The sequence below is a fragment of the Zosterops lateralis genome, assembly GCF_965231275.1.
Source record: "Zosterops lateralis genome assembly, chromosome: 28".
Classification (NCBI taxonomy): domain Eukaryota; kingdom Metazoa; phylum Chordata; class Aves; order Passeriformes; family Zosteropidae; genus Zosterops; species Zosterops lateralis.
This window is the reverse complement of record NC_139788.1, coordinates 909,825-977,903: the sequence shown is the minus strand read 5'-3', so window position 1 is coordinate 977,903 and position 68,079 is coordinate 909,825. Positions and strand designations below refer to the sequence as shown.

General features: G+C 55.0%; 5 protein-coding genes across 5 annotated transcripts; 3 read left to right on the top strand and 2 right to left on the bottom strand.

Moving 5' to 3' along the window:
• Window positions 1-2,881: 2,881 nt before the first annotated feature.
• On the bottom strand, window positions 2,882-15,654 carry SERINC2 (serine incorporator 2). Its single transcript, XM_083879656.1, has 10 exons — window positions 15,553-15,654; window positions 9,386-9,547; window positions 8,698-8,885; window positions 7,972-8,051; window positions 7,419-7,556; window positions 6,157-6,326; window positions 5,899-5,989; window positions 5,647-5,785; window positions 4,273-4,491; window positions 2,882-3,587 (listed from the first exon to the last, which is right to left on the bottom strand). Exons 1-10 carry the CDS (start codon window positions 15,589-15,591, stop codon window positions 3,449-3,451), a joined length of 1,365 nt encoding a protein of 454 aa, XP_083735782.1. The 5' UTR covers window positions 15,592-15,654; the 3' UTR covers window positions 2,882-3,448.
• Window positions 15,655-34,038: 18,384 nt separating this feature from the next.
• LOC310919743 (cAMP-dependent protein kinase inhibitor beta-like) lies at window positions 34,039-36,529 on the top strand. Its single transcript, XM_083879221.1, has 4 exons — window positions 34,039-34,264; window positions 35,036-35,127; window positions 35,387-35,538; window positions 36,215-36,529. The coding sequence occupies exons 3-4, from the start codon at window positions 35,394-35,396 to the stop codon at window positions 36,295-36,297; spliced, it is 228 nt and encodes a 75-aa protein (XP_083735347.1). The 5' UTR covers window positions 34,039-34,264; window positions 35,036-35,127; window positions 35,387-35,393; the 3' UTR covers window positions 36,298-36,529.
• A 3,972-nt stretch (window positions 36,530-40,501) lies between these two features.
• Window positions 40,502-44,894, top strand: FABP3 (fatty acid binding protein 3). The gene is made up of 4 exons (XM_083879676.1): window positions 40,502-40,644; window positions 41,725-41,897; window positions 44,367-44,468; window positions 44,732-44,894. The coding sequence occupies exons 1-4, from the start codon at window positions 40,572-40,574 to the stop codon at window positions 44,783-44,785; spliced, it is 402 nt and encodes a 133-aa protein (XP_083735802.1). The 5' UTR covers window positions 40,502-40,571; the 3' UTR covers window positions 44,786-44,894.
• Window positions 44,895-45,751: 857 nt separating this feature from the next.
• ZCCHC17 (zinc finger CCHC-type containing 17) lies at window positions 45,752-55,799 on the bottom strand. Its single transcript, XM_083879392.1, has 7 exons — window positions 55,689-55,799; window positions 55,125-55,182; window positions 53,968-54,068; window positions 53,785-53,876; window positions 53,234-53,334; window positions 51,405-51,556; window positions 45,752-46,454 (listed from the first exon to the last, which is right to left on the bottom strand). The coding sequence occupies exons 1-7, from the start codon at window positions 55,728-55,730 to the stop codon at window positions 46,287-46,289; spliced, it is 714 nt and encodes a 237-aa protein (XP_083735518.1). The 5' UTR covers window positions 55,731-55,799; the 3' UTR covers window positions 45,752-46,286.
• A 471-nt stretch (window positions 55,800-56,270) lies between these two features.
• SNRNP40 (small nuclear ribonucleoprotein U5 subunit 40) lies at window positions 56,271-67,486 on the top strand (the record flags this gene model as incomplete). The annotated part of the gene is made up of 10 exons (XM_083879391.1): window positions 56,271-56,495; window positions 57,230-57,359; window positions 57,840-57,933; window positions 58,966-59,131; window positions 60,116-60,238; window positions 61,755-61,875; window positions 63,055-63,137; window positions 63,543-63,604; window positions 64,977-65,080; window positions 67,127-67,486. 10 exons carry the CDS (start codon window positions 56,271-56,273, stop codon window positions 67,174-67,176), a joined length of 1,158 nt encoding a protein of 385 aa, XP_083735517.1. The 3' UTR covers window positions 67,177-67,486.
• Between the last annotated feature and the right edge of the window lie 593 nt (window positions 67,487-68,079).

Genomic DNA, 68,079 nt, shown 5'->3' with positions numbered 1-68,079 from the left:
CCCAATTAATTAATTAATGAATTATCCATCCCTGGGAGGCGTTAATGGCTCCAGATGTGGAGGGGGGCTCTGTAAACACTGAGACTCCAATTTGGCTTTCCTCGGGTGCCTCGTTTAAATGAATTATGGAAAGGTTTTTCTCCTGCTTTTTTTTGAGTAGGAGCCAGTGCGGCTGCTGCCCGATGTGTTAATCTCAGGAATAAAAAAATAAATTAAAAAATATAATAAATAGTAAATAAAATAATAAAATAATAAAATAAAAAATAAATTAAAATCCCAGGAATAAAAAAATAAATTATTATTATTAATAATAATAATAAATTAAATAAAATCAATAATTAATAATAAAATAAAATTAATAATAGAATGAAATAAAAAATAAATTAAAATCCCAGGAATAAAAAAATAAATAATAATAATAATAATAAATAAAATAAAATCAATAATGAATAGTAAAATAAAATTAATAATAGAATGAAATAAATAATAAATTAAAATCCCAGGAATTAAAAAAATAAATTAAAATAATAATAAAATATATAGTAAATAATAAAATAAAGAATGAAAAATGAAATAAAATCAAACATAAATAAAAATGCCAGGAATAAAAAATAAATAAAAATAATTATAAATAAATAAATAAAAGAAATAATTTAATGAAATAAATAATAAATTAAAATCCCAGGAATAAAAATAAAATAAAATAAAATAAAATAAATAATTAAATAAATAAATAATAGATATTATAAATCCCAGGAATAAAAAAATTTAAATGAAAAAACCAGCGAGGGCATGCATTAAAGGGAATAAAAAGATGCTGGGGAGCCCCTGGAAACCGGGGCCAGGGTGGGATCCAAACCTCCCTCCGAGTGTTTGTCCCTTTTCATGATCCCAAACTCTTGGTGACCCCAGGAGGGTCCTGTGCCCATCCCTGGAGTTAAATCCAATTTAATTTGTGAGCGCAGTCACCTCCTGCATGGCTTTTCCTGAGCTCCCCAATATCCCACCTCACCCCCAACCTCCCCATCCATCCCCAGGGGAGAGCAATTAGAGCAATTAAAGCACTTTGGGGAGATAATGAGAGTGGTGGGGGGTCCCTGCGGTCCCTTGGGCTGACCCCGAGCTGTGACAGGCAGGGAGGGGACCCAGCCCAGGGCCGTGTTTTCTGCTGAGCTGGAGGTGGCAGATGTTCGCTGATGAATTATTCACCCGGAAAATTATCATGGAAATAGAGTGGGTTGGGTTGGGATCTTAAAGCTCATTCCAGTTTTACTCCTTGCCTTGGGCAGGGACACCTCCCACTGTCCCAGGGACACCTCCCACTGTCCCAGGGACACCTCCCTCTGTCCCAGGCTGCTCCCCTTATCCTGTGCAATGGGTTTTGATCCTGGTTTTCATCCTCCATTCAGGAAATCTGAATCCCAGAAGGGTTTGGGTGGGTTTGGGATCTTCAATCCCAGCTCATCCCACCCCCAGGGACACCTCCCAGTGTCCCAGGCTGCTCCAGCCCCAGGGAAAATGGGACATTTTGGATTTTCACACCCCAGTCCATATTCCAGGGGCAGAGCTGGGCTTTGGTTCCCTCCAGGAAAAGATGAGGATGATGTTTTCATCTTCAAACCAGTTCATTTTTTATTTCCTCCTCCTTGCCTTAAGTTCAGGCTCTTTCTGCTCTTTGTGTTGGGAACGGCATCAATGGGAAGGTTTGATTTTGATGGGAAAACTTGGAGCACCAATAAACCCCCAGCAGCAGCACTGGGGAGAGTTTTTGGAGAATCCCAGAGTGGTTTGGGTGGGAAGGAGCTTCAAACTGATCCAGTGTCACCCCAGGGACACCTCCCAGTGTCCCCAATGTCCAGCCTGGCCTTGGGCACTGCCAGGGATCCAGGGGCAGCCACAGCTGCTCTGGCAATTCCAGCCCAGCCCCTCCCAGAGAGCAATTCCTGCCCAATCTCCCATTGAAATCCATTCTCCATCAGTTTAAAGCCCATTCCCTGTGTCCTGTGTGCAGGGTGAAGGGTGCAGGAGGCAGGATGAGGGTTACAGGGAGCAGGATGAGTGCAGGGTGCAGGGTGATGGTTATCAGGGTGCTGGGTGAGGGTTGCAGGATGAGTAAACATGTTGGGTGCAGGATGAAAGTTACAGGGTGCTGGGTGCAGGGTGAGGTCACTGGGTGCAGGGTGAGGGTCACTGGGTGCAGAGTGTGTGCAGGGTGCTGGATGAAGGGTGCCGGATGAGTGGAGGATGCAGGATGAGTGCAGGGTCACTGGGTGCAGGGTGAGGGCAGGATCAGTGCAGGGTGCTGGGTCCAGGATGTCTGTAGGGTGCTGGGTGAGTGCAGGGTGCAGGATGAGGATTTCTGGGTGCAGGATGGGGATCACTGGGTGCAGGGTAAGGGTCACTGGGTGCAGAGTGAGGGTCACTGGGTGCAGGATCAGTGCCAGGTGTTGGATAAGGGTCACTGGGTGCAGGATGGGGATCACTGGGTGCAGGATGGGGGTCACTGGGTGCAGGATGGGGGTCACTGGGTGCTGGATGGGGATCGCTGAGTGCAGGATGGGGGTCACTGGGTGCTGGATGGGGATCGCTGGGTGCAGGATGGGGATCACTGGGTGCTGGATGGGAATTACCGGGTGCAGGACGGGACCCGTGCAGGGCGCAGGTGTCGCACCGCGGGCTCGCAGCGCCATCGCGTGGCTGGAGCCGCCCAGCCCGGGAACGGGAACAGGATTGGGATTGGGGTGCACACACTCTGCACCCCGCACTGTGCACCCCACACTGCACCCCACACTGTGTACCCCACAGTGTGCACCCTACACTGACACCCCATACTCTGCACCCACACTCCAAAGGGACAAATCCATCGTGTTTATTCCAAACAAAATTTTATTAACAAGGCAAAGAGCTGGGGCCAGGCCAGCACAGCCTGTGGGAAACCTGACCTGTGCTCTGGGGAGGACAGAGACCTGTCCCCCTGCCCCAACAGCCCCGAGGGGCTGGGGACACAATCAGGACTGGGATGGAGCAGGATCTCTGCCTCCAGCCACTAATCCCTGGGATTTGTTTCCATCAGGCTGTTTGGGACACAACACTGACTGAGTCCTGGGTTCTGGTACCCAGCCAGACCCCAGAGACCCCAAAAGGCACCACAGTCCAGGAGCACCAACAGCTGGTGAGACCCAAACCCTCCCAAGGCAAAGGAGGCTCTGGAGGCACTGCCAAAGGCACTGCACAAACATGGAGATGGTGAGAGGTCTGAAAACACCCTCAGGTCTCTCTCTCAGCCCTTAATTTTCTCTGCTTGGCACTTCATCCCTTCCAAATGAAAACAAAAGAGCTGCAAGAAGGCACAACCCAGCAGAGGCAGAAGGGAGGCTGAGGCAGAGCTGGGGCTGTCCCCAGCCTGGAGGGACAAAGCCACCATGGCAGGAGCATGTCCAGGGCCACCTCAGCTGAAGTCCCGGTCCGGCAGCACCAGAGGAGCCACCAAGGTCCAGAGGTAGAGCAGGAGCCCGGCCCAGCTGGAGCAGATCTTCACCCACACGGCCGTCCAGGGGCTGCTCAGCACCTGCAAGGTCTCATCCGGCCTGGAACAGCCAGGGGAGGGTGGCACCGTCACTGTGACACCCGGGGGACACGGGGGCTGCAGCCTCAGCCTCGCTCCCGGCTCCCCCTCCTGCCAAGGGCTGCAGCAGAGGACAAGGGCAAGCCCAGGCACAACCCCAAAATAATTAATGCTGATAAGAATCACAGAATTACAGAATAACTGGGTTGGGAGAGACCTTCAAGATCATCAAGTCCAACCCAGCCCCAACACCTCAACTAGATCATGGCACCCAGTGCCACATCCAGTCTTGTTAAACACATCCAGGGATGGCGACTCCACCACCTCCTTGGGCAGACCATTCCAGTATTTAATCAGTTTTTCCATGAAAAACTTCATCCTAATATCCAGCCTATGTTTCCCTTTGTACAGCCAACCCAGCTCCAACACCTCAACTAAACCCTGGCACCCAGTGCCACATCCAGTCTTTTATAAAAACACCCAGGGATGGTGACTCCACCACCTCCCTGGGCAGGATCATTCCAGTATTTAATCACTCTTTCCATGAAAAAATTCTTCCTATATTTCCCTTTGTGCAGCCTGAGGCTGTGTCCCCTCATTCCATCAGGGAGCACATCCAGCAGCCTCACACACCTCAGGTGTGCCCAGCACCCCAAGAGAGAGGGGACAGAGAGGGGACAGCCCTGTGTGGCCATGGCATCTCTCACCTGTACCAGTTGGTGAGGGTCATCATGATGTAGAGGGCGGCGAGGAGGAGGCACAGGTGGAAGAAGGTGTAGCTGTAGGACACGCCGTCCTGCTCGTTGTCGTAGGCGCGGCGCACGCCGCCCTCCTCGGTGTCCCCTCCAGCCCCAGGCCCAGACCCGGCCCCGCTCTCCTCCGTCAGCATCAGCTTGTTCACCTGAGGGTGGTCTGAGGAGCGCAGGCTGCGGGAACAGGGATGGGCACCCCTTGGTCAGTGCCCTGTGGTGGGGCTTTTGGCCTTGGGACTGTCCCCAGAGGGATGGGCACCCCTTGGTCACTGCCCCATGGCAGGGCTTTTGTCCTTGGGCCATCCCCAGGGCAATTTGGGGGATTTAGGCTGTGCAGAAATCCTAAAAACTGTGACTGTGGCCCTAAACCAAAGCCCCTGTGCAGCTCTCCTGGAGCCCCTTTAGGTACAGGACAGTTTGGGGGATACAGGTTGTGGGGAAACCCTAAAATCTCTGTCACCCTTGTCCAGAGCCCCTCTCCAGCTCTGTCAGAAGCCCTTCAGGCACTGGGGGAATGACTGGAACCTCATGGAGCTCAACAAAGAGAATGAAGGGCAAGGTTTTATCCTTGGGGAGAAGAACCCCAAGGTCCAGTGTGGAATGGGGGGCTGGAAAACAGCTCTGAGAAAGGTCTTGGGGTGCAGGGGGGACACTGTCCCTGCTGCAAAGGTGACAAGTGTCCTGGTGTATCTGCCAGCAGGTCCAGGGAGATCCAGGTCCTGGTACCCCACCAGACCCCAGAGACCCCAAAAGGCACCACAGTCCAGGGGCACCAACAGCTGGTGAGACCCAAACCCTCCCAAGGCAAAGGAGGCTCTGGAGGCACTGCCAAAGGCACAACACAAACGTGGAGATGGTGAGAGGTCTGAAAACACCCTCAGGTCTCTCTCTCAGCCCTTAATTTTCTCTGCTTGGCACTTCATCCCTTTCAAATGAAAACAAAAGAGCTGCAAGAAGGCACAACCCAGCAGAGGCAGAAGGGAGGCTGAGGCAGAGCTGGGGCTGTCCCCAGCCTGGAGGGACAAAGCCACAAAGGCACTGCACAAACACAGAGATGGTGAGAGGTTTAAAAACACCCTGAGGTCATTCAGTGATCTGCTCTGATAAAGCCACACCGTGGCTGAGGTTTGTCCTTAGAGCCATCCCCAGGACAGGCAGAGCAATTTGGGGCTCTGGGGAAACCCTAAAACCTGTGACTGTGCCCCTGGGGACAGGGATGGCTGGACAGAGAGCCTTGGGTGACACAACCCCCGGAGCAAGGTGTGACCTCCCCTCAGAGACCCCTCCCACGGCTCCAGGACTATCCCCAGGGACACTAGCCCAGCTCACCTGATGAAGAGGGTGCAGAGGATGAAGATGACCAGCCCCACGATGCTGGGGGCGTCCCACCAGGTTGTCAGAGGCTGCGTGGCCGTGGTGGCTGAGCCCGTGCTGTTCCTCAGCAGCAGCGTGGGGTTACAGCGCTGGGCTGGGGGGACACACGGGGGGTCAGACCCACGGACAGAGGGACAGACACCCCCTCCAGGGATTGGAGTTGGCCCCAACATCCCTCTCCCAGCCCCAAGGGCATCTCTGCCTTACCTGGCACGTTGGCCAGGGCGGACCAGGTGACGTAGATGGTGTAGAGGGTGATGAGGGACGCCTGCAGCAGCCCCGAGTGTGGCTGAGCCTCCTGTGAACACAACAGGGGGTGTTTGGGGTGTCCCTGCACCCTGGGGTGACACAGCCCCATTGCCCTGGGTGTTCCTGCACCCCGGGGTGACACAGCCCTGGGTCCTGGGTGTTCCTGCACCCCGGGGTGACACAGCCCTGGCTCCTGGGCTCTCCCCAGTGCCTCACCTGGATCTTGGGCAGGATGGACACAACGGAGACGACGAGGCAGAGGATGAGGTTGATGCTGATGAAGGCCTTGCCCTCCGTGCAGCCCTCGGGTTTGGTGTAGTAGACGTAGAGCAGCACAAGGGCCGCGATGGAGGCGGCGTAGAAGAGGAAGGTGATGGTGCAGAGGGCTGGGGGGAGACACCAAAGAGGCTGAGCAGAGCCCCCAGGCCTGGCCCAGATCAGCCTCTGGGATGAGCTGAGCCCCAAAAGCTCAGGGGGTGCCAGCACACCCATGTGGGAGCTGACAGTGGTCTGAAAATGGATTTTTAGGCTCCAGGCAGTGGCTTGAAGCCTGTGAGAAAGATGGGCACGTAACATTCTCATTCTGGCCTGGGAAATCATGAGGAGGAACACAAAACAATCCCTATAAACGATCCCTGTAGATATCCTCCTCCTGACACCTGGAGGTGTCAACTTGTTTTTTTTTCCCAACTTTTTTACTGGTAAAGATGTTTACAAGGTGTTGCTCTAAAGGACCAATCCCATCCATTGTACCCAAACATTGTATAAAAAGAATCTCTTTCAATAAACTTTGCTATAATCCCTCTGAAGACATTGGAGTTCAATGTGTCATAATATGTGTAGCCCTGGTTTCGTGCCTGAGGTGTTTTGGTTTTCTGAAATTCTTTTCCCAGGGAATTTTCTGCAAACAGGAGAAATGTTTTTGTAGCTGTCCCTTTGTTCTTCATTCCTTTCCCCAGGAGGGACTTCTCCTTGCTGTCCCTCTGCTCTGACCAATGGGAGTGAAGAGGTTTGTCTTTGTGTCACCAATCCGATTGGTCTGTGTGAAATGGGATAAAAGGGAGACACATCCCAAAAATAGAGGAGTCATTTTCAGCCTCCTGAAGTCAAAGTTCTGTGTCGTTGGGTGTCCTATAAGCGACACACACACAGTCAGGTCGTCAGGGCAAAAATAAGGAAGTTTATTTTCCTACGTCAATTTATATAAATTTTGGACAACAACCACGGATTGGACAGTGAGGGTGACACCTCTTCAACCACACTGGTCAAACCAGAAATCCATCAACTGTTTCTCCTCAAGAGAGGAACATAAACTTTGCTTACATCCATGTAAATCACTTTGTTTACACAAAAATCTGTGAGAAACTCCAAAACTACAAAACTACAAACACCATAAGGCTGAAAAAAGATTAGAGCAACACTTGTGGGTGTACAACAGCCTCAATTTGAGCCATCCCAGATCCTACAAACACACCCACCTGCGTACCAGCCCTTGGCGTTGCCCTGGTCCGCGTTGCGCAGCCAGCTCTGGCTCCAGGAGTGCGCCAGGTCGATGAGCAGCACCAGCTGGATGAGGATGAACAGGAAGGAGCCGACCACGCCGAAGTAAAACCAGACTTGAGAGGAGGAGAAAAAACAGCTGAGAACGGGGTGAGTGAGGCTCAGGGCACAGACCTGTGTGGTCAATATTTTCTGAGCCTGAGAATCGCTGAGCTCTTCCCAAGGGAAACTTTTCGACAGTTTTTCTTTTTCCCAAAACAACCTTGTGTGAACAATATTCCTTTCCCACGACAACAGGAGTTGTTTGCTGTTTCTGTTACTGAGCCAATGGGAGAGGTGTCAGCCCTATGGACCAATAACATGCTTTTAGCACAGCGTGTTATAAAAGGGCTGAATGAATTGTAAATAAACCTCCTGATTTCTGCTGCCTCCTGACTGGAGTCAAACATCTTTATTTCATGTCCTATTGTGACACAGCCCTGGGTTTAACCCCGTGCAGAAGTGCCAAGCAAGGCACAGGCAGCTCCTCACCTGAGGTAAAGGCTCCATCAGGGATGTAGAAGGCGCCCACCGTGATCCCCACCAGCACCAGGAACTTGAAGAGCCAGAAGCTGCGGGAGGAGAGAGAAGACACAGTGAACACCCAGCGGTGACAGGGACAGGGGGCTCCTGCCCGTGCCCACCCCAGGGACAAGGGGGGCACACTCACACACCCGTTCTGCAGGGACAGGGGGGTCCTGCCCGTGCCCACCCCGGGGACAAGGGGGACACACTCACACACCCGTTCTGCAGGGACAGGTGGGTCCTGCCCGTGCCCACCCTGAGGACAAGGGGGGCACACTCACACACCCGTTCTGCAGGGACAGGTGGGTCCTGCCCGTGCCCACCCTGAGGACAAGGGGGGCACACTCACACACCCGTTCTGCAGGCACAGGGGGGTCCTGCCCGTGCCCACCCCGGGGACAAGGGGGACACACTCACACACCCGTTCTGCAGGCACAGGGGACTCCTGCCCGTGCCCACCCCGGGGACAAGGGGGACACACTCACACACCCGTTCTGCAGGCACAGGGGACTCCTGCCCGTGCCCACCCCGGGGACAAGGGGGACACACTCACACACCCGTTCTGCAGGGACAGGGGACTCCTGCCCGTGCCCACCCCGGGGACAAGGGGGCACACTCACACACCCGTTCTGCAGGCACAGGTGGGTCCTGCCCGTGCCCACCCCAGGGGGACAAGGGAGAACACTCACACACCCGTTCTGCAGGGCGGCCCGCGGGTCCTTGCTGCTGCGCACGCACACCATCAGCAGGGCGAAGAGGCAGAAGAAGGCGGCCATGGCGAAGCCCATGCGGTACACGGCCTTGTGGCCCAGGAAACTGCTGCAGTCCACCTTGCTCTGCACCCCCAGCACCGACCCACTGCCTTCACAGAAACCAGGGAGCTGAAAGAGTGATGGGAGAGTCTGAGTGTCCTGGGTTGTGGTGTGGGATGTGCACAAAGTATTTATTTTGCCAGTCAGAGCTCACGGCTCGTGAGTCAGGAAATAGATAAGAAATAATAAACACTGAGTCCAAACATGAACTGTGACTGTCACCATCCCTGGACGTGTTGTCAACATCCCTGGACGTGTTTAAAACAAGTCCACCTTTCTCTGCAGCCCCAGCACAGACCCACTGCCTTCACAGAAACCAGGGAGCTGAAAGAGTGATGGGGAGGGTGAGTCCTTGTCCTGGATTGTAGTAAAATTGCATTAAATGATCCCTATGCTGCATTTTCCCCTCCGTGGAAAAGCAGGGCTATAATGCCTTCCTGAGTGAGATGCTCAGGAAAAAGAGGAACAGAAGCACATTGTGACCCAAAAATTCACTTTTTTGATTCAGCCTCAAGTCCCCACCATGAACTGGGTTCATTTCTTCCCAGCGACCTCCAGGAGTCCTTTACCTTGTGCAGCTCCTTCTCCACGCCCGGGATGATCATGATGATGGACACCAGGGTGCCGAGGAAGAGGAAGAAGGTGAAGAGGAGGCGAGTGATGGTGGAGTTCTTGGCCGAGGGGCAGCACCCGCAGAGCAGGCACGGGGCAGAGCCACAGAGACACGACACCTGCAGGGAGAACAGCCCAGGATGAGGGGGAGAAACCGGCCCCATGTCCTGGCTTGTGGTGTGGGATGAGCACGAAGTATTTATTTTGCCAGTTAGAGCTCACGGCTCGTGAGTCTGGAAATAGATAAGAAATAATAAACACTGAGTCTGAACACGAACTGTGACTCTGTCACCATCCCTGGACATGTTGTCACCATCCCTGGATGTGTTTAAAACAAGACTGGATGTGGCACGGGGTGCCAGGGTTTAGTTGAGGTGTTGGGGCTGGGTTGGACTTGATGATCTTGAAGGTCTTTCCCAACCCAGTGATTCTGTGAATTCTGTGATTCCCATGTATTAATCCCAATCCTGGCAGGGAAAAAGAAGCCAGAACTGTCATACCCCATGTCCTGGGCTGTGGTGTAGGATGTGCACACAGTATTTATCCCATCCCCATGAGCTGTTGGAACCAGGTGGGGCAGTGTTTTCCCAGGCCCCTCCTTTGGGCTCTTCTGCTCATGGCCCATCAATGCCTTGCCCAGGACTCACAGGGAACTCCCTCCAGGAGCTCTCTCTGTTTAATGGGCCATCAAGGAGCCACTGCACGACTCCTCATCCCATTGGGAGATGCTCCCAATGCCCAGGGGGAGGAGCCCAGCATTCCCACCTGGATCAAACCTGGCATTCAGAGCCCCAGCACAGCCTGTTTGGATTCCCAGAGGGAGAGCAGACCCAGCTCAGCACCACTGGGCCCTTCTACAGGATCATCTCTGCTCCAGCAGAACCACATCTGGCCCTGCAGGAGGGCTGGGCTGGGCTGGCACCAACACCCTGAATCAACAGGGGTCAGCAGTGTTCTGACTCTTGGCAGGGTTTTCTTTTTTTGTCTGTTTACTTTTTTTTTACTACTACATTTGTATTTTTACTACTCCCATTAAGAACTGTTATTCCTATCCCCATATCTTTGCCTGAAAGGCCCTTAATTTCAATACTATAACAATTTGGAGGGAGGGGATATAGTAAACCTCCAAATTCTCAGTTTCCAGAATTCCAACAGGTATCGACTCAAATGTACAATTCTCATTGTTGGAATCACTGTAAAAAATGGCAGAAAACAAACCCAGGTGTGTGAGAAGGAGCTGGGGTTCCTTCAGCACCAGCCACCACTTGGATGTCCCCAAACCACCAAAAGTGGCTTTGAATTTTTTTTTAAACATAATCCCACCATTATTTGAGAAAAATCCCCTTCTTCCTGATTTAATCCTTTTATCCTATGCCAGCCCCACATCCCTGCCCCATTAACAGCTGATGGCACCCACAGGAGCCAGGGTGGGTGAGAGACCCAAAATATCCCATGGGAGCTCTCCACGAGCTCCTCAGGGCCATCACATCGTGTTTTCAACTTGGCAGCACGGGAAAATGGCTTTCAATTAGATTCTGCTTCATTTCAGGCTCATTAAATGCGCCACGTGCGTTCGGAGCGCATTAAAATGCGCCAGCGTTAGTGTAATTCCCTTCAAATTAAATAAAAAAATAAAAAAGAGGAGGGAACAACAACAAAAATCCCTTTAAATGTGGAATTACTGCATCATCTTGGTGGAGCAAAGCACCTCAGTGCTCCATCCACACTTCCAGCTCCTCCTCCTCCTTCAGTGCCAAACGGAAACAAAAAGCACCAGACCCAAAATCAGCAGATCTGAAGAGGAAAGTCGTGGGGTTTGGTGTTGTTTAGGAAGGTGTGGATTTTGGGGTTCTGGCCACCCCATTCCACCCCAGCCATGGGCAGGGACACCTCCCACTGTCCCAGGCTGCTCCCCTTATCCTGTGCAATGGGTTTTGATCCTGGTTTTCATCCTCCATTCAGGAAATCTGAATCCCAGAGTGGTTTGGGTGGGTTTGGGATCTTCAATCCCAGCTCATCCCACCCCAGGGACACCTCCCAGTGTCCCCAATGTCCAGCCTGGCCTTGGGCACTGCCAGGGATCCAGGGGCAGCCACAGCTGCTCTGGCAATTCCAGCCCAGCCCCTCCCAGAGAGCAATTCCTGCCCAATCTCCCATTGAAATCCATTCTCCATCAGTTTAAAGCCCATTCCCTGTGTCCTGTCCCTCCATCCCTTGTCCCCAGTCCCTCTGCAGCTCTCCTGGAGCCTCTTCAGGCCCTGCCAGGGGCTCTCAGCTCTCCCTGGAGCTTCTCCTCTCCCCCAGCTCTCCCAGCCTGGCTCCAGAGGGGCTGCAGCAGCTCCGGGGGCTCCTCTGGGCTCTCTTCAACAGGCACAAGGTTTTGGGGAGCCCACAGCATCCCTGGAGGTTTATTGTGCAGGATGACTTTTAAACAGCCAAATTCCATGGTTGTATCTCAGGTTTCACAAGGCTCTTGCAGCCGCTGAGGTAACAGGATACAACATCCCCATCCCACTGCTCTGCTCTGTAACACGGGAATCCCGTGGATCCCTTTTAGGATAACTCCCTGAAAGCTCCTTCACAGTGAACCCAAAAAACCCTTTGTGCCACACACTGAGCCCTCCAGCTGCCTGGAGACTCCTGATTTCAGTCTATTCTTTAAAAAGAAGTGGTTAACAGCAAGGAAAATACTCCCAGCAGCGCTGGACACGCCGATTCTCCTTCCAAAGATTTTTAAAGTTGCCCCAAAATGCGAACACGGTGGAGGGACAAAGAGCAGGGTGGAAAAAGCCAGGGAGGGAAGTGGCTGCAGCAGCAGCAGGGACGGGGGTTAATGAGGAAGTGTCGTTTTTCAGCCGCTGGTGGATGATTAAACTCGCCGGTATCGACTTCCTCCTCCAGTCCAGCTCACCTCAGTGAGGCTCCTGTCAGGGCTGATCCTGTCCCTGCCCTGCCCGGAGCTGGAGAGTGTGGCCAGAGCTGGACAAGGCAGGGAAAAGCCACATGGGCCCCAAATACACCCATACAGCAATGGCACCCCAAAAACTGCACCCCAAATACACTGATACAGCAATAGGACCCCAAAAACACCAATACAGCAATAGCACACCCAAATACAGCATCCCAGATACACTGATACACCAATAGCACCCCAAAACCAAACCCCAAATACAGCAATACATCAACAGCACCCCAAAAACACCAACACAGCAACAGCAGCCCAACTACACCAAGATGACTGACCAAACTACACCAGTCCACCAACACCACCAGCCCAAAAACACCACCCCGACACCACCAACCCAACTACACCGCTCCAATTAACTCATCCCAAATCCACCAGCACATCGCCCCACACCACCACCCCAATATCACCTCAAGAACACCAACTCACCCCAACAGCCCAACTACACCAACCAAACTACACCAGTCCAACATCAACCCAAAAACACCCAGCCAACATCAGCCCAACTACATCACCTCACACCATCACCCCAACAACACCAGCCCAACACCATCAACCCAACATCATCTCAACACCAACTCAAAAACACCCACTCAGCATCACCCCAACACCACCAAGCCACACCACCCACCCAACTCCACCACCCCAGTTCCTCCATCCCAACCCCACCACCCCAACAATACCAACTCAAACCCTAACACCCACCCAGCATCACCCCAACACCACCAAACTCATCTCCAACACATTGCAAACTCATCTTCGCCACCCCAATTCCACCATCCCAGCTCCACCACCCCAATTCCATCATCCTGACTCCACTACCCCAATTCCACCCACCCAACTCCACCACCCCAATTCCACCATCCCGACTCCACCACCCCAACACCACCATCCCAGCTCCACCACCCCAACTCCACCACCCCAACTCCACCACCCCATCTGCAGGCTGCCTTCACCCCGGCATTCCCCAAACACCGAGGGTGAGTCAACCCAAAGCCATGCAGACCAACCCGTATTTCTCCTTGGCCAAATTAACGAGCAGGAGGGTTAATAGGACCAAACCCACCACACCTGGCACAGGTTTGGGGACCTTCCTGCCTGCCTGGTGGCTTTGGATTGGGACCACGAGGTTGAGTGTCCCCAGGGGGTACCTAAGGATTGTCCAACCCCTCGGGGTTTGCTTTGGCCTTCTGCTGGTGACCCAAATCTTGTCACCCAGGAAGGCAGAATGACCACCCTGCTCATGGCAGAAAACCACGGGAGGCAGGAAAAGAGAAATTCTCATTTTTGTGATGCAAAGTTTCACTCAGGAGCGGCTTCTGGGTTTTTTTTTTAATGGGAAAGAGCTGAAGGAAGGGCTTGGCAGTCTCGTGGTGCTGTGACTCAAGGGATGCAGGCAGAGCAGAAGGAGTTGGTCAGGATGTTCTTGTTAAAAATAATATTAATAATTAAAAAAAAAAAAAACAGACTAGGGGGGGTTGTTCAGTTTGGTTTGGGGGGTTTTTTTCAGTGTTGTGGTTCTTCATCTCAGACCTGTGCTAGAACAGCCCCTCCATCAACCAGGTCCACCGGGAGGAACAACGAAATTAAACAAAAGCCTGTTAAAAATAATATTTTTTAAAAAAAATTACACAGACTATAGAGAATGTTTCATTCATTTTGAAGCTTTTTTTCAGTGTTGTTCTTCAGCTCAGAGCTGCACAAAACCAGGCCCTTCATCAACAACTCCCACAGGAAGGAACAAGAAAATTAAACCTATACAGTGACTCGGCTCTGTTACCACAGTCTGAGCCACAGTTTTTGGGGCAAAAAAAAAATCCAGAATTCATATAGAAATCTCTACAGCCCTGGTCTGGAGGAACTCCTGCTTTCCCAATTCCTGCCATAAGGAAAAGCACAGGAATGTGTTACAGAGGGGGCCTTGCACATCACCCTCCCTCCAATCCCTCATTTCTAAACATCCTGTTGGTTAAACCTCCAGCACTGAGATGTCAAGTTGCAGAACAGGTCCCGTTTCCAGGTTTCCAGGCCAGGCTGGTTGCACAGCCCTGCCCTGGCCCCGTGCCCACAGGTGAGGCACCGCCAGGGACCCAAGGGCTGGTGTGGGGAGGTGCCTGAGTCACCTGAAACACACAGCCCACGTCACGGGGCACAGCGCCCTGAGTCACACAGCCTGGGCCTGACCCGGGCCATGGCACCCCAAAACACACAGACTGGGTCACCCTAAAACACACAGCCTGGGCCTGTCCTGGGCCATGGCACCCCAAAACACACAGACTGGGACTGTCCTGGGCCATGGTACCCCAAAACACACAGACTGGGTCATGGCACCCTAAAACACACCTATACCTGCCCTGGGCCATGGCACCCCAAATCACACAGCCTGGGCATGGACTGGGCCATGGCACCCCAAAACACACAGCCTGGGCCATGGCACCCCAAAACACACAGCCTGGGCCTGTCCTGGGCCATGGCACCCCAAAACACACAGCCTGGGCCATGGCACCCCAAATAACACAGCCTGAGCCATGGCACCCCACATCCCACATGTACACAGGGGGGCTCTTCTTGGGGGTCCCCCATATCCCCTGGCTCTACAGGGCAGGGAACATCCCCTGGGGGGTCCCCTGGATCATCCCCCATACCCAGGGGCAGATCCTGCCGGGGGTCCCCTTATCCCCTGCGCACACAGGGCAAGGAACATCCCCTCGGGGGTTCCCTGAATCCCACCGGGCTGTACAGGGCAGGGAACATCCCCTGGGGGGTCCCCTGGATCATCCCCCATACCCAGGGGCAGATCCTGCCGGGGATCCCCTTATCCCCTGCTGTACAGGGCAAGGAACATCCTCTGGGGGGGGTCTCCTGCATCCCCCGGGCTGTAGAAGTCAGGGAACATCCCCTGGGGGTCCCCCGCATCCCCCCCATACCCAGGGGCGGATCCCACCGGGGGTTCCCTGTGTACACAGGGGTGCCTCCCCCAGGGGTACCCCACATCACCCCCTGGCACCCCCTGGACCCCTCCGTGTCCGGGTATAGGGGGCACATCCCGGGCTGTCCCTCATCCCCCCTGGACCTCCCCGGACCCTCCTTGTGCGGCGGAACCGCCCCAGCGGCGGCGCCCCCCGCACTCCCCCCAGCCCGGCCTGGGTGGGCACTCACACAGCTCAGCACGGAGCAGACCCCCAGACAGGCCCCCATGGTGCCGCTGCCGCTCCCGGTCCCGGTCCCCGGTCCCGGTTCTCCGTCTCTTTCTCCGCCGCTGCCGCCCAAGCCCCGCCCGGGCCGGGCTGTTCGGGGCGGCCGCTCCCGGGGCGGCTCCTACGGCGGCGGAGAGGAGAGAGAGGGAGGATCTGAACCGCTACTGACTGCAGGAGAGCCGCTCCAAGGCTCCTGCATCGTCATTCCAGCCCTCTCTCCATCCCCTGGATCCCCTCGGGTGTACAGGGCAGGGAGCATCCCCCACATCCCCCCGGCTACACAGGGCAGGGAACATCCTCTTCCCTTCCATCATTCCAGCCCTCTCTCCACCCATCATTCCAGCCCTCTCTCCATCCCCTGGATCCCCCCGGCTGTAGAAGGCAGGGAGCATCCCCTCGAGGGTCCCCCACATCCCCCTGGCTACACAGGGCAGGGAACATCCTCTTCCCTTCCATCATTCCATCCCCTTCTCCATATCCTCCCTCTCCCTTCCATCCTCCTCCATCCCTCTCTCCACATCCTCCCTCTCCCTTCAATCTTTGCTCCATCCCCTTCTCCATCCCCTCCCTCTCCCTTCCATCCTCCTCTGTTGGGAAAGATAGGACAGGAAGGACTTATGAATATGATTTTATGGTAAGAAATACTGCAGATGTAAAACCTGAGTGAAATAGGAATGAAAGCCAGTTTGGAGATGTGATCATGGCAGGCAGGAAGACGGGGATGAGCTGGAGATGGGTGAAAAGACAGAAAAACAAAAGACACAGGAATGTTGCCTCTCCACCCTGCAAAGGCGTCAGGGAGAAAACAGATAAGAAAAGTCTCTTTAGAGTTTAGAATACAGGATGATGTGGTGATAGAGCAGTTCTCATGGGCTGTGTGCAGAGTCTGTAGGGTTTGTATCTGGCGCCGGTTGGTCACTGTAAATTAGAATATTCAACACAAAAAGAGATATAATGGATTGGAACAAGAGGATCACTCTCTTCTCCTGGCTCTCCTACCCTCTCCTCTGGCCCTCTCACCCCTCTTCCCTTACCCCTCTTCTCTCACCTCTCTTACCCTCCTCTCTTACCCTCTTGGCCCATCCCCTCTCCTCTCTCTCACCTCTCTTGCTCCTGTTTTCTCCCCACGTTTTTCCCCTGCTCCTGCCCCGTTTTTACATCCTCTCGGGGCCTGAGGTGAGGCTGATGTGTCAGGCAGGTGTCCCTGCCCTGCTGGAAGGCACAACTGACATTTGGGTCCCTTTGTCTTCTCTCCAGGCCCAGGATCAGCGAAAGGCTGTTGAGAGCGGCCTCTCAATGCCACCCTCACCACTTTGGGGCATCCCAGCAGGATTAAATAAACTCAGCCCAGTTTGGTGAAGTTTGCCCTGATCTGAATCCTCTCCCATGGAGGATCTGTCTCTTTGGTCCAGCCTTTCCCTGAGGGGTCTCTGGATTCTCTGGAACCTTTCAGGTCAGTCAGGCAAGAGGCAAAATATTCCTTTTCTCTGCCTTGCCCATTCCTGTTACACCTCACAGAGCACTGGGCCCATATTTTACCTAATTCTGTCTTTTTTTTCTCCTGCAGGAGCCTTTCCCCCCAATCCCTTTGGGGGATTGGACATCACACCTTCCATCTCCAGCATTCCCAGCACTCCCAGGAGACTTCCACACCTTCCACACATTCCCAGGAGACTTCCACACCTTCCCCACATTCCCAGCACTACCATGAGACCCCCCCAGGCTGATCCCAGCCCCCTGCAGGGCCAGACCCCAGCTCAGGGGGCTCAGGGTGGCCCAGGGCAGGTTTTTCCTGCTCTCCCTGCCCAGCCAGAGCCTGGCATGACCTCCCAGGGCAGTGAGTGCATAATTCAGGGGCTGGGATAAAGCAGGAGGTGCCAGCCCACTTCCAGAGCCTAAATTTAGACAGAGGAGAAAGTTCATGAGTGTGTGACAGCAGCAGGGCTGGGGCCACCTGTCCCTGTGTCCTTGAGGAAGAGGAGGGGACACATTTATCACTCCAGAGGCAGAGCTCTGGGATTTGGCCCCTGATCAGGAGCTGGATAATTAATAAAGAGTTGTCTGAGCCTGTGTGGGGTCCCAAAATGTGCTGGCAGGGCCCAGCCATACAACAGGAGAGATGAGCTCCCAAAAACCGCTCTCTGCTCTCAGCCGGTCTCAGGTTTCTCCTTCCCGGGACATCCCGGCCCGGGCACGGGTCTGGCAGCGCCCTGGGCTGGCTCTGACACAGCCCGGGAGGTGTGAGAGGAGTCTGGCAGCTCCCTGCTCCTCCTGGCTGGGTGTCACAGCCCTGTGACGAATATCCTTCAGTCCCTGTCCTCCTGGCAAGGACAAATTGGGCAGGCAGGTGTCTGTCCCCTCTGTCCCGCTGTCCCTGCAGGCACATGAGCTGCCTGGCACCAGGAATCCTTCCACTCACCCTGGGGGTGCCAGGTCCCCTCTCCATCACTGTCCCCTTGTCCCTCAGGTGGTGCCACCAGATGGCGGTGCCGGAGTGAGACTCTGCCGGACACCGGGGAGGGACACCGGGCTCTGTCCCCGCCGCTCCTGGGGGGACAAGGACAGCGGTGTCACCCACCAGAGGCCACCCTGTAGTGGCACCCAACACCTCAGATATGGCTCATTAGGGCTCAGGGCACCCAAACCTTAAATATGGTTCATTAGGGTTCAGGGTACCCAAAAACTCAAACATGGTTTATTAGGGGCTTAGGGCACCCAAAAGCTCAGATATGGTTTATTAGGGCTCAGGGCACCCAAAATCTTAAATATGGTTCATTAGGGCTCAGGGCACACCAGAATCTCAGATATGGCTCATTAGGGCTCAGGGCACCCAAAACCTCAGATAGGGTTTAGGGCACCCAAAAATCTCAGACATGGCTCAGGGCACCCAAAACCCCAAACATGGTTCATTAGAGTTCAGGGCACCCAAAACCTCAGATATGGCTCAGGGCAAAACCTCAGATACAGTTCAACAGGGCTCAGGGATCCCAAAACCCTGAACATGGTTCATTAGGGCTCAGGTCACCCAGAATCTCAGATATGGCTCATTAGGACTCAGGGATCCCAAAACCTCAGATAGGGTTTAGGGCACCCAAAACTTCAGATAGGGCTCAGGGCACCCAAAACCCCAAACATGGTTCATTAAGGCTCAGGGATCCCAAAACCTCAGATATGGCTTAGGGCACTCAAAAACTCAGATAGGGTTTAGTGCACCCAAAAACTCAAACATGGTTTATTAGGCTCAGGACACCCAAAACCCCAAACATGGTTCATTAGGGGCTCAGGGCCCCATTTCTCCCCCATGGGGGGATTTTAGGGCCAGGGCCAGGATCAGCTTTGCCAGGGACGCCCAGAGACAACAAACCCTCTCATGTGAGTGTATCTGGGACAACACCAGCTTAGCTGTGGGTGCAGCCAGCAGGAATCCTGCTGCTCCCCAGCCCTGCCAGGCATGGATAAACCTACATTAGAGCAATTAATAATAATTAATAATCGCTGGAAAAGCAGCTGCGCCCAGCAACGCTCTGCAGGGCATTGTCTGGACAGGGAAATGCAGTTGTGACACAAGATGAGGGTGTTTGGGGTTGAAAAATCCTTGATCTGTGGGGTTGGCTGGTTTATTTTCAGCCTTCTGATGTTTGTATTTTTGTAGCGGAGTTTTTCATGGATTTTTATGTAAATAATGCATTTTTGTAGCGGAGTTTTTTTCACAATTTTTTATGTAAATAATGCATTTTTGTAGCAGAGTTTTTCACGGATTTTTTTATGTAAAGAAAGTGATTTTTTTTTTTTTATTAATTTCTTTTGGTGGATTTTCTAGTTCGACCAGTGTGGTTGGAGAGGTGGCAACCTTCATCTCCTGATCTCTGGATTATTTATTCATTGTCTAAAATTTATATATTGTCTATTATTCATTGTCTAAAATTTATATATCGTCTATTATTTATTGTCTAAAATCTATATAAACCTAAGTAAAAAAAAAAATAAATCTCCCTCTTTTTTTTTACTGTGTGAATGTCCTTCATTTTGTGTTTTATAGCAACAGTTGTCCTGATTTTGGGCTCCTGGGTGGGATTTAGGACCCTTCCCCTCATCCCCCAACTACAATCAGGCACATCCTTGGGTTTGGGGGTCCCCCCACCCACCCTGAGCTGCAGAAATGGAGCTCCCCAATTGTCTATTATATATTGTCTAAAATCTATATAAACCTAAGTAAAAAAAAAAAATAAATAAATAAATCTCCCTCTTTTTTTTTGCTGTGTGAATGTCCTTCATTTTGTGTTTTATAGCAACAGTTGTCCTGATTTTGGGCTGGGGGTGGAGGGATGAGCAGCATCCCCCTTCCCCTGGGCTGAGGAGGCCTCTGGGGCAGGCAGGGAATTAGTTTTGCACTAAGCTCCTCTGCAATAAACACAGACACGGGAGTAACGGGCAATGTTTTTAATTACAGCCAGGCAGGGTGGGCAGGGTCACAGAGCCTGGGGAAATGATGATTTTCAGGAGGAAAACTGCAGGAAATCTGTGCCTGAGCTCCTTTGTTGTCCCTCTCATTCACCTGAACCCTCCAATCTTCTCAACTCAAATCCCGGAATTGTGGATAACAGAATATCCTGAGCTGGAAAGGACCCCCGAGGATCATCAATCCCAAATCCTGGCCCTGCCCAGACCCCCCTGGGCACCCCTGGGGCAAAGCTGGTGGGGCAGTGGGATTTCCCTCCAGGACAGGGGACAGGGACAGCCTGGGCCAGGGGCTCCTTGTGGGGCCGCCCCTGACACCTCCTCAGCACCAGGAATGGGCACCGGGCTCAGAATGGGAACTAATTAATGAATTCACAATGTGCTGGGATTTGGTTTTATTAAACTCTGGGAGCAGAGGAGGGGAAATGTGAGCAAAGGCTGGGGAGGGGGATGAGGGGCTGAGCCACACCTGGGATTTTGGGTTTGTGGGGTGCACACAAGCCCTAAGGGATTTGGGTTTGTGGGGTGCAGGCAAGCCCTGCAGGGATTTGGGGTTTACGGGGCCAGGGATTTTGGGTTTATGGGGTGCAAATCCACTCTGCAGGGATTTGGGGTTTATGGGGTGCAGACCAGCCCTTCCCAGATTTTGGGTTTATGGGGTGCAGACCAGTCCTACAGGGATTTGGGTTTGTGGGGTGCAGACCAGCCCTTCCCAGATTTTGGGTTTGTGGGATGCAGACCAGCCCTGCAGGGATTTTTGGGTTTATGGGGTGCAGATGAGCCCTGGCCGGATTTTTGGGTTTATGGGGTGCAGACAAGCCCTGCAGGGATTTGGGGTTTATGGGGGCAGGGATTTTGGGTTTCCTGCCCTCACCCCTGGGCCCCCAGAGCTGCTCTTTGTCAGCCACAGCAAACCAACCTCCCTCTTCCATCCACCACCTTTTCCCAGCATTTTTAGGGATCCTAACAAACTCCAGATGCTCCAGATGGGGGTGAAAGAGCCGCAGGAAAACCCTCTGGGCTGGGGGAACAGCACCAAGGAGAAGCGTTGGGAGCATCAGTGCCCACCTGGGACACCAGGAGGTGACAGATGCCACCAGCCAGGAGCTGGAGGTGTCCCCCCAGTGCTCTGGCAGCCCCCCCTGGGCCGATGTGGCTGAGGAGGAGCTGCAGAGCAGATTTTGCTTGGCTGCCTGGGCTATATTTAGCCGCCTGTAAAAAAAAAAAAAATAAAAAGGGGTTAGCGAGCAGCGCTGGAGCCAGTGGCACAGCTAAGAATGTCAACGTAAGAGCAGCCAGGGATAAAAAAAGCCCAAGCCAGGGCGCTGGGGAGCTTTGCACAAATCCTCGAGGCTGCAGGGTGGAGGTGGAGACGGGCAAGGCTCAGGGTTGTGCTGCATCTCCCCCATCACCAAGCCCTGGCCACACACCTGGGGGTTTTTCGCAGATTTTGGGGCCGATTTGCGGCGTCTCTGGGGTTGGAGTTTGGTGGGTTTGGGGAAAATCCCGAGTTCTGGGGGTGAGGGTCCCCTCTGTGCACAGGCAGGAGGCACAAGGTGCTGCTCCAGCAGGGAGGTGTTTGTGAGGCTCCACAGCCCCATCCGGGCAGCTGGGAGTTACTGGAGTGTGGAATAGATTTGGTTTTGCCCATGAACAGGTTTTTTGGGATGCTGCCTTTGTGCTCGGATAACTCCAGCACACCTTTCCTTCCAGTGCTCCCTGATCGGGCCCCTTCGAGCAGGAACTGGGCAAATCCTGACACATCCCAGACCTTCCTTCCTCATCCCATCCCAGCTCTTCTACCCCATCCCAGCTCTTCCCACCTCATCCCATCCCAGCTCTTCCCATCCCATCCCAGCATTTTCCACTCCATTCCTGCTCTTCCCACCCCATCTCAGCTCTTTCCATCCCATCCCAGTCCTTCCTACCTCATCCCAGCTCTTCCCATCCCATCCCAGCTCTTCCCACCCTATCCCAGCTCTTCCCACCTCATCCCATCCCAGCTCTTCCCACCCCATCCCAGCATTTTCCACTCCATTCCTGCTCTTCCCACCTCATCCCAGCTCTTCCCATCCCATCCCAGCTCTTCCCAGTTCATTCCAGCTCTTCCCATCCCATCCCAGCTCTTCCCACCCCATCCCAACCCTTCCCACTCTATCCCAGCTCTTCCCACTCCATCCTAACCCATCCCAACCCTTTCCACCTTATCCCATCCCATCTCTTCCCATCCCATCCCAACCCTTCCCACCCCACCCCACCCCACCCCATCCCTCCCCAGGCCCTGAGTTCTGCCCTGAGCTGTTCTGACCTTGCCCGGGCTCTCCGTCCTGCCCGTGCAGCCCAGGACTGTGGGATTTCAGCCAAGCTCAGAGCCAATGCACGGGCAAGGTGGTTCCCTGAGCTAATCCCCAGAAATAATTTCCACGTTCTGCTGCTCCGCTGGGGGCCAGGGGATGAATGTTCTGGTGGCTGAGCCCCGAGAGAGACACTCTGAGTCATCCAGTGCCCCTTTTTATTTATTTTCCTCCACAGCTCCTGTGATGAACTGGCAGCAGGATGAGCCTCAGGCTGGGATTGCATCTGGCTGCAGGATCCACCTCACCTTCGGGTCAAGGAAGGAGCTTCTGCTGCTGCAAAAACAGCAACAAATCATCCCTTTTGGTTGAAATTTTCCATCCTGACGGGGACAGAGAGGCTGCGGATGAGTTGTGAAGACCTGTGCGACTCACTGCAGACATTCCAGCTGCCCTGACAGCTGGAATTAGGGAATAAAAACAGGAAAAGTACCTCATTATGGTGCTGTCCCCCACCGGGGCTGGCACACACCATAGAGGGGGGAAGATCTCCAAAATTCTCCTTGATGTGCTGGGGGCAGGTGGAGCTGCAGGAGCCTCATGCCCTGTGAAGGACAGGGAGGGGACACCGGGGTGCAGATGGAGAAGTCCTGGAGCAGGACAGGACAGGACAGGACAGGACAGGACAGGGCAGGGAGGAGCAAGACACAGAGGGGACACCGGGATGCAGGTGCAAAAGTCCTGGAGCAGAACAGGGAGGGGACACTGAGGTGCAGATGGAAAAGTCCTGGAGCAGGACAGGGAAGGGACACCGGGGTGCAGATGGCAGAGGCCTGGAGCAGGACAGGACAGGGAAGGGACACCGGGGTGCAGATGGCAGAGGCCTGGAGCAGGACAGGACAGGGAGGTCCAGAACACTGAGATGCAGATGGAAAAGTCCTGGAGCAGGACAGGGAGGGGACACCGGGGTGCAGATGGCAGAGACCTGGGGCAGGACAGGACAGGACAGGACAGGACAGGACAGGACAGGACAGGGAGGAGCAGGACAGGGAGGAGCAGCACCCTGGGATGGAGATGACAGAGTCCTAGAGCAGGACAGGACAGGACACTGAGGTGCAGGTGGAAAAGTCCTGGAGCAGGACAGGGTGGAGCAGAACACTGAGATGCAGATGGCAGAGTCCTGGAGCAGAGCAGGACAGGACAGGGAGGGGACACTGATGAGCACAGAGCAGAGTCCTGGAGCAGAGCAGGACAGGACAGGGAGGGGACACTGAGGAGCAGAGAGCAGGGTCTTGGAGCAGGACATTGGGAGAGGGGATTTTTCAGGCTCAGAGGAGGAGATGGGGCTGTGGCCAGGGCAGAGCATCCCTTGAGGCCTCTCGGGAGCTGCGGGAAGGCAGAGAACTCTCCAAGGTGCTCTGAAATCACAGCGGGTTGTCCTCCCATCCCCTCCCAGCCCTCCCTGGCCGCCAGCCGTGTCACACCCCATGGGCCGCCAGGCAGGATAAACACCGCCGCCGCTCCGGGAGAGAGGGGAGAACAGTCAAGGAGAAAAAAGCGGAGCGTGAGCGGCTAAAAATAGCGGCTGGCGAAGGCTCCGCTCCCCGGAGCTGCTGCTGCTCGTCCGTCACCGCGGTGACACCGCTGTCCCCTCCCCTGGCTGCTGGGGGGTGGCTGGAGCCCCTACAGGGGTTTTGGGGTACAGGGGACACCAGCATCGCCCTATCCCCTCTCCTGCCTGCCTGGGGGGGTGGTCCCAGTCCCTACAGGGGTTTTGGGGTTCAGGGGTACCTGACACCAGCACTGGTGGCTCCTGTCACTGTCACCCCTGTCCCCTCCCCTGGCTGCTGGGGGGGGGGGGGGGTGGCTGCAGCCCTACAGAGGTTTTGGGGTACAGGGGACACCAGCATCCCCCTGTCCCCTCCCGTGGCTGCTGGGGGGGTGGTCCCAGGGGGACCTCCTGGGGGTTTGGGGTTCAGGGTTAGGGTGGCACTGGTGGCACCAGTGTCCCTGTCGCGGGTAGGCACAAGGGGGTCAAGGGAGAATCACCCCTGTCCCCTCCCCTGGCTGTCTGGGGGGATGGTCCCAGTCCCTACAAGGTTTGGGGTTCAGGGTTAGGGTGGCACTGGTGGCTCCTGTCACTGTCACTGCTGGGCACAGGGGTCAGGGGAGCATCGCCCGTCCCAGGACAGTGAAAGGGGGGTGTCCCCATGTCCCACGAGCTCCAGGGGATGGGACAACAAGGACACCTCTCTCCAGGTGCTGAGTGTCGCCCCTTGCCACCAGCAAGGCCAGGAGCTTGGCCAGAGCCGGGAATTTGGGATCACGGCCCCGCTCCTGCCGGGCTGGGGGACAGTGACCCCTGGCCCAAAGCTCACCCCGCTCCCCCAGCCCGGCACAGCCACTTCCAGAGCCACAAAGGACATTTTGGAGCCTCTGAGTGGCCCCACACGGTTTCTCTATTGCAGGGAGGCCCATGGAAGGGCTGGGAGGTGGTTCCTGCCCCTGGATGGAATTTTGGGTGGTTTAATTCCCTCTCTGCCTCCCCCCCTCAGTGCTGTCCTGTCCCCAGCTCACACCCGGCCCTGGCCGTGTCCCCACTCAAGGTGACACAGAGCGAGGTGACAGGAGCGGCCTGGTGGCATCTGCTCGGTGTCCAGGTGGTGTCCAGAGTCCTCCCAGCCCCGGTGCGGGGCAGGGCCGGGATCTGTGCTGGATTTACCGGCCCCGTTCAGGGTCTGCCAGCCCCCCGCCCCCTCCCCCACCCGCCACATGGGGGCAGACACAGATTTTTTTATTATTATTTTTATTATTTTATTTATTTTATTTTCTTAATTATAATTATTTTATTATTTTTATAATTTTATTTCTTATTTTTTATTTTTTATTTTATTATAGTTATTTTTATTATTTTTTTTAATTTTTTTATTTTTATTTTTTATTTTATTATACTTAATTTTAAATTATTATTTTTATTTTATTATTTTGTTTATTTTATTTTTATTTTAATATTTTTATTAATTTTTTTTATTTTTAATTTTATTATATTTCTTTTTATTTTATTATTTTATTTATTTTATTTTTTATTTTATTATATTTATTTTTTTTATTTTATTATATTTATTTTATTATATTTATTTTTATTATATTTTTATTTTATTATTTATTTTATTTTATTTTATTTTATTTTATTCCCCTCCAAGGATCCGGAGCCTGTCATCCATAGAGCTGTGTGGTTTGAGGTCAAATTTGGTGGGCGAGCAGAGCCCCTTTAACCCACCCCCACACTCCCCTGAGGGCTCTGCGGGCGGGGAGGCGAATGGGGGGAATCTGATGGGAAATGAGCCTTTTTCCGGGCCGGGGGGTCTGAGATGGGCCCGGGGGGTCCGAGGGGTCCTGGGGGGGGGAGATGGGCCCGGGGGGTGTCCCAGCCCTCCCCCTGTGCCGGCCGGGGGGACGCGGGGACACGGCCCGAGGGGCGGGGGGAGAGCGGGGGGAGCGGGGCGGGGGGCGGAGGGAGCGGCGGGCGGGGCCGGCTCTGGGTCCCCCCGCACCGAGCGGGGCCGGGCCGGGCCGGGGGGCGGCGGCGCTGGGCGGGCGGGCGGGAGCGGCGGCGGCGGCGCGGCCCCGGAGCCCCGGGGCTGCCTGAGCCGAGCCTTCCCTGAGCCCGGGGGGTCCTTTCCTGGGAGCCGGGCTGGTACCGGCACCGGCATCGGCATCAACAGCGGTACCGGCACCGGGATCAGCATCACCATCGGTACCGGCATCGGTACTGACAGCGGGATCGGCATCGGTACCGGCACCGGGATCAGCATCAACAGCGGCACCGGGATCAGCATCGGTACCGACACCGGGATCAGCATTGGTACTGACAGCGGCACCGGCATCAGCAGCGGCACCGGCATCACCGACATCCCCATCAGCATCACCGACATCCCCATCGCCCCCGGCACCGGCATCCTCATCACCCCCGGCTCCAGCATCTCCATCATCCCCGGCACCGGCACCGGCACCGGCATCGCCTTGGGTGTCACCAGCACCACCGGCCTCGGTACCGGCACCAGGTGAGCAGTGGCGGGCACAGGTGACGTGGTGGCACCGAGGCCCTGGGCCAGCCCCCATGTGTCCTGGGCTCACCGGGGGGACAGCGCCCACCCCAAGGTCCAGTGCCCACCCCGGGGCCAGGTGCCCACCCCGGGGTCCAGTGCCCACCCTGGGGTCCAGTGCCCACCCCAGGGTCCAGTGCCCACCCTGGGGCCAGGTGCCCACCCCGGGGTCCAGTGCCCACCCCGGGGTCCAGTGCCCACCCCGGGGTCCAGTGCCCACCCCAGGGTCCAGTGCCCACCCCAAGGTCCAGTGCCCACCCCGGGGTCCAGTGCCCACCCCAAGGTCCAGTGCCCACCCCGGGGTCCAGTGCCCACCCCAGGAGGGAGGAGAGGCCGGAGGGTCAGGGGGATGGGGGTGGCCTGGGGGACCTCGGTGGGGTTTTTTGGGGGCAGATCAAAGTTTGCAGCAGCTGCACTGGGGTGTCTCTCGGGGGTTTGGGGTGCCCCAGGGACAGGGGGCTCTGGGGAGGATTTTGGGAGCCCCCCAGGCGATTTGGGCCCGGGGAGCTGCGGGGGTCCCCAGCACAGAGAGCCCCCCCAGGGCCGAGCAGGGGGGACACAGGGGACACGGGGGACACAGGGGACACGGGGGACACGGGGGACACAGGGGACACAGGGGACACACTCCTGCCGTGTTTCCTCCCGGGAGGAAAGGGCTTCCCCAGGGGACAGCCCCTCCTCCCGCCTCCGGGGCATCATTTTGGCAGGTTGCCCCTGCAGATGCTTGGATCGGGTCCCTTTGGTCCCTTTGGCGCTGGCTGCTGTCCCCTGGCTGGGTGGCAGGAGGTGGCAGGAGGTGGCAGGGGGTGGCAGGAGGTGGCAGGGGGTGGCAGGGGGTGGCAGGGGGGGGCAGGAGGTGGCAGGAGGTGGCAGGAGGTGGCAGGGGGTGGCAGGAGGTGGCAGGGAGTGGCAGGAGGTGGCAGGAGGTGGCAGGGGGTGGCAGGAGGTGGCAGGAGGTGGCAGGGCCAGGATTTCCCGTCCTCACCCCAAATGCTCCTGGCCCATGACCTTGGGGTGTGCACAGGGGACACCTCAGCCCTTGCTGTGACAAACAGACACAGCCCTGGTGCTGTCCCCCTGTCCCCACCCTCCCCACCATCTCCCCCCAAAAAGCACGAAGGGGAAAGGTGGTGGCAAAGGCAGATTCTCACTTATTTCAATTGAGAGAATCCCAGTTTCATCCCCGGACTGGGACACTGGGAGGCAGAGTGGGGATGCTCTGGGGGTTCAGATCCTGGGGCAGCTCTGGTTTGGTGCTCCACACCTTGGGGGGACCATGAGCAGGACGGGGACCATGGCCCTGCCCTGCCCTTGGCTCCTGGAACAGCCAATTCCACGCCCTGGGCTGTTGGATCTGGCTCTGCTCCATCTCTTTTCCCAGAGAAATCCTGCACGGATTTCTTCCCTCCTTGGCTTTTGGTCCCTTCCCTGCCATCCTCCCGGGGCTGGGGGGTTTGTCACAGCCTGGTGGTGACAGCTGGACAGTCCTGATGGTGCAGGGGTGGCAGAAAACATCCGGATCATCACCTTGGCTGGGGGTTGCTGCCTCCAAACTGGGTGTCCTGGAAGTTTCCCACCTCCTCCTTGGCTGAGCTGCAGTGGGAGGGAGAGAATCCACCTGGGGACCCTCCAGGGAAGGTTCAGCTGCCCCTGCTCCCCACAATTCCGGCTGCTCTGGCAGGGCTGGGGGCCTCCTCCATTCCCAGCTGGACCAGAGGCCTCCCCAGGTGCCACCAGGGGCAGATGGAGGAGAAGGGACATGTCAGTGTCCAGTGTCACCCCGCCCATGGCCTGGGATGGGCTTGGTGGCACCCAGGTGGCCCCAGGTGACAGTCACAGCTCCCCAGGTGTCCCCTGGCACCAGTCCCTGTGCCACCCACAGCTCCAAGGGTGTCCCTGTCCCTGTCCCCATCCCGTGTCTGTCACTCTGTGGGCTCCACCCGGGATGCTCAGGCTGGAGCAGAAGGTGAAAACCCTTTTGGGGAGGAATGGCACCGCTGTGCATGTGGGTGACGTGTTTATTATGCAAAATTACCTGGTTTTATTATGTAAAATTACAGTTTGTGGCGCGCCGGAGGAGAGAACTGATGGTTCTGCTGGGAGCTCCATTACCCAGGGCTCAATCACCTTAATTACCCTCATTAGAGCCCTTCCTTCCCCTGGAGACGTGGAGCTCCTGTTGACTGCCCTGGGTTATCCAAGTGCCAGGACCCTCCCAGCCCCTCATCCCAAAGGAATATTTGGGATTTTCCCCCTTGGACTCAAAAAAGGACCCGGATAAAGCCGGTGGGAGTGAGGAATGTGGGGAAGGGAGGCTCACCCAGCAGGTTTGTAGGGCCCCTGATGGGCACCAAACTCCCCAAGAGAAATTCCTGTGCTCCTCCCACCGCTCCGGCTGATTAGCTTTAATCAGTTAATTAAAGGGAACGAGCTGGTGGGGGTGGAGGGTGGAATAGGAATAGCTCTGGGATAGGCCACAGTCTCCAGGCTGGGGAGCACCTGGAACAGCTCCTATTCCTCCTTGGGATGGGGTGGGATCCTTCCCTTTTCCCTTTTCCCTTTTCCCTTCCCTCAGCATCCCCAGAGCCCCGAGTGCCTCCTGCCCACTCCCCAAAACCCCTGCTCCGTGTGCTGGGGAAAGGCAGAAATCCTTGCTGTGAGCACAAAGGGATGGAGGGAACGTTCCCCAGGGGAGGATTGGGATCCCAGGGGAGAGCAGGAGGGATGGGGAGCAGTGATGTGGGCTGGGCTGGGAGACTCAGGGGGTGGGGAAGAGGAGCTGGGATTTGGCCTTTCTCTCTCTGGGCAGCACAGATGAGGTTATTCAGGTTTTCCATGCCCTCTCCTGCAGGTTTGGGAAGTTATCCAGGTTTTCCATGCTCTCTCCTGGAGGTTTGGGATGCAGGATGAAGCTGAGCTTACCCAGGTTTTCCATGCAGGTTTGGGATGTGGGATGAAGCTGAGGTTATCCAGGTTTTCTATGCTCCACCTGCAGGTCGGGGATGTGGGATGAAGCTGAGGTTATCCAGGTTTTCCATGCCCTGTCCTCCAGGTTGGGGATGTGGGATGAAGCTGAGGTTATCTATGTCCTCTCCTGGAGGTTTGGGTTATGGGATGAAGCTGAGGTTATCCAGGTTTTCCATCTGGAAATGGAAATCAAGTTTGGGATGCAGGATGAAGCTGAGGTTATCCAGGTTTTCACTGCTCTCTCCTGCAGGTTTGGGATGTTATCCAGGTTTTCCATGCCCCCTCCTGCAGATTTGGGATATGGGATGAAGCTGAGGTTATCCAGGTTTTCCATGCTCCACCTGCAGATTTGGGATGTAGGATGAAGCTGAGCTTATTCAGGTTTTCCATGCCCTCTCCAGGAGGTTTGGGATGGGGGACGAAGTTGGGGTTATCCCGGTTTTCCGTGCCCTCTCCTGCAGGTTTGGGATGTGGGATGAAGCCCTGCAGTATCAGCCCATGTCCTCCTGCCTCTGCCCACTGAGCCTTTGGTGCTTTGCTCTTTAATTAAAGCAACTCAGGCCAGTCCAGGGCTGTGCTCCAGAGGGAATCACCCACAGCCAGGTTTGCCCAGTGCTTCCAGCTTCTCTCCAGGATGCCCCACGAGCCGCTCCCAGAGGGAAAACACCTCGATTTCATCCCAGTGTGGACTCCCAGGAGATGCTGAGCTCAGCAGGGCTGTGCCAGGATTAAACTGCTGAGTGCTCTGGAGCGATTCTCCCCAGGCCTGAGGGATCCAGAGGGGATTTTCTCTGGGGTCACTGCCCAAGCCCAGATGTGGGACATGCTGTGAGCACCCCCAGGTGTGGCAGCACCTGGATTTGGGTTCGCTCAGGGAAACTCAGGATTGGGGTGTCAGGGAGCACAAGGGCTGGATTCACTCCCACACTGGTTTGTGTCTCCAGCATTAAAATCCAAAGGGACACTTTATACAAACAGCCTGAAATCCCTTCTGGGCAGACTCAAGTTGGATTTTAGGGATTTTTTTCCTGTTTTTTTTGCGGGATATTAACAGAGCTGAACTCTGCCCATCATCCCCCTGGCTGATGGAGAAATAACACAGGCTCTGCTTCAGCCAGAGGCTCCATTCTGTGGATGTCAGCAGCAAACCCCTCCTCCTGTGCACATCCATCTCCCTGCTGGAAGCCGGGAATTACAGGGAATGGAGATTACCCGTGTCCCATTTCTTCTCCTCGCCTTGAGCAGGAGTTTAGTGCCCCAGGAGCCCTGCTGAGCCTGTCAGGGGAAGGGTTTGAGCTCAGAATTAGCTGGGACACAGCTCAGGGGTTGTGTGGAAATAAAATTCCATATCCTACAGCTGGGGAAAAAAAAAATAAATCATGGAAAGGATCTTAAAGCTCATCCAGTGTCACCCCAGCCAGGGCAGGGACACCTCCCACTGTCCCAGGCTGGCCTTGGACACCCCCAGGGGCAGCCACAGCTGCTGTGGGCAGTGAGACCCTGAATTGTGCAAAAGGAGGCTGAGGATGAAGGTTGATCCTTTTAAAAGGATCCCTGGGATCCACAGAGAGATCTGGGTGGAATAATTCAGGATTTGGGTGTGAGACTGAGGCTAAAAGCCCTTCCCATCTGCAGGGACCAGGCAGGGAGCAGGGGAAAGGGATGGGAGGAGGATGGAGGGGACAGAGACACTTCAGCAACTCCCAAATCCATGGATAAAATAATCCAAGCAGAAGCGGGAATGGTGGAAATGAGGGGAAATCCAGTCTGGATGTGAGGATGAGTGTGCAAGGGCAGGAGGAAGGTCAGAGCTCAAGGCAGGACACAATGGGAAAGGGCTCGGAGGGTGATGAAATTCCTCTGGAAAGGGCTCAGAGGGTGATGAAATTCCTCTGGAAGGGGCTCAGAGGGTGGTGGGATTCAGGTTCTCTTGGATCCCTTCTCTGCTTCACTCCAGACCATCACCCCAAAGAGCCCAGCAGGACCCGAGCTGGCCCAAATCCCTGCCTGGCCCACCTGGAACCCTGGGGATTTAGGGATAAAAGTGCCACACAGGCCATGGCTGGAGAGATTCCACTGGTGAGGGCAGGCAGGAGGGTGCCAGCATCCCACAGGAATGGCTCCTGGAAGCTGCATCCCTGGAGGATGGGACCATCCTCTGCAGACACCTCCTCGTGTGGAGCAAAACCTGTTCCAAAAGTCATTCTGTACCCCCATGTCCAATATCCCTGCACCAGCCCACACCCCTGCAGCCTTTTCCCAGGAAAAGATGAGTTCAGGACAATATTTATCCCCTTCCTTCCCTGTCCCTGGGATCCTGGAGCTGTCATAGGGATGCAGGAGCTGTCATAGGGATCCTGGAGCTGTCCCTGGGATGCAGGAGCTGTCATGGGGATGCAGGAGCTGTCATGGGGATGCAGGAGCTGTCATAGGGATCCTGGAGCTGTCCCCGGGATGCAGGAGGTGTCCCTGGGCAGGTGACACAGCCTGTCCCCACCTGGCCCAGCCTCCCCAGGGCTCCTGCAGCCACTTCCCTGGAGAGGAGCCCAAGCTGCTGCCTCTCCCCAGGAGAGCTCCCGGCTCTCCAGATTTTCTCCTGTGTTTAATTATTGCCATCTGCTGTTCCCGGCTCCAGGGGCTGCTCGGGCTGTCTGGTGCCTGTCGGGCTCTGGTGAACCCGGCCCTGCTGGATTTCCCTCCTGGCTCATTTTCCTGGGTGATGCTCCTGTTCCCTTCTGACCCGGGGCAGCTCTTTCCTTCCCATTTCACTCAATTTTACAGTTCCATCTCACCAAGCCCTCTCCAATTTTCGTGTTCATCAGCGTTGAGGGGGTTGCTGGTGGATTTTTGGAGGGTTTGTTCCAGGCCGGAGCATTCCCAGCACAAATCCCAGAAAATGTTGAATTAAACGAGCAGGAAGAACCCCCCAAAAAGAGAAAACCAAAAGCATTAAATGCCCCAAACCCCCTTCCAGAGGAGCTCACAACCCATTAACAACTCAGAAAATGAAGAAGCAAATCCTTGTGGCTAAATGAATCCTCAAGATCCCTGTGACCCTTCCCAGGGCCTGAATTCCTGGAGCATTCCTGGTTTTGCTGTCTCTGGTGAGGGGAATGTGTTTGACAAAGCTGTGCTGTGTCCCTGCCAGTCCCCAGGTGCAGTTTGGGGTCTCTGCCACCCCCAGGAACCCCACAAAGCTGTGGGGACACCCCAAAGCTCAGGGATGTGCCCAGAGATGTGTTTGACCCTGAGCTGGGTTTCTTTGGCTGCTCCATCCCCAGGTGGGTCACACCTGCCTCCAGGTGAGCAAGGAGCACATCCCTGTCCTTTCCTCCCTCCGCCTCTCCCAGCACCTTCCCTGCCGTGCCCAGCAGGGATTAAAGCTAATTTCTGCCCTCCCCTCCTCTATCCCATTAGGGGCATTAAAGCAGGAGCCTGAGGAGCTCCCATGTGACTCCAGGAGCTTTTTTAGGCTCAGACCAAGTTAAGCCACAGACACTGTCCCTGCTGAGAGGGGGAAATCCTCCCTCACTGGGTTTATCCCGTGGGATTTGCCCCGTTTGGGTGGGATTTGCCTCTGGGATCTGGAGGTTGTGGCGTGGGGCAGGTGTTGGTGGCCTGGATGTTGTCCCCAGGGGTGGAGGGATGGTGATGCTGCACCCCAGGAGTGCCCAGGGTTGTGACAACCCCAGGTTTGTGTCCCCAGGCAGCACCAGGGTCCTGATCTCTGGTGTGGCTTTTCAGAGTGGGGTGAAAATGTGGGATCCAACCCCATCCCTCATCCCCGGGAGGGTTTTGCTGCGGGAAGGGCAGGATCCAGTGGGCCCTGTGGGATGATTATTCCTGATTTTCCAGCACTGGAAGCGGTGAGAGGTGCTGGGGCTGGCGGGAAGGAGCTTTTGATCTGCCCTGCGGGGATCTGGCTGTGCTGAGTGTGCAGGGGATCTGTGTGTGAGTGTGTGTGAGTGTGTGTGTGAACATGGATCAAGGATCCACAGGGATCCACAGGGAATCACAGAGATTCACAGGGATCCACAAAGATTCACAGGGAATCACAGGGGTTTACAAGGAATCACAGGGAATCATAGGGAATCCACAGGGAAACCACAGGGATCCACAGGGAATCACAGGGAATCACAGAGACTCACAGGGATCCACAGGGAATCTCAGGGATCCACAGGGAATCACAGGGATCCACAGAGAATCTCAGGGATCCACAGGGAATCACTAAACCTGGAAAAACCCACCAAGATCACAGTCCAACATTCCCTCAGCCACCAAGTGCCACCTCCCCATGGCTGTTAAATCCCCCCGAGGGCTGGACAGCCCTTCCCGTGCAGGATTTCTCCCCAAAACCCCGGGAACCCCCCAAAATGTGCAGTGAACCCCCCGTGCAGTGCAGGTGGCTCCAGAGGGCAATGGCTGTGCAGGGAACCTTTGTCACCTCCCCTGCCCTTGTCACCCCCAGCCCCGCCCCGTGCCTCAGTTTCCCTCCCAAGCAGCGCCCGTGTCCTGCCCCTCATGGCACAGCCACCCCAGCACTGATCACTAATTAACTAATCACGAATCACCTCCCGGGTTAATCATTGATTTCTCCCCTCCTTGCAGCCTTGGTCACCCCTCCTGTGCACACAGCACCTGCACCCAAGGACCTTGGCTCGTCCTCCCTGCAGTGATTCCTCCCAGCAGGAATTCCCAGTGATCCCCAGCAGGAATTCCCAGTGATCCCCAGCAGGAATTCCCAGTGATTCCTCAGCAGGGATTCCCAGTGATCCCCAGCAGGGATTCCCAGTGATTCCTCAGCAGGAATTCCCAGTGATTCCCATCAGGAGTTTTCATCAGGACACCGGTGAGTTCACACCCCCAACGCCACCAGCTTGGGGACACCAGTCCCAGCTTTGCCACCAACACCTGCCCTGGAGGGGATGGGGTGGTGGTTTGGGGTCCCTGTGCTTTGTAGGCAGTGGAGGGGATTTGGGGGGTGGAGGGCACTTTGTCCCTGCCAGGTCCTGTGCCACCTCTGTGCCACCCCTGTGTCACCCTGTGCCACTCCCACCTCCCATGGCAAAAGCCCAAAGTGTTTCCAGAGCTGAGCAAACACCTCGAGAAGGTCCCAGCAGTGCAGCTGTCAGGGTGGCTCCGTGCCAGTCAGGTTTTCCTGGTTCCTGGGGCTTCCCAGGAGAGCCCCCACCCACCCAGGGCACCCCAGCACTGCTGCTGCCTGCCGGGCTCAGCAAAGCCACTCTCCAAGGGACACGGTGCTGTCCCCAGGCTGGGGGCTCCATGCTGTCCCTGAGTGCTGGCTCTGCCTCCCTCCCTGTCACATCTGTATCTCCATCCCTCCCTCCATCCATCCATCCCTCCATCCCTCCATCCATCCCTCCATCCCTCCCTCCATCCATCCCTCCATCCATCCCTCCATCCATCCCTCCATCCATCCCTCCATCCATCCCTCCATCCATCCATCCCCATCCCACCATGGACGAGGCTCAGGGCATCCCCCAGGGTGCTGTGGGTGCTCCCATGGGGAGACACCCTGTTGTCCCCACCCCAGACTCACTCCCTGCTCCCTTCCCCTCCCCCTTGCCCCGTTGGTGACCCCCTGCTCTGCCTCCCCCAGGTCAGACCCGAGGGTCCCCAGCGGGGACTGACCCCTGTCCCCTGTGGTGTCCTGGGGCAGACGCGGTGCCAGGCCAGGCTGGAGGGTGCCCGGTAAGGCTGCTGGGGCTGGGGGTGACCCCCTGGGCTGGGAGTGACCCCTGGGCTGGGGGAGCTGCTGGGACCCCTGGGGACCCCTCCCTGCAGTGACCAGAGCACCCAAAGGTGCCAGGGTGGTGGTGGCGGTGAGTCCCAAGGGCAGGGTGGCCCTGCCTTTGCTCCTGGGGGAGCAGAGGGGGTGCAGAGAGGGGCAGGGCCGGGTCCCTTTATCTCTCCATGCCCCAGGGGTGACAGAGGGGACGTCTCTCCCCAGGGTTAGCATGACCGAGGTGGAACCCGTGCTGGATTTCGCGTCCTCGGGCAGGACGGGCCGGCGCAATGCCCTGCCCGACATCCTGGGCTCGCCCGCCGGCGTCAGCCCCGCCGACCTGCCCCTCAAACTGGCCGAGATGTCCCTGAGCGCAGGTGGGTGACAGGGAGGAGCCGGGGAGGGTGTGGGTGAGCAGGGACAGGGGTTCCTGTGCTTGGGGAGGAGGATATTGAGGGGCTGGAGCATGTCCAGGGCAGGGGATGGAGCTGGGGAAGGGTCTGGAGCCCCAGGAGGGGCTGAGGGAGCTGGGGAAGGGTCTGGAGCCCCAGGAGGGGCTGAGGGAGCTGGGGAAGGGTCTGGAGCCCCAGGAGGGGCTGAGGGAGCTGGGAAGGGGCTGAGCCTGGAGAAAAGGAGGCTCAGGGGGGACCTTGTGGCTCTGCACAAGTCCCTGCCAGGAGGGGACAGCCGGGGGGTCGGGCTCTGCTCCCAGGGAACAGGGACAGGAGGAGAGGGGACGGCCATGGGAGGTCCAGGTTGGATTTGAGGGAAAATTTCTCCATGGAAAGGGAGCTCAGGCCTTGGAAGTGCCCAGGGAGGGTTTGGATCCCCATCCCTGGATGTGCCAGGAGAGGTTTAGGATTTTGGGAACATTTCTCCATGGAAAGGACTGGCCAGCCCTGCTGGTGGATTCCCCATCCCTGGAGGTGTCCAGGGAATACCTGGTCACTGGTGACAAGGACCAGGCACAGGTTGAACTCGATGCTCTCAGAGCTCTTTTCCAGCCTCGCTGACCCCGCTGACCCCACTCTCTGTCCCCCATCTCTCCCGCAGGCAGTGCCCAGGACATGCAATCCCCCTCGGCGGAGGTTCCCCCTCCGCAGCCCCCCAGCCCCGAGCTGAAGGACACGTCCTAACCCCACCCAGGCTGGGGGGACACGTTTGTCACCGGCGGAGGAAGGAGGAGGCTGTTGGGGGCACCAGCCCGGCTTTCCTGGCACAGGCCCAGTCTGCTGGGATTTCCACTGGGATTTCCACTGGGATTTCCTCGGTGCTGCCACAGCCAGACCCCAGAGAGCCCCCCAGCCATGGGGGAGCCATGGCGGGGACATGGAGGGGACCTGCCCTGACCAAGGGGCCGTTCCCACACACGCCCTGGGCCAGGACTCGGGGGAAGGGGAGGAATATTTCTGTTCTTCTGGGGCATTTGGCAGAGCCGAGCGCGGTGGGTGGGGGGTCCCGGGGGGTCCCTCCTGGCCGCAGGAGCAGCCACGGGTGTTTCTTGCTGAGTGTGGTGTTCACTGTGATGTTTTTGGGTAGCACCTCGTCTTCTGGACTTTATTTCTGGGTGACTCAAGAGCCATTCCCAGGGGTTTTTTTTGGGGGGTGAGATGGGAAAACACAACCCCAGGATCCCCTCCCAGGCCTTAAGCAAAGCCAGCCCATCTCTGAAGGACCCCAATGAAGAGCAGAGCACCCCAAAGTGGTCCAGCTCCTGGAGATGGGGGATGCTGGGCAGTTTGGGGTGTGGGAACAGAGTGATGCTGTTCAGAGCACCTCCAGCTCCTGCGGATGGGGGATTCTGGGGAGTTTGGGGTGTGGGAACAGGACGATGCTCTCCCAGGCTCTGGCAGTGCCCAACCCTCTGCTCTTGCCAGAGGACGGGATGGGACCCTCCTGCCCGGGCACTGAGGGGCTGAGGGGGGGCTTGTCTGCCGACTCTGGGGGTCACTGCTCCAGCAGGATGGTTGGGTGTGGAGCTGGATCCATCCCATCCCTCCATTCATCCCATCCCAGACGGTCACCTACAGCTGTCGCTGTGGGACCAGCAAATCCCACAGCCTAAATCCCCTCTGGCCACCGCTGGGGTCCAGCAGTGCCGTGGTGTCCCGGCCACCTGTCCCTGGGCAGGGAGGGCACCCCTGGGTGGGAGGGAGGTTGTGTGTGATGGGTGTGTGTGTGGGTATCCGTGTGTGTGGGCACCCCTTTACACGGGCATTTGTGGGCATGGGAACCCCCGTGTGCACGGGCATCCATGTGTGTGTGCATTGTGTGTGTGGGGGTAACAATTTACACACGTGTACAGTGTCATGGGCTCCCGTGTGTGTGTATATCTGTGTGTAGGGTCATGGGAACCCACACGCACTGGGATCGCTGTGTGCGCACATCTATGTGTGTGTATCCGTGTGTGTGTGTGTGCATCCGTGTGTGTATCTGCGTGTGTATCCATGTGTGTGTGTGCACATCCGCGTGTGTGTGCATCCGTGTGTGTATCTGTGTGTGTATCCATGTGTGTGCACATCTGCGTGTGTGTGCATCCGTGTGTGTATCTGCGTGTGTATCCATGTGTGTGTGTGCACATCCGTGTGTGTGTGCATCCGTGTGTGTATCTGCGTGTGTATCCATGTGTGTGTGTGCACATCCGCGTGTGTGTGCATCCATGTGTGTATCTGTGTGTGTATCCATGTGTGTGTGTGCGCATCCGCGTGTGTGTGCATCCATGTGTGTATCTGTGTGTGTATCCATGTGTGTGTGTGCACATCCGCGTGTGTGTGCATCCATGTGTGTATCTGTGTGTGTATCCATGTGTGTGTGTGCACATCCGCGTGTGTGTGCATCCATGTGTGTGTATCTGCGTGTGTATCCATGTGTGTGTGTGCGCATCCGCGTGTGTGTGTGTGCATCCGTGTGTGTATCTGCGTGTGTATCCATGTGTGTGTGTGCACATCCACGTGTGTGTGCATCTGTGTGTGTATCTGCGTGTGTATCCATGTGTGTGTGTGCACATCTGCGTGTGTGTGCATCCATGTGTGTACATCCATGTGTGCATCCATATGTGTGTATCTGTGTGTGTATCTATGTGTGTGTACATCTGTGTGTGTGTGCATTTGCGGGTGTGTGCATTTGTGTGTGTGTATCCATGTGCATGTGCATCCATGTGCAGGGGCACCCATTTACACACGTGTACAGTGTCATGGGCTCCCGTGTGTGTGTATATCTGTGTGTAGGGTCATGGGAACCCACACGCACTGGGATCACTGTGTGTGCATATCCATGTGTGTGCATATCCATGTGTGTGCATATCCATGTGTGTGTGAATCTGTGTGTGAATCTGTGTGTGTGTGCATGTGTGTGTGCACATCCATGTGGATTTGTGTTCTGTGGATTAGTGTCCCTGTCCACGGGTGTCCCTGTCCACGGGTGTCCCTGTCCATGGGTGTCCCTGTCCATGGGTTTCTCCTCCTGTCAACGTCCCCCTCTCACGGTCCCGTTGTAGAGGGAGCACCCAAGGGGACAGGGCTGTGCAGTTTGGGACACTGACACCCAGGTGAGGGGACAGAGGACACTCCTTGCCCTCTGTGTCACCCCCAGGCCATGGGGGCTCTGTCCCCCTGGGGAATGAATTGTCCCTGTGGTCCTGGCAGGCAGAGCCCTCCCTGGGGACAGGGACAGGGACTGGGGCCAGGGGACACCCATCCCACGGGGACAGGGACAGGTCCTGTGCCCCCAGGGCACGAGGTGAGGGGTCCTGCTCGGTGACAGCGTCAGCAGGAAGGAGCTGAACACGAGCTCGGGCTATTTTTGGGTGTCTGGGTGTCACACAGGGCCAGAGGCAGGGACAGTGTCCCCGTCCCTCCCGGCCCTGGTGACCCCAAGTCCCCAGTACAGGGGGACACCTGCAGCCACCGGGATTAGGGACACCCGAGCCCCCAGCTGGGTCCCCCCACGGCCCGGGGATGGGGACAGGAGTGGGGACTGTCCCCTGGGGTGTGTGTCCCCAGGCAGGCAGGGAGGGGACAGGGTCACACACAGGGACAGGGTCACACACAGGAGGGGACAGGGTCACACACAGGAGGGGACAGGGGTCACACAGGGAGGGGACAGGGTCACACACAGGGACAGGGTCACACACAGGAGGGGACAGGGTCACACACAGGGACAGGGTCACACACAGGAGGGGACAGGGGTCACACACAGGAGGGGACAGGGGTCACACAGGGAGGGGACAGGGGTCACACACAGGAGGGGACAGGGGTCACACAGGGAGGGGACAGGGGTCACACACAGGAGGGGACAGGGGTCACACAGGGAGGGGACAGGGTCACACAGGGAGGGGACAGGGTCACACACAGGAGGGGACAGGGGTCACACAGGGAGGGGACAGGGGCCACACACAGGGACAGGGTCACACAGGGAGGGGACAGGGTCACACACAGGGACAGGGTCACACACAGGAGGGGACAGGGTCACACACAGGAGGGGACAGGGGTCACACAGGGAGGGGACAGGGGTCACACACAGGAGGGGACAGGGTCACACACAGGAGGGGACAGGGTCACACAGGGAGGGGACAGGGTCACACACAGGGACAGGGTCACACACAGGAGGGGACAGGGTCACACACAGGAGGGGACAGGGGTCACACACAGGGAGGGGACAGGGTCACACACAGGGAGGGGACAGGGTCACACAGGGAGGGGACAGGGCTCACACAGGAGGGGACAGGGTCACACAGGGAGGGGACAGGGTCACACACAGGAGGGGACAGGGTCACACACAGGGAGGGGACAGGGTCACACAGGGAGGGGACAGGGCTCACACAGGAGGGGACAGGGTCACACAGGGAGGGGACAGGGTCACACACAGGAGGGGACAGGGTCACACACAGGGAGGGGACAGGGCTCACACAGGGAGGGGACAGGGTCACACAGGTGCTCACACTCACAGCCACAACAAAGCAGGGCCAGGGCCAGGTGTCCCCACAGACAGGGGGTGTCACACATGTCCCCACGCCCCTCTCCAGTGCTCCCCGCTCCCCGTGCCTCAGTTTCCCCAGCTCAGCTCTCACTCCTGTGCCTGAAGGACACCACCAGTGTCGCTGTTCCCACTCCCCACCCGTGCCCAGGGGTGCCCCCCACCCCTCCCCACGCCCCCATGGGGACCCCCAGAGCCCCCCTACCCCACAAAACCGGGGGACAACACGACACAAAGCCCATCCCGGGGGTCTGCCCGGGGCCGGGGTGGCCGCTGGCAGCGCTGCCGGGGAATATTTTATTTCTGGAGCGCTCCCGGCTCTTTCCAATCATGTGATGGGGCCATTATTTAAGGCGGGCGCGGGGCCGGAGCAGCTGCAGGCGGTGCCACGTCCTGAGCCGGCCGGACCCCCCAGCGCCTCCCGCGGCCCCTCGCCATGGTGGACGCCTTCGTGGGCACCTGGAAATTGGTGGACACCAATAATTTCGATGAGTACATGAAAGCTCTGGGTGAGTGGACGCGGCTTGGAGTCACATCTCCCCCTTTTTTTTCTTTTTTTTTTTTTTTTTTCCTTTTTTTTTTTTTAATTTTTAAAATATTTTTTTATTATTTTTATTTTTTAAAATTTTTATTTTTATTTTTTTAATTTTTTTGGGGGGGGTTATTATTATTATTTTGGTTTTGATTTTTTGGTTTTTGGGGGGTTTTTTTGTTTTGTTTTTTGGGGTTTTTTTACGCCCCCCCCCCCCAATTTGCCCGGTGAATCCCCTCGGTTCACAGGGGTCTGGCTCAGGGTGGGGGCTGCAGGCGGTGGGGGCACCGCTGGTGCCTCCGTGGGTGGTTTAAGGGGGATCTGGGGGTTTGTGTGTGGGGTTGGGTTCGGTGAGGGGCTCGTCCTTCCCAGGGCAGCTTTTGGCAGAGCGTGGAGGGATGAGATGTCCCCCCTTGAGTGATGGGGGTCGCTGAGGACCCCCCCCCCAGCCTTCCCCAGCCCCCAACCCCAGCATGGTCGGGGGAGTCCTGCAGCCCCAGCTCCCCCTGAGCCCCCCATTACCCACTCCCAGCACGGTCAGGGGAGTCCTGGAGCCCCCCATCAGCAGCCCCAGCATGGTCAAGGGGGTCCCACAGCCCCAGTTGCCCCCGAGCCCCCCATTACCCAGTCCCAGCACGGGCAGGGGGAGTCCTCCAGTTCCCCCCGAGCCCCCAACCCCAGCATGGTCAGGGGTGTCCTGCAGCCCCAGTTCCCCCCCGAGCCCCCAACCCCAGCATGGTCAGGGGTGTCCTGCAGCCCCAGTTCCCCCCCGAGCCCCCAACCCCAGCATGGTCAGGGGTGTCCTGCAGCCCCAGTTCCCCCCCGAGCCCCCAACCCCAGCATGGTCAGGGGTGTCCTGCAGCCCCCAATCCCCCCTCACCCAGCTCAGGGTCCTGGTCCATCCCTGAGCAGGGACAGCATTCCCTGTCCCCCCTGCTCTGCTCTGCCCCGGAGCCCCCCAGGCCGGTGAGTGGGGGGCAGTTTTGGGGTTCTCCCTCCAGCAGCCCGGGAGGGATGGAGGAGAACCCCAAACAGCCCCTCACCCTGGGCCCCCCAGGTGTGGGTTTCGCCACCCGGCAGGTGGCCGGATTCACCAAGCCCACCACCATCATCGAGCTGAACGGAGACAAGGTCACCGTGAAGACCCAGAGCACCTTCAAGAACACCGAGATCACCTTCAAGCTGGGAGAGGAGTTCGACGAGACCACGGCGGACGACAGGAACGTCAAGGTGAGCCCCAGCCCAGCCCGGGAAAGGCTTTGTGAGCACCCCAAAAAGGCTCTTTGGGCACCCCAAAAAGGGCTCTGTGGGCATCCCCCAAAAGGGGTCTGTGGGCACCCCCAAAAAAGGCTCTGTGGACATTCCTAAAAGACTCTGTAGGACACCCCCAAAAAGGCTCTTTGGGCACCCCTAAAAGGGGTCTGTGGGAACCCCCAAAAAGGCTCTGTGAGCACCCCCAAAAGGCTCTTTGGGCACCCTCAAAAGGGCTCTGTGGGAACCCCCAAAAAGGCTCTCTGAGAACCCCTAAAAGGGGTCTGTGGGCACCTCCAAAAAGGCTCTGTGAGCACCCCAAAAAAGCTCTGTAGGACACCCCAAAAAGGCTCTCTGGTCACTCCCAAAAAGGCTCTGTAGGCATCCCCAAAAGGCTCTGTGAGTACCCCCAAAAAGGCTCTGTGGGCTCTGGGGGGTCTCTCCATCAGCTGCAGGGCTCCATCCTGCAGGATGGAAGGGGGCCCCCTCTGCTGCTCCAGGCAGCCCCCACCCCGAGCCCATTTTTGCAGCCGGGCTCCTGCGGGAACAGGATGGAGCTGCCGGGGAGTTGTGCAAGAGCCCGGTTTGCTCAAGAGGAGGCTGAGCTGGTGCTGGGGCGGTGGGAAATGTCCCTGTCCCCGCTCCTCTTTGCTGAGCCCCCCCTGTGCCTGCAGGGATGGAGCACCGGGACAATCCCACCCCTCTCCAAGGGTTCATCCCAAAACTTCCCAAGCCGGGCTGTTTCTCCTTGTAAGAGCAATGAAAAAAAAAAAAATCACCTGTGACTTTCCTGGCCTCTCCCACCCTGCAGGGACATTTTTTTCTTCAAAGGAGCGGCTCAGCTCCTGATTTTTCTTAGATTTCAGCTGCTTTTCCTCTATCCCCACTGAGCCCTCTGTGCCCCACACCCAGCCCAGGGGGCAGCTCTGTGCCCCACACCCAGCCTGGGGGGCAGCTCTGTGCCCCACACCCAGCCCGGGGGGCAGCTCTGTGCCCCACACCCAGCCTGGGGGGCAGCTCTGTGCCCCACACCCAGCCCGGGGGGCAGCTCTGTGCCCCACACCCAGCCCGGGGGCAGCTCTGTGCCCCCCACCCAGCCCGAGGGGCAGCTCTGTGCCCCACACCCAGCCTGGGGGGCAGCTCTGTGCCCCACACCCAGCCCGAGGGGCAGCTCTGTGCCCCACACCCAGCCCGAGGGGCAGCTCTGAGCCCCACACCCAGCCCGGGGGGCAGCTCTGTGCCCCACACCCAGCCCGAGGGGCAGCTCTGAGCCCCACACCCAGCCCGAGGGGCGGCTCTGTGCCCCCCACCCAGCCCGGGGGGCAGCTCTGTGCCCCACATCCAGCCCGGGGGGTAGCTCTGTGCCCCACACCCAGCCCGAGGGGCAGCTCTGTGCCCCCCACCCAGCCCGGGGGGTAGCTCTGTGCCCCACACCCAGCCTGGGGGGTAGCTCTGTGCCCCACACCCAGCCCAGGGAGAGCCTCAGGAGGCACCTGGAGGCTCTTGGGGCACCCTAAACCCCTTTTCCTGGCCCCAGAGTAGGAAGCACAAAGGGCTGGGCTGGGAGTGAGGCTGGGGGAAGGGGCTGTGGGTGTGCAATCTCTCCCTGCCCAGCTCCTGGAAGCTGTTCAAGCAGCAGGGAACGTGTGACAGGCCTGGGACGTGCCCTTGGGGTGCCCCTGGGCCGGGGCCAGAGGGCACAGGATGGGTCAGCACAGGCTGGATGGGGCTGGTGGGGTCAGCCGTGGGGTGAGGGGAGTTGTGGGGCATCCATGGAATGGGTTGGGTTGGAAGGGACTTTAAAAGTTCATCCAGTGCCACCCCAGCCATGGCAGGGACACCTCCCATTGTCCCCAGGCTGCTCCAGCCCCAATGTCCAGCCTGGCCTGGGACAATTTGGGGATCCAGGGGCAGCCACAGCTGCTCTGGGCACTCTGTGCCTCACCCCTGCACAGGGAGGGATTTTTCCCCAGTATTTCATTGATCCCTGCCCTCTGGCTGTGGGTTCCAGGGCTGTGGGGCACCCAAACCTTGTGGGTACCCAAACTTTTGGCCAGCTGAGCAGTGAGGGGACCCAGCTATGGGGGAGAATTGGGATTTGAGGGAGCACCCAGAGCCTTTTGGGGACCTGTGGCTGGGGCACACCTGAGCCCTGCACTGCCCCAGGCCTTGGGGACACCTGGGACACACCTGAGCCCTGCACTGCCCCAAGCCTTGGGGACACCTGGGACACACCTGAGCTCTGCACTGCCCCAAGCCTTGGGGACACCCGGAGGGGCTGGATGGGGGGCACAGGGCAGGGTGGGGACAGGCATCCCCATAGTGGCCCCCCCAGGCTGATCCCAAACCCTGCAGAGCACCAGGGTCCCCTGAGAGGGATAAACCCCCCAAAAAGAGCCCAGAAATCCCGGGGAGGGAGGTGACCGTGGCCTCAATCCCTCCCTGCAGTCCGTGGTCACGCTGGATGGAGGAAAACTCGTCCATGTGCAGAAGTGGGAGGGGAAGGAGACATCGCTGGTCCGGGAGCTGAAGGATGGCAAATTAATTCTGGTAAGGAAATGGGTTTATCCTGAGGTTCCCATTATCCTGGGGTTCCCACCTCGGAAATGGGTTTATTATCCTGGGGTTCCCACCTTGGAAATGGGTTTATCCTGAGATTTCCCACCTCAGAAATGGGTCTATCCTGATTCCCACCTTGGAAATGGGTTTATTATCCTGGGGTTCCCACCTGGGAAATGGTTGGGAGTGGGAAGAGCTCAGCTCGGGGCTGGGCAGGGCAGCACTAACCCCCCTCCCCACCCCTGTGCCCCCAGACTCTCACCATGGGCAACGTGGTCTCCACCCGCACCTACGAGAAGGCGACATAGGCGCTGTCCCGGGTCCCCCCGGCTGTCACCCGGTGCCACACGGTCCCCACGTCCCTGGCCCGTGCCAGGCACGGCTCCCCAAGGCCTGGGAGCCGCTGGGGCCGCCCCCGAGCCCGCCCGGCGCCTGCAGGGGCTCCAGGGGCTCGGGTGGTTTCCTGCTTTGTCGTTGGGTTCTTTTTTTTTTAACTGAGAGTGGGAAAAAGTCATATGGAAAAAAAAAAATAATAATAAAGGTGTTGTTACAGCTCTGCTCTCGGTTTGCTGGGGGAAAGGCGGGTTGGGCACAAGGGAGGGCGGGGATGGGGTTAATGGGGTAATCCCAGGAGCACATCTCAGCCCTTGTCCCAGCTGTGGGGTCAGTTCTGGGGGAAATGCACTCTCCCAGGGGGAATGTTGGGCCCCACAGCAGCTCAGGATCAGGGAATGCCCCTCCCAGCCAGGCCCAGGGTGGGAGGGAACCCACAGAGGGGCAGCATCACCTGGAATAAAGGCCCTGAGCTCTTGGGGTCTGGACTGGGGAAGGGAATGGCCCCAAAGGGGGATGCACCACGGGGAGCTGGGGAGGGAAGGAAAAGGGATAAAGAGAGGCTGCATCAGCAATCCCAACCCCTCCTGAAATCCCAACCCAGGTCCCTGCAGAGCCACAGGAGTGACTCCTTCCCCCTTCACATCTGTCCCAGCAGGCCTGAGCAGCTCCTGGCTCACTCCCCTGCCATCCCTTCCCCTGACCTTCAGCTCCAGTTACAAGATTTATGCTCCCTCCAGAAGGCTTCTCCTATGGGTTACCTCACCACACACCCCCTTCCCACCCCAGGGAGCCTCGGGAAGCAGCCAGAACTTCCCCAAAAAATAAAAAAAAAAAAACCCTTTCCCATCTCCTCCACACAGCCAGCACCACTCTCCCCCTGCCCAAGATGAAGTGTGGAGGGTACAGAAGAAAGGAGCGGGTACAAAGTACAGCTGGGGAGGACAGAGGTTTATTTTCCATCCCTTGGAGAGGGCAGAGGTTTATTTTCCACCCCTTTCCAAGGCAGCAAACACTCCACTGTTCATGTTTACTCCCAGTATCTGCACTCCCCCTTTTTGCTCCTTGCTCCTGCACTCTCAGTGTTTGCAGAGACCCAGGGCAGGTTTTGCAGCCCAGAACTCTGTGCCAGGGGCTTGTGGTGCCACCACAGTCCCCAGCACGGTGTGAGCCAGCCCAGGCTGTGTCACCCAGCTGTCCCCAGAGCTGGCAGCAGCCCCAGCAGGACACGAGGCTGGGGGACAGCAGGGAGCCCGCAGAGTGTCATGAGCCTGTGCTGGCAGCAGCTGTGGGACAAAGGGGCAGCCTGTGCCCAAGGTGACAGGGGACAGAGCTCACAGCAAGGTCAGCACCACCTGTAACACCACAGGCCTGTGGTGCTTTGAGGAGGAAACTCCTTGTCCCTGGAGCAGGAGAGGTGCTGATTCCTCCTGGCTGCACCAGGGAATGGCCCAGCCTGCCCTGCTCATTCCAGCCCTATTTTTTGTGCTTCTTCTTTTTCTTCTTCTTGGGAGCCTTGCTGGGTTTCCCGGCGTGTTTGGGCCTCTTGCTGGAGGGCTGAGCCCCATCGCTGTCCGAGGATGAGCTGTCAGAGTCTGACTCCGAGGACTGCCTGGCCTTGTGCTTCTTCTTCTTCTTCTTCTTCTCCTAGGAAAACACAGGAGAGGCCTGGGAATGTGGGAATGTTCTCCCAGGGCAGCACAGAGCTCTCCTGCATGACAGGAGAGGCCTGGGAATGTGGGAGTGCTCTCCCAGGGCAGCACAGAGCCCTCCTGCATGACAGGAGAGGCCTGGGAATGTGTGAGTGCTCTCCCAGGGCAGCACAGAGCCCTCCTGCATGGACAGAGGCAGGAGTTACTCACCACTGCCAGCCCTCAGGGCATGGCAGAAATCGGGGCAGTAACGTGGAAATCCAATTCATGGAGGGAGAGTTCTTGCTCTCACTCCGTTATTCCACTGTTCTTTATCACTAAAAATTGGAAGATGAAGCTTTTTTGCCCAAAAAATGGGTTTCTAAGCCAGCCATGAGCAGCAATCCCTGCAGCCCCAGCCAGGACAGGAGCACTGGAGCACCAAACACTCCCTGCTCCAGGCAGGGGAGCCCTGTGGAGTTTCCTGCAGCTCCTCAGTGCCCTCCTGCAAGACGTGGCTCTTTGCACAACCTCCTGAAAGATTTCACCACCTCTGACTGTTTCCCAACTTCCTCTGTGCCCCTTCCTGCCCCTCAAATTTCCTCTGTGCCCCTTCCTGCCCCTCAATTTCCACTGTACCCCTTCCTGTTCCCCAATTTACTCCACTTTGGCACGTTTCAGCTCCACAAGTGCAAATAATGTCACCCAAACCTGAGTCTGTTTTTCCTGTGGGGTGACAACAGACTCACCCAACAAAATCCCTGACCCACAGAGGAAAGGCAGATCCCCCCCCCAGCCCTAAGAGGATGGGAAGGAGTTAAATCCAAAGGAGAATTTTCTCAAGCTTTTCCAGCCTGTGCATGTGGTGAGAAAAGTCTGACAAGACCTTCACAATCAAAAGTTTCATTGCAGAGCTTGGGAAACTTTCTCAGGATGTGAGGGCAGGACAGGATGTCACACACACACTCCTGGGGATGGAACAGGGGACATGAAAGCACACGTGGGCATTGTGCTGGCTGGAAAAAATCAACAAATCTTCACTCTTCCCTTTTTGGGGGCTTCTAAAAACCAAAATCACTTCATGAGAGACAAATTCCTTTTCTGGCACACACAGTGGGGTTCTTGTGCAAGGCCAGGAGCTGAACTAAGTTTGTGCTTTTGGGCCTGAAAGTTGTCTTTGGTTCTCCACAGAAAAATGATTTTTTTTGTCTACTTACTCTGTGAAGAGAATTTACTGACTATGAGGCTCAGAACTACATCAGCACAGAATGTGCAAATATAAAAACTAAAGCTTGAGGCATCCCCAGCAATCCCAGCCCTGGGAGATGAGCCCTGCACTGCCCACAGGGAGCTGAGTTTGTGCCTGCAGGGACAGCCCTGAGCTCCTCCAGCCCCCAGCTCAGCTCTGGGCACACCCAGCACTCCAAAAAGGGCATTTTGGGGCAATATTTGGGGAGGATTTGGCCCAAGAGGGCTCACAGCACACAGAGCTTCATGGCTCCTTGCCCCAGCTCTGCAATTATCACACCACAACCCAACAAAAGTGCTCAAAAAATCTCTCTGCAAGCCCCTGTTGGAGCTGCCAGCAGGCTGAGGGCTCATTTTCATGGAATTCCTTCCCTTCTGCTCCAAAAACTGCTCCAAGAGGGGCCCCTCAGCCCTTTGTGAGGAAACTGCTCCAGGCTGTGCCCTCAGAATGTTACAACAGTTCACTCCTCCTAAAGGTATTTGGGGTTGAGATAAGAGGGGAGTGCCCAGAACTCTCCAAGAAGCTGAAATATTTTCCACCAGACCCTTTTTGAGGGGTTATGATCCCGTTCCAAGACTTTGTGTCTTGTCCTTGTGAAAAACTCAAATGGATTTCCATGTCTGCATCCCCAGGAATCCTTCCAGGTTTCTTAATTTTCTTCTTATCCTCATTCCACCACCCAATTTCATTCCAAACAAGATTCATGACATCCATCTAAAGGTGTTTTTTGCATGATTTGTCAGAGGAGAAGTCAGAATGGAGATGAGGAGAAGAAACCTCCACAGAAGCAGTAAATAAAGACAGACAGATTCAGAAAAAAATTGGATTAAGGCTGTGCCCTCTCAATGCCAGGGAAGAACCAGTAAAAGTGAGCAGGGACTGAGGCTGGATGAACCACAGGTCACAGAACAAACACACTCTGGTGTGGTTTTCACATGAAGATCTGCAGGAAATCCTCCACAAGGTGGGGAAAAGAGCAGCAAAGTCATAAAAAAGCCCCAAAAGCCATCCCAAACCACCTCAGGGATGCTCCATGTGGAATAAACCTCATAAAGAACTTTGAATGGATCTAAACCCCCAAAGTTGAGGCTGTGTGAGCAGAATCTGGGATAAACTCAGAGAATTTCAATCCAAGGGTTATCCCTTGGTCAGCTCTGCAGGCTTTTCCTTGGAAAGGCAGCAGGATGAGAAGGCTCAGCCATTCCCAGCCTCCCACACAGCCCCAGCAGGGCCACTGCTGTTCCCACAGGAGCTCCTTCCCCCCTGACCCCAGAGGAGGAGGGACACAGGGCTGGGGCTGCCCAGCTGTCCCACACGGGCTCTGGGGCTCAGCTCTGTGGAATTGGGGAATTGTTTAGGTTGGAAAAGCCCTCTGAGATCAGCCAGGCCAAGCCCAGCAGCACCAGGTGCCACATCCAAGTGGTGTGTGAGGGGTGGGGACTCCACCACTGCCAGGACACTTTTATCAAACAGTTTTATTTTCCCAAATACCCAACCTAAACCTCCCTGAGAACAACCTGAGGCTGTTTCATCCCATCCCTCATTCCCTGAGAGCACCTCCCCGGCTGTCCCCTCCTGGCAGGGACTTGTGCAGAGCCACAAGGTCCCCCCTGAGCCTCCTTTTCTCCAGGCTCAGCCCCTTCCCAGCTCCCTCAGCCTCTCCTGGGGCTCCATTCCCTTCCCCAGCTCCCTCAGCCCCTCCTGGGGCTCCATTCCCTTCCCCAGCTCCCTCAGCCCCTCCTGGGGCTCCAGACCCTTCCCCAGCTCCCTCAGCCCCTCCTGGGGCTCCAGACCCTTCCCCAGCTCCCCCAGGATTCTCCAGACCCTTCCCCAGCTCTCCCAGGATTCTCCAGACCCTTTCCCATCTCCATTCCCTGCCCTGGACACTCTCCAGCCTCTCCCCTTCTCCTCCATCCCACGTTTTCTCAGGGATTTCAGGCCAGGGCTCTGTGCTGCCACCCAAAGATGTGTCACTGTCACACCAGGACCCAAATCCAGCTCCAGCCTGTAAATGCTGTGGGGCTCAGAAGGGAAAACAGGAACTGGGAACCACTGGGAAAAAAAAAAGGGGGGCTGAGGATCCTGGAGTGTCTCAAGAGAAGAGGAGAAAAACTTCACAAACTGCAAGGAAAGCTCAAACCCAGGAAAGCACAAAATGCTGACCCTCAACAACCACAAATATTAATTTTGTTGCTTTGACACTCGGTGGAGATGGAATCCCTTGGGAATCCTGTCATTTAAAAAGCCCAGGCTCACACTGGGTGTCACACACATGGTCAGCCAGGAGATTGTCCCTGAATCCACAGAGTTATTTCCATGTGCTGTCAGTGCCCAGGGCAGGGAAGATCACAGCAGGAATTCCACACTACAAGGGAACCTTTCATCCCCAGGATCCCACATCCTGCCTCCAAAAAAGCTCCAAGTTTTATTATCCCAAGCCCTGGAAAACATCTGACAAGTTTTTGATGTCACCCTTGAGAAGGGAGAGGGAGATCAAAGGAATGAGGGAGATTTCAAGGAAAGTTATTAATCCACCAACCCTAAAAAAAGAAATAAATAAATCAGGGAACAAATTCAGGACAGTCACCCACATTTCCTGTGGTGCCAGCAGGGCCAGACTCCACTGGGAATCCCCATCCTGGGGTAGGATAACAAAATATTTGTGTTATTTGTCCACTTTTTTGTGTCATTTTTCCCCAAAACATTTAAATAACTTGATTTTTTTTCTGCCTGTTGCCACTCTCCAGATTTAGAGAGGCCACAGAGTTGGCAAGAGGGGTAAAAACAGAGAAAAGGCTTTGGAAAAGTCATGAAAAGTGGGGCTGATGGAAAGGTTTATTTATTGAAGTGTTGAACTGGGTTTTGGCTGCTCCTGGACATGTCCCAGGCCAGGCTGGAAGGGGTTGGAACAACCTGGGATCATGGCAGGGGTGGGATTTAAGGTCCTTTCCAACCCAAACCTTCTGAGATTCTGTGAATGCTCATCCCTGAATAAACCCGACCTCCAAAAGCTCCTGGATTGGGTTCAACCTGTGTTTTACTTTATTTTATTTTATTTTATTTTATTTTATTTTATTTTATTTTATTTTATTTTATTTTATTTTATTTTATTTTATTTTCTCCTGCTCTGGAGCCAGAGGTCAAACACTGCCTGCAAAAATCTCTCTGATGCTGTGCCATTTTCACAGAGGACAGAAATTGCTGTGCAGCCTTGGAGTGCTCCCTGTGCAAACACAGGCAGGGGTTTTCCCCCAGAGTGTGCAATAATAATCCAAATTCCCCCAGCTGGGGCAGGGTCAGGACAGCCCTGCAGCCAGCAGGGCACTGAGACCAGAGCAAAGAAAGGTGGAAAAGAGGAAAACAGCTCACTGGCAGCAATCACAGGGATCCAGCACGCTGAAAAAATGCCTGCAGAGCCTCACAAAGACCAGGAAAAACAATAATCATCTTTTTTCTCACTCTAAGGATATTTTTTTAAGGGTTGTGTGTTGTAGCACCAAACCACCTCGAAGGCAGCTTGACAATAAAAGGAGAAAACTTAAAAATGAGTAATAAATCTGCAGAAATTCCTGTTTTGCTACAGAATCTGCCCCAAACTGAGGCACATTCCCATTTCCTCACCTGGCTGCTCACACCCACAGTGCTGGAGTAACTCAGTTGTAACCACAGAGCAAACACTCACCCCTCCATCTCCTTTCTCAGGTCACCTCATACCTTTTTCCTCTTCTTTGAAGACTCCTCAGCCTGGCTGAGCCTTTTATCCCCTCCACCTCCTGCTGCTGCCCCCTCCTCTTCCTCCTCCTCCTCTGGAATGAGGCTGTATTTGGTTCCTCCAGGCTGCATGAAACATTCCTTGGCAAAATGACCTGAAAAAAAAATTTTTAAAAAGGTGTTTGAAGCATCAACTCAGCCCCTTTTTTCCTTTCTTTTGTTCCTTTTTTTTAACAAATGCATTTTCACACACCTGAAAGTGCTGCCAAGGCTCTTTTTGATTATCACTCACGAGGAGACAAATCTGCACTGGACATTTTTTATTTTTTTATTCTGAAATTTCAGCTGGTTGAACATGCCCTGATTAAACAAACGTAACCCCAGGTCGTTCTGGAGGGATCAGTTGGGTAAAAAATAAAATATTCTTGTCTCAAGGAGTAAAAATCTGTCTCTGCAGGAGCTTAATCAGCCCAGAAAAGAGTGGGGGAAAAAGGTGAATTGGAAAATGAGCTAAAACCACAAAAAAAGAGGAATTCAGCTCTCCTGGTTCCACCCTTTCTACTCTGGAGACATCAAAGTTGACCTACTAAGAGCTGCAGTGGAAATTTGGACAGCTGCACCTGCTGCTGTTAGGAGGAGACACCATTATTTAAAAGCAGATTGGAAATAGGAATAATCTGGTTTTTTTGGGGGGTTCTTTAAAATAGTGGTTTATATAGAATAGTTCTTTAAATAGTAATAATTCTTTAAAATAGCATTTTAAGGCTAGCTCTCTAGCACTACAGAGCCCACACTCATCATTAACCTCCTCCAGAATAGCAAGAGCCCCATTAACCATTTCCTCAAAAAAAAAAAAAAAAAAAAACACAAGTAGGGCACAGCAAAAACTCCTCCACAAGAAAAAAAACTAATTTGTGCCTCAGCAACTTGGATAAATCTGCTGAAAGGCACCACAAAATTATCTTTACAGTGCTGAAGGAGGCAGGACATGATTTCAGCAAGGCAGAGATGGTTTTAGCTCTGAGACCCAGCTCCAGAGTCCCAGCAACTGATGGCTGTTCACAGTGGGATCATCTCCTGAAGGTTTATTTGCTTCTTAAAAACCAGAGTAAGATCTCAGGTGTGGATCAAACAGGGATCAAAGAGAGCAGGATTGTGCTGAGCTGCAGGAGGCACAGAGTGGCTGGTTGGGGCTGGAGGGAGCTCTGGAGGTGACACAGGGACACCCCAGAGCTCTGCCACTCCCCGTGGACAGAGGTTCCTCCTCACAGTGAGCTGGAGCTGGTTGTGGTTTAGTTTCTGCCCATCACTCCTTGTCCTGTCCCTGGGCAGGCTCTGGCACCGTCCTCTGACACCTTTTGGGGATGTTTGTGTGGATTGATGGGATCCCATCTCAGTGTTTTCCTCTCCACAAGAACCAACCCAGCTCCCTCAGTCTCTCCTCATCTCTGCAGCCTCCACTGGCCCCTCTCCAGCAGCACAAAGGGGTGAGATTTTAAAAAACAACCTTTTGTTTTTTAAAGAACTTGAATTAAATCTTTTGGTTTTGTAGTAAGTGATAAAAAATGCCTCCTCTAAAGACAAAAATGGAAGCAAAATTCAGTCCTTAGAGCCACCTGTGACCATGTCAGTGCCCAAGGCCAGGCTGGACAGGGCTGGGAGCAGCCTGGGATGGTGGGAAGTGTCCCTGGGGTTTGGAATCTGGTGGGATTTAAGGTCTCTTCCAACTCAAACCACCCTGGGATTCCAACCATGAGACAGACACAGATCCAAGCCCACCAAGGGTCACTGCCTGGCTGGGATAAAGCCATGAAGAAGCAGCCCAGACCCACCTTTGCAGCCACATTTCTTGCAGACCGTGTTCAGCACGGCCTCCAGGGTGATCTTCTGGCTCGTGTAGTCCCTGAAGCTGCGTTTCTTCCTCTCATCCTGACTGGGGGGACAAGAACAGCTCCATTTCCAGTCCATTCCCATCTTTAATCTTTTATTTTGTACCAACACGCCTCACCACAAGGCTTTTAAAGGTTACTCGTGAGGTAAAACTTTTTAAAAATAAAGAACAGAGCTGAGCTGGCCTTGGGCACTGCCAGGGATCCAGGGGCTGCTCTGGCAATTCCAGCCCAGGGAACAATTCCCAGTTCCCAATCTCCCATCCAGCGCTGCCCTGGGCACTGGGATCCATTCCCTGTGTCCTGTGGGATCCATTCCCTGTAGGATCCATCCCCTGTGTGATCCATCCCCTGTGCCCTGTAGGATCCATCCCCTGTGGGATCCATTCCCTGTGTCCTGTGGGATCCATCCCCTGTGAGATCCATCCCCTGTGGGATCCATCCCCTGTGCCCTGTAGGATCCCATCCCCTGTGTCCTGCTCAGATTTACCCACTCAAGGGAAACGTTGTTGGGGTCCAGGTCCTTCCCCGTGCCTTGGTGAACGACCTTCATGGACAGGGAGAGCTTCAGCTTCTCATCCTTCATCTAGAAAACCCAGAATTAACAGGATAAATGACCCCACAGGTGCTAATCCCCACACAGGATATTTCATTGTCACTGAACTGTACCAGGTTACCTCTTTCCCAATGAGTTTGACCCAGACTTTGTCCCCCACATCCAGGATCTCTGCGGGTCTGTCCACACGGCACGAGGACATGTGGCTCCTGTGCACCAGCCCTGCAGGGGGGACACAAAACACACACACAATATTCACACTTTCCTCCCAGCACTGCAGATCCTCAAGGGGATGCACATGAGGAAAATAACAACACAAAATTCAAATATTATAACACTCCTAACCCAAGAGAGTGGATTTTAAAACAACTTGAAATTTGAATTGAAAGTTAAACTCACACACAAGTGATTTCGGGAGTTGGCAGCACATTAGGGTGAAGTTTGAATTGAATTTTTATTCTATTTTTAAATATTTCCAGAGGTAAATGGCACAGAAGAAGGTGTTACAGGATAGCAGAGCTATTTAAATCAGAAATTGTTTCCTTTTCATTTTGGTGGACAGATTTATGAAAGTATTGAAAATGGAATTGTGTCCTTTATTTATTATATTTATTATTGTATCCACACCTCGGGGTATGGAAGAATGTGGTTTTACACCATTAATAAATAGAATTTAAAAGTTAATAGTGTTTATTTCTTTAAATCATCTTTTTTTTCAGTTCTATTCACACAATTCTCCACTGAACCTCAGATTTGCAGTTTCTAAAGTGACTTGAAGCAGAAAATCCTTTGGGGTGTGTGAAGAATGTTAATAAAGAACAACCATTTTTCAATGGAAGAACCACTAACAAACAAAATAAATAATAATAATTCTAATAAATATTAAATAAATTAATGAATATTAAATAAATTAATGAATATTAAATAAATATTAAATTATAAAATATTAAATAAATAAATTATTTATTGATAAATAAAATAAAGAATAATTAAAAAGAAGCATCTATTAATGGAAGAACCACTAATAAATAAAATAAAGAATAATAAAAAGAAGCATTTATTAATGAAAGAACCATTAATAAATAAAATAAAGAATTGCAAAGAAGAACCACTTATTAGTGGAACAATCATTAATAAATAAAATAAAAAATAAGAAAGAAGAGCCACTTATTAGCGGAAGAACCATTAATAAATAAAATAAAGAATAAGAAAGAAATATTAATAAATAAAATAAATAATAACACCAACTTGGAAAAAAAAAAAAACAGAGGTACAAACCTTGTTTCCTGCAGCCTGGGATTTTAATAAATGCCCCAAAATCTGTCACTGCAGCAACCTGGGGAGGAAAAACAACAGCAGAGATGAAAAAAAGACCTTCCCAAACCTCTGTGCTCAGCAAACAGGGGGGAATCTGCACAAAAAACCTGAAAGGGTCACTTCAGGTGATTAAAAGTGGAGGGGTTTTAATTTTTTCTTTTTTTTTTTTCTCTTTTTTCCCTTCCTTAATACTGCCAACTCCATTCTCAGGGCTCTGAATCTCCTAAATTTCATCATTTTCTATCAGGGAATGGTTTGGGTTGGAGGGATCTTAAAGCTCCTTTTTTACTTCCCCCAAGTCAAGGCAGGGAATTCTCTTCTTTGGGCACTTCAGGTGATTAAAAGTGCAGGATTTTAATTTTTTTATTTGTACATAAATATTATTAAATATTGCCTACCTGTAATTATTATGCTTATATACATTTGTACATAAACAACCAGTGCAGAGACAGACTTGTTTGTACCTGTACCCAAACCTCCCCTGCGCTAAATCCTCATTAAAGTAACACAATAAATTCCCCGCACCTCGCCCTGGAAGATCGAGTAGAGCTCCGGGAGCGGCTCCATCGCCTCTCAAAGGTCCCAGCGGGATTCACGCCGCGTTACCGCATCTCCTGTCCAGGATGCTGAGAAAAGAAATTTTGCATTAAAACCTGAAAACAGTCAGAGAGGCCTCAGGGTGCAGCGGCTTGAGGAGCGCAGGGAACCCACAGTGGGATAAGACGGCTGTTCCCGGAGCCCGCGGGGTGGTGAGGGCTCGTTACCGCCCGCGGTAGCAAAACGAACGCGGCGCCATCGCCTTAGCCGCCACCTCCGCCACCGCCGCCATGCCTCCTTCACACAGAGCGGTCGCGCTCCCCGCCAATCGCATCCCGCAATGTTTCTGTGTGCCAGCCTTCCATCCAATCAACGTTACCCGTGCTACCCAGCGCACGCTGCCCACCAATCAGAGCGAGGCGCGCCAGAAAGCACCGCGCTCCTCGTTCTATCCTCGGCGCGCCGGTACCGGGTCGGGGAGGCGGGACATCCAGGGCGCTCCGCCAATCAGCGCGGGCAGCGCGGAGGCGGCAGCCAATAGGAGGCGGGGGCCGGGCCCCGGCGGCTGCCATGATCGAGCAGCAGAAGCGGAAGGTCCCGGGCCCCGGGCCTGGCCCCGGCCCCGCTCCCGGGCCCCCCCCGGGCCCCGCCGCCGCCCCCGGCACCGCCCCCGCGCCCGGCCCCGACCTCCCGCTGGTCCCCGTGCCCGCCAAGCGGCCCCGCCATGACCTGCCGGGAGCGCCGGGAACGGGCGGGGCAGGGGGGCAGCCCCCGGCCGGGGCTCTGCTGCAGGCGGTAACCGGGGAGCAGGAGGGGGGGCGGGAACCGGGCCGGGGGGAATGGAGACCTGAGGGGAGAACGCCGGGGGTGGTTCTAGTGGGAGGGAAGGACCATGAAAGTGTTGGGGCTGGGCATTGCTGGGGCACCTCCAGTGCTGGGTTTGGGTCTGGGTCCCTCAGCCCAGGAGGGTCTGGAGCCCCAGGAGGGGCTGAGGGAGCTGGGGAAGGGTCTGGAGCCCCAGGAGGGGCTGAGGGAGCTGGGGAAGGGTCTGGAGCCCCAGGAGGGGCTGAGGGAGCTGGGAAGGGGCTGAGCCTGGAGAAAAGGAGGCTCAGGGGGGACCTTGTGGCTCTGCACAAGTCCCTGCCAGGAGGGGACAGCCGGGGGGGTCGGGCTCTGCTCCCAGGAAACAGGGACAGGAGGAGAGGGGACGGCCTCAGGCTGGGTCAGGGGAGGCTCAGGGGGGGCAGCACCAGGAATTTCCCCATGGAAAGGGAGCTCAGGAACTGCCCGGGGGGGTTTGGATCCCCATCCCTGGAGGTGCCCCAGGAATTCCTGGAGGTGGCACTCAGGGCTCTGGGCTGGGGAGAAGGATTGGGCACAGCTCAGACTCGATGCTCTTGGAGCTCTTTTCCATCCTCAGCAATCCTGGGAATCTGCAGTTCTGGTGGGCTGTGCTATGGGAAGATCTAGATGCTCCTCAGGGGTGTCAGGCTGTCCCTGTCCCCTGACAGTGTCCCCTGTGTCCCCAGGGCCCCCCACGCTGCTCCTCCCTGCAGGCCCCCATCATGCTGCTCTCAGGACACGAGGGGGAGGTTTATTGCTGCAAGTTCCACCCCAATGGCAACACCCTGGCCTCGGCTGGCTTCGACAGGCTCATCTGTGAGTGTCCCCTCTGTCCCCTCCTGTCCCCTCTGTCCCCTGGGCTGAGCTCACACAGGCTCAGGCTCTGCTGCTGAGGGGTTTTAGCTCAGCCCTCACTTGGCTCTGAATTCCTTCTGCAAGGGAGTGCAGGGAGCTTTTCCCAGCTCCTCTCCAGGTCCTGCTGGTGCTGGGAATGTCTCCTCCTATGTCCCCCCTCATACAGAGGTTCCAGAGCTCTGCAGAAATACAGTTTTAAATGCTGAGGGCTTGCTGAAGCAAAAATTATATATTTCTTTTTAATTCACCTTGAACAAGACCCCTAAAGCAGCTCTGCCCTGGGTTGAGGGATCACATTTTTGTTGCTGCTGTGGGTTATCCCAGCAGTGGGGATGACCCATCCCTCACCTTGCTGAAATCCCAAAAATCAGCTCCATTGGGCTCCTCCCTGGGCTGTTCCTGTGGTTTTTCTTATGCTCTCCTGTCCCCTGCTGTCCCCAGTGCTCTGGAATGTCTACGGGGACTGTGACAACTTTGCCACCCTGAAGGGACACAGCGGGGCTGTCATGGAGCTGCACTACAACACAGATGGCAGGTGAGATCAGAGGGGATTTCTGCTGCTCACAGAGCCCAGGGACTGCCTGAACATCAGGGAATGGGGCTGGGGAAGGGTCTGGAGCCCCAGGAGGGGCTGAGGGAGCTGGGGAAGGGTCTGGAGCCCCAGGAGGGGCTGAGGGAGCTGGGGAAGGGTCTGGAGCCCCAGGAGGGGCTGAGGGAGCTGGGGAAGGGTCTGGAGCCCCAGGAGGGGCTGAGGGAGCTGGGAAGGGGCTGAGCCTGGAGAAAAGGAGGCTCAGGGGGGACCTTGTGGCTCTGCACAAGCCCCTGCCAGGAGGGGACAGCCGGGGGGGTCGGGCTCTGCTCCCAGGGAACAGGGACAGGAGAGGGGACGGCCTTGGGAGGTCCAGGTTGGATTCGGGGGAAAATTTCTCCATGGAAAGGGAGTTCAGGCCTTGGAACTGCCCAGGGAGGTTTGGATCCCCATCCCTGGAGGTGCCCCAGGAATTCCTGGAGGTGGCACTCAGAGCTCTGGGCTGGGGACAAGGTGGGCACAGCTTGGACTCGATGCTCTTGGAGTTCTTTTCCAACCTAAACGATCATGGGATTGTTGCCTTTGCTCAGTCCATGGACACAAAGTCCTTGTAATGTGGGCAAAGGATCTGGGGGCAGCTGTGAGCCACCAGTGACACTGATGCAGTTTTGGGGAGCAGAGGGAAGATTGTGTTGGGTGTCACTGGGAAGGAGGAGAGAACAAGAGAAACTGGTTAATTGAAAAGAAGTCCATCAATTGTCCCTCCTCCAGAGAGGAATGTAAACATCACTTTGTTTACATGGAAATCTGCAAGAAACTCCACTACAAAAATACAAACATCAGAAGGCTGAAAAAGATCAGGGCAACACCTGTGCTCATCTTGAGGAGGCAGAAAAACAATTCCTAACAGGGATGAGAAGGAGTTTGTCCATTCAGCTCCTCCAGTGTCAGTCAGATCCCTCCAAAACACCAAAAGGAGAGATTCTGGTTGTTCCTGAAGAGAGCTGAGCCCTCACTGACAGTGTTTCTTGCCTGCAGCATGCTCTTCTCAGCCTCCACAGACAAAACCGTGGCCGTGTGGGACAGTGAGACCGGGGAGAGGGTCAAGAGGCTCAAGGGCCACACGTCCTTTGTCAACTCCTGTTACCCGGCCCGGAGGGGCCCCCAGCTCGTCTGCACTGGCAGTGATGATGGCACTGTCAAGGTCAGTCTGGGCCCTTTTCCCCAGGAAAACTTGGGGGAAACTTGGGGAAAATGGGTGGGAAAATTTGGGAAAAGAGGGTGGGAAAACTTGGGGAGAACTTGAGGGAAACTTGGGGGGAAACTTGGGGAAAACGGGTGGGAAAAAGGGTGGGAAAACTTAGGGGAAAACTTGGGGAAAGAGGGTGGGAAAACGTGGGGAAACTTGGGGGAAACTTGGGGAAAACGGGTGGGAAAGCTTTTGGGAACTTCACATTTAACTGGGCTGAATTCAGCCTTTGGTTTCTGCTTTCGTTGTCTGATCACTGCGAGTTCAGAGGGGAAAATGTGACAGCAAATTTCACTGCTCCTTTTTTTCTGTGCTTCTCCTGGGGTTGGGAAGGTGGAGCTGCCCAGCTGAGTTTCTTTTTGCTGCTTGGGTTAGCAAAGCATAAGAAAACTATTCCTGAGATCTGGGCTGGCCTCTTCTTCTTCTCTTCCCTGAAATCTCCTGTGCTTGCTCCTTTTTCTCCCTCCTAAAATCTGTGCTGGCCCTGTAGGTCTGAGAGATTTCATCCTGCTGCTGGCAGCTGCTAACTTTTTTTCCCCAAGGAAAAATTTCACAAGAAAGTTTCTTCTCAAAACAATCCTGGCAAATAACTGTCCTTTCTCAAAGCTTTTCGATTGCCAGACAAAAAAATTCAGCAAAAAAACACCTAGAGAAAGGCTCTTAGAAAAAGAAAGAAAGTTAGCAGCTTCTAGCAGGCTGAAATCTCTCAGGCCCACACTGGTCCTTTTTCTCTCCCTTCATTCCTGGGCTCCAAGCACAGCAGATTTCATGTTTTTTATAAAGATCTCCAGGTTGGATGTTTTTTATAATGATTTCCTGAGATCTACAGAGGGATTTTGGGGGAGCAGTCTGAGTCTCTGCCACTGTCTCTGCAGCTCCCCGTGATTTTGGTGTTAAATATCTGTGCCCACCTCTTAAAAGTGCCACGTTTCTTTTCAGCTGTGGGATATCAGGAAAAAAGCCGCAGTGCAGACATTCCAGAACACCTACCAGGTGCTGGCTGTCACCTTCAACGACACCAGTGACCAGATCATCTCTGGGGGCATCGACAACGACATCAAGGTAGGGCCCTGTGTCCCTTTTCCACCTTTTCCATCCTTGTGTTGCTCAGGGACAGCCATGGGCGTCACCTGCTGGATTTTACATCTTCAATCCCTCCCTGGAGCTGCTCTGGGCTGGCAGTGACAGCCTGGCATTCCTGCTGTCCCACAGGAGCCAGCCTGGAATGCTGGCAGTGCTGGGACAGAGCCATGGCTGAGGTAAAGTGGAGAAAATGTGGTGGCACATCCCCTGTGTGCCCTTTGTCCCAGTTTGCAGCTCACCCTGTCACCTGCTGGGCTGGAAAGTTCTTATTTAACAGTGAGCTCAGCGCTTCATTCAGCTGATTGCCCTGGTGGTGCAGGGCTCAGGCTGTCCCTGTGCCCTCAGCCCCTGCTGCAGCCTGTCACAGCCAGTGTTTGGTGTGACACTGTCACCAGAGCTGTCCCTGTGCCCTCAGCCCCTGCTGCAGCCTGTCCCCGGGCTGTCACAGCCAGTGCTTGGTGTGACACTGTCACCAGAGCTGTCCCCAGCCTGTCACAGCCAGTGTTTGGTGTGACACTGTCACCAGAGCTGTCCCCAGCCTGTCACAGCCAGTGTTTGGTGTGACACTGTCACCAGAGCTGTCCCTGTGCCCTCAGCCCCTGCTGCAGCCTGTCACAGCCAGTGTTTGGTGTGACACTGTCACCAGAGCTGTCCCCAGCCTGTCACAGCCAGTGTTTGGTGTGACACTGTCACCAGAGCTGTCCCTGTGCCCTCAGCCCCTGCTGCAGCCTGTCACAGCCAGTGTTTGGTGTGACACTGTCACCAGAGCTGTCCCCAGGCTGTCACAGCCAGTGCTTGGTGTGACACTGCCACCAGAGCTGACCCCAGCCTGTCACAGCCACCAGAGCTGTCCCCAGCCTGTCACCTGCTCTGTCCCACCAGGCAGGAGGATTTGGGGGATCCTGTGGCCAGTTCAGAGGAATTCTGCTGACATTTAACTCCTTGGAGGTTGAACATACTCACTTAAAAATCTTCTAAAAGGCAAATTCTGTCTTTCTAGAACACCCATAAACTTCCAGCTTTATATTTTCATAGAATCATGGAATAGTTTGGATGGAAATAAACCTGAAAGCTCATCCCACTCCACCCCAGCCATGGCAGGGACACCTCCCAGTGTCCCCAATGTCCAGCCTGGCCTTGGGCACTGCCAGGGATCCAGGGGCAGCCACAGCTGCTCTGGCAATTCCAGCCCAGGGAACAATTCCCAGTTCCCAATCTCCCATCCAGCCCTGCCCTGGGCACTGGGATCCATTCCCTGTGTCCTGTGGGATCCATTCCCTGTGGGATCCATTCCCTGTGTCCTGCGTGAAGCTGGTACCGTGTAACTCCCAGGGACTCAAACACATCCAGCTACAAATCTGAGGCACAAATCCCATTTTCCTACAACTCTCCTGGATCTGCAGAGCCCAGAGCTGTACCCAGAGCTGCCTGGGCAGTGTGGGGTGCTGTGGGAGCTGCAGCAGTGCAGCAATGCTGGCTGTGTTTGCTGTGCCAGGTGTGGGACCTGCGGCAGAACAAACTCACCTACACCATGCGCGGCCACGCCGACTCTGTGACGGGGCTGAGCCTCAGCTCTGAGGGCTCCTACCTGCTCTCCAACGCCATGGACAACACAGGTACAGCCTGCTGAGCCTCCCAGGGGCACCTCTGGCTGTTCATCCTGGGGAAATTACACTGGGCTGGGGTGGGCTGCAGAGCTAAACCGTGAATTTGTGTCCTTGGAGCGAGGAGCTGCTGCCTCAGGGAGGTTTGTCCCTGCTCCTGGAGGGTTTGGGGACAGGAGCCATGGCACAGGTTATCCTGGAGGGAATGGGGACAGGAGCCATGGCACAGGTTATCCTGGAGGGAATGGGGACAGGAGCCATGGCACAGGTTATCCTGTGGGGAATGGGGACAGGAGCCATGGCACAGGTTATCCTGGAGGACACTGGGGACAGGAGCCATGGCACAGGTTATCCTGGAGGGAATGGGGACAGGAGCCATGGCACAGGTTATCCTGGAGGGAATGGGGACAGGAGCCATGGCACAGGTTATCCTGGAGGACACTGGGGACAGGAGCCATGGCACAGGTTATCCTGTGGGGAATGGGGACAGGAGCCATGGCACAGGTTATCCTGGAGGGAATGGGGACAGGAGCCATGGCACAGGTTATCCTGTGGGGAATGGGGACAGGAGCCATGGCACAGGTTATCCTGGAGGGAATGGGGACAGGAGCCATGGCACAGGTTATCCTGTGGGGAATGGGGACAGGAGCCATGGCACAGGTTATCCTGTGGGGAATGGGGACAGGAGCCATGGCACAGGTTATCCTGGAGGGAATGGGGACAGGAGCCATGGCACAGGTTATCCTGGAGGGAATGGGGACAGGAGCCATGGCACAGGTTATCCTGTGGGGAATGGGGACAGGAGCCATGGCACAGGTTATCCTGGAGGGTTTGGGGACAAGAGCACTGGTCATCTGTCCACTCTGGGCCTGGCTGGTGTCAGGGTGCCTTGGCTGTGTCCCCTCAGCAGCAGTGACAGCCCAGCTGTCCCCCTGCCTGTCCCACTGTCCCTCAGTGAGGCTGAGCCCATCAGGGCTGTGTCAGGATGAAGAAAACCCTCCTGTAAGGACATGATGGCTCCATTTTGGCACAGCAGATCTGGATATTTTTGCAATCCCACATTGCTGCTGTTGTCCTGCCAGAGCAAAGCCTCAAAGCTGCTGGTTCCTGTGGCCTTTGGGCAATGAGGGGCCTGTGCTGGGCTCTGGGGTTTGCCCTTTCCCATCCCCTCAGCCCCTGGCTCTGTTGCAGTTCGGATCTGGGACGTGAGGCCCTTTGCCCCCAAGGAGAGATGTGTGAAGATTTTCCAGGGAAATGTCCATAATTTTGAAAAGGTGAGTGTACTCCACTCCTTGGTCAATTCCCCCTGCTATTTAACTTTTCTCTAAATTGTTTTTTTTTTTTTTTCTTTCAGTTCAAGTTTAGGCCAGAAAGGCTTTAATAAGAACTCCAAGAAAGATGAATCCTCAAAGTGGGATTCCAATTAAAGCCTCAGTAACAAGATTTCTTTGCTCAGTTCAGCTGTAATTAGCTGTAAATTAAGTATTTTCTGCACTTACCATCTACTTTGTGTAAAATAACAGTGCACTGGCTGTTTCCAGCAATAAAATAAAATCTGTAATTACCATCTCATCTTCCAAGGGACATCATTAAAGTGGTGCTGGCTAAAATCTCGTGGTGATTTTCATTGAAGAAAAAAGAGGAAACTAAATAGATCTGTGCATGTTCTTTTGTTTCAGAACCTTCTGAGGTGCTCCTGGTCCCCAGATGGCAGTAAAATTGCAGGAGGTTCTGCTGACAGGTGAGTTTGGCACTGCTTTCCTCTGTCCCCATCAATCCAGGATGGATTTGCAGCCTCTCTGCATCAGAATCTCTAAACTCAGGGTGGTGTGTAAAGGTGTGAAATCCCAAACAGCCCTCAGGGAGTTCTGATTTCCCCAGGGATGTGTTTCTGTTGCTTTGGTGCCCGTGGAGGAGCATCTGACTGTTGTAAAATCTGAATTATTATTGTCAAAACCTGGCTGAGGATCTGCCCTGGCAGAGGCTTGGGGGGAATTTTGAGAGCAGAGTCTGTGTGTGGGGATGGAGGATGAGAACACAAATCCCAGTTAAACCCCTGCATGAGGGGATTCCAGAGATCATTAACGACCCCTCCTTTAATTAAGGAGGACTAAAAATCAATTGGCACATCTCAGATTTGTAAATGAAAGGTTCTGTAGAGTGAGATGAGGAGAAAGGAGAAAAGGGCAGAGGGAGGAAGCAGAACAGGGTCTGAAGGTCACTGTGGAGGGCACCAACATCCCCTGGAGCAAAGCCAGGCCCAAATCCAGTGGCAGGGAGACAGGAATTCCTGCAGGCTGGGGGCCAGGGCATGGAGCAGCACTAATCACCAGATTAATGAGTTTCTGATGGCAGAACTCGAGCTCTCCCTGGCCAGATTTAGTGGGGCAGCTGTTCCAGCACGAGCTGGGGCTGTGACTCTGCCCCCAGCCCTGCTGGCCACGGACTGGGGCACGAGGGGAGGGAGAATTTCTGTCTTGGGAGAAGAGATTCCAGCCTGGGAGAGCAGATTCCAGCCTTGGGAGAGCAACTGGGGCATGGGAGAGCAGATTCCAGCCAGAGGGAGATCAGGGTGATCCCATCCCTCCCTGATAAAGGCTGGCACATGGATCCTGTGGCTCAGCAGGAAGAAATCCCATCTGCAGAGCTGCTGGTTGTGAGGATTGCAGGGCCTGGGGGGCTCTGGGCTCCTCACTGCCACCCAAAGGACATCCAGAGAGTTTTTGGGGGATGTTTGTGAGGGTGAGACCCCTCCTCTCCATTCCCAGTGCTCTTTTCTCCCTCTCCCTGAGCTGCCAAGGATTTCTTTGGCCTCACAGCTTTCAAATCCCTCTCTGTGCCCTGAGGGGTGAAGGGCAGTGCTGGCAGTGAGCTTTTTATCACTGGACCTGTTGACTTCTCTCCTGCTCATTTTTCTCTTGGGAAATTCCTGATTTTCCACACCAAGACCGTTCCCAGCCAGCTGGAAGGTGGCAGGTGTTTGACTTTTCTCCTGCTCATTTTTCTCCTGGGAAATTCCTGATTTTCCACACCAAGACCATTCCCAGCCAGCTGGAGAACCACTTAGGGAGAGAGTTGTGGGTTTTTTGCCCTTAGCAGGACTTGTTTTTCAGGTTTGTGTACGTGTGGGACACCACCTCCAGGAGGATCCTGTACAAGCTGCCAGGCCACGCTGGCTCTGTCAATGAGCTGGCCTTCCACCCTGAGGAGCCCATCAGTAAGTGCTGCCCTCCTCGCCCAGGGCTCACTGAATCCTCATCCTGCAGGGAAACGGCCCCAAAAATTGCCAAGAGTGGCTCAGAGTCCAGTGATCAGATAGATTGAGGGGTGGGGGCACCCTGGGGTGAGCATAGGGACACCCAGAGGGCACCAGGGTGGGCTGGGGGTGGCTTTTGGGGTGGCTGTCACTGCCCAGGGCTTGTCCAGCCTGCCCAGGGGACATGGGGACAGGGTTTGGGATACCTGGAGTGGCAGGGATAGAACCATGTTGGGTGATTCCATGAGGACATGGATTACCTTAGGGACTCTAACTTCCCCAAAAAGCTGTAGGAAGGAAATCAGAGAATGACAAAATCACAATCCCAGGGTGGTTTGGGTTTGGAATGGAGCTTAAATCCCATCCAGTGTCACCCCAGGGACACTTCCCACTGTCCCAATGTCCAGCCTGGCCTTGGGCACTGCCAGGGATCCAGGGAATGGGAATGTTGATCCCATAAATCAGGGCAGAGGATACTCAGCTGCACAGGGAGCCAGGCTGTGACAGGGTGACAAACACCAGGGTCTGGAGCCCCAGGAGGGGCTGAGGGAGCTGGGGAAGGGTCTGGAGCCCCAGGAGGGGCTGAGGGAGCTGGGGAAGGGTCTGGAGCCCCAGGAGGGGCTGAGGGAGCTGGGGAAGGGTCTGGAGCCCCAGGAGGGGCTGAGGGAGCTGGGAAGGGGCTGAGCCTGGAGAAAAGGAGGCTCAGGGGGGCCCTTGTGGCTCTGCACAAGTCCCTGCCAGGAGGGGACAGCCGGGGGGGTCGGGCTCTGCTCCCAGGGAACAGGGACAGGAGGAGAGGGAACGGCCTTAGGCTGGGCCAGGGGAGGCTCAGGGGGGGCAGCAGCAGGAATTTCCCCATGGAAAGGGAGCTCAGGAACTGCCCAGGGAGGTTTGGATCCCCATCCCTGGAGGTGCCAGGGGAGGTTTAGGATACAGAATTTTGGATTTTGGGAACATTGCTTCATGGAAAGGACTGGCCAGCCCTGCTGGTGGGTGTTCAGAGAACCTGTGGCTGTGGCACTTGGGGACAGGGGGGGACAGTGGTGGCCCTGGGGGCAGTGCCAGGCTGGCAGGTGGGTTTGGTGCCCTGGGGGATGTTCCCCAGCCCCAGGGCTGTGGCTCAGGGCTGTATTTTCCCTGCTCCCAGGGAATGGTGTCCTGGGGACACTTCTCTGCCTGGCTGTGCCCTCTAGTGGCCCTCGGTGCTGGCAGAGCCTCGGCACATCCCGGGGTGCAAATCCCACCTCGGGAGCCTCCCAGAGGGGTTTGTCCTCCTCTCCTTCCTCCTCCCAGCCCAGCCATCCCCTCCAGCACAGCCTGGGCTCGGTGGCACAGCACTATCCCGTGGTTGTTTGGGGAAACAATTGAAATTTGGCTTCAAATGAGCAAAAAGCAAAATGAGGAGTTCAGTGCTGTGTCCTTAGGGAGGTCTCAAACCACTGGGGTCGTTTTTATATTCTACTTTAGTTTTTATAGTCTATTTTAATTGTTATATTCTATTTAAATTGTTATATTTGATTTTAATGGTTATATTCTATTTTAATTGTTATATTCTATTTAAATTGTTATATTTGATTTTAATGGTTATATTCTATTTTAATTGTTATATTCTATTTTAACTGTTATATTCTATTTTAATTGTTATATTTGATTTTAATGGTTATATTCTATTTTGTTATATTCTATTTTAATTTTTATGGTGTATTCTAATTGTCTATTAGAATAGTCTATTTTAATTGTTATATTCTATTTTAATTTTTATATTTCATTTTAATTGTTATATTCTATTTTGTTATATTCTATTTTAGTTTTTATAGTCTATTTTAATTGTTATCTTCTATTTTAATTTTTATAGTCTATTTTAAATCTTTTATATTTGAATTTAATTGTTATATTGTATTTTAATTTTTATATTTTATTTTAATTGTTATATTCTATTTTCTTATATTCTATTTTAGGTTTTATATCCTGTTTTAATTTCTTTATCCCTTTTTTCTTTCCCCTCAGTCCTCTCAGCATCCAGTGACAAAAGGCTCTACATGGGGGAGATCCAGTGAGGGCCGTGAGGAGCTGGATGGATTCAGTTCCCGGTGGGGAGGTGAGGACAGCCCACCCCCCCTGGTGCAGGCTGTCCCCTCCCACATCTCACTGTGCAGCTTCTTCCACCTCCCCTTTCTTTGGGGAGGCAGGAAAAACTTGGGATTGAAAGGAATTTCGTTTTGGCTGTGCCACTGACAGTGAACTCGCCCCTCCAGGTCCCCTGAAATTGAGAACTTTTGTTTCAGTTCCACACGTGGCCTGTACATTCCCTGTCCTGTTTCCTTTGGGGTTTTTTTTTATATACAGTTAAAACTGCAATAAATGGCTTTTTACAGAGTTCAGTGTCTGGGGTTTATTGCTCTGGTTACTTTTCTGTTCTCCAATATTAAACCCCAGTCCTCACCTGGAGATGAGCAGGGAAACCCCTTCCTCTGGCCCTGCCTGGGGCCACACAGATTTAGGGTTTCATCAGAGCCTGTTGTAACCTCAAGGGTCTATGGGTTTATTGGGATCTATACCCAAGTGTCAGAGGGGAGAGAGACCCTTGGGGCTGATCTGTGATGACAATCCTGAACTTTACCGAGTCCTGCTTCTTTAAAAGAATAAAAAAGGGGTGTTTTTTTCCTAATTCCCACCCCAGGAACCAGCAGGGAAACGAGGGAGGGCCATCATTCTTCCATCATTCTTCTGTCCTGAGTTCTGGGCAGTGCTGGGGGTCCTGCAGCCTGGGGGTGCCAGGCAGGGGCTGGATAGATCCACACCCACCCTGGGGTCCCTGGGTGTCACCCCCTGTGCCCCAGGACACCCCTGCCTGGCCTGGGCACGATGGACACGGAGCCATGACCCAGATTGGGACATGATCCGGATTAAGGGTAAATCCCTGGGAGAGGGAGCAGAGGGATGGACAGAGCCAGGGCCAG

What these genes read in the sequence shown, in the direction of transcription:
- SERINC2 (XM_083879656.1), bottom strand. Translation starts at nt 15,591, where the DNA reads ATGGGGGCCTGTCTGGGGGTCTGCTCCGTGCTGAGCTGT. An exon ending in TGGAGAAGGAGCTGCACAAG is followed by an intron (nt 8,886 to 9,385) that starts GTAAAGGACTCC and finishes TCACTCTTTCAG; the next exon opens with CTCCCTGGTTTCTGTGAAGG. An exon ending in ACCCTCACCAACTGGTACAG is followed by an intron (nt 3,588 to 4,272) that starts GTGAGAGATGCC and finishes TGGCTGTTCCAG; the next exon opens with GCCGGATGAGACCTTGCAGG.
- LOC310919743 (XM_083879221.1), top strand. Translation starts at nt 35,394, where the DNA reads ATGACCGAGGTGGAACCCGTGCTGGATTTCGCGTCCTCGGGCAGGACG. An exon ending in CGAGATGTCCCTGAGCGCAG is followed by an intron (nt 35,539 to 36,214) that starts GTGGGTGACAGG and finishes TCTCTCCCGCAG; the next exon opens with GCAGTGCCCAGGACATGCAA.
- FABP3 (XM_083879676.1), top strand. Translation starts at nt 40,572, where the DNA reads ATGGTGGACGCCTTCGTGGGCACCTGGAAATTGGTGGACACCAATAAT. An exon ending in TGAGTACATGAAAGCTCTGG is followed by an intron (nt 40,645 to 41,724) that starts GTGAGTGGACGC and finishes TGGGCCCCCCAG; the next exon opens with GTGTGGGTTTCGCCACCCGG. An exon ending in AGGATGGCAAATTAATTCTG is followed by an intron (nt 44,469 to 44,731) that starts GTAAGGAAATGG and finishes CTGTGCCCCCAG; the next exon opens with ACTCTCACCATGGGCAACGT.
- ZCCHC17 (XM_083879392.1), bottom strand. Translation starts at nt 55,730, where the DNA reads ATGGAGCCGCTCCCGGAGCTCTACTCGATCTTCCAGGGCGAG. An exon ending in CCCAGGCTGCAGGAAACAAG is followed by an intron (nt 54,069 to 55,124) that starts GTTTGTACCTCT and finishes TCCCCCCTGCAG; the next exon opens with GGCTGGTGCACAGGAGCCAC. An exon ending in CTTCAAAGAAGAGGAAAAAG is followed by an intron (nt 46,455 to 51,404) that starts GTATGAGGTGAC and finishes TTTTCCTAGGAG; the next exon opens with AAGAAGAAGAAGAAGAAGAA.